Genomic DNA, 72,089 nt, shown 5'->3' with positions numbered 1-72,089 from the left:
TGGTCTTCCGACTTCCCCTCTGGGATTACGATCGACTCCCAGCAGCAACAACAGCAGCGCCAGCAGCAGTAGGCGTTACACTCAAGGATGCATCGGAGGAATACCAGGCAGGAGAGGACTCGTCAGACTTGCCAGTGACATGGCCTGCAGGACTATTGGCTTTCCTGGGTAAGGAGGAAATTGACACTGAGGGAGTTGGTGGTGTGGTTTGCGCGAGCTTGGTTACAAGAGGAAGGGATTTACTGGTCAGTGGACTGCTTCCGCTGTCGCTGATTTTTTTTGTATTTTGACCAGGCATGTCAATGGCCATATTCGTCCCATGGACAACAGGTGCCTCCCCGGGTGCCTGACTTAAACAAACCACCTCACCATCAGAATCCTCCTTGTCAATTTCCTCCCCAGCCCAAGCAACACCCATATCCTCATCCTGGTGTATTTCAACACTGACATCTTCAATTTCACTTTCAGGAACTGCACTGCGGGTGCTCCTTTCAACACTTGCAGGGGGCGTGCAAATGGTCGAAGGCGCAAGCTCTTCCCGTCTAGTGTTGGGAAGGTCAGGCATCGCAACCGACACAATTGGACTCTCCTTTGGGATTTGGGATTTCGAAGAACGCACAGTTCTTTGCTGTGCTTTTACCGCAAGTCTTTTCTTTTTTCTAGCGAGAGGATGAGTGCTTCCATCCTCATGTGAAGCTGAACCACTAGCCATGAACATAGGCCAGGGCCTCAGCCGTTCCTTGCCACTCCGTGTCGTAAATGGCATATTGGCAAGTTTACGCTTCTCCTCAGACGCTTTTAATTTTGATTTTTGGGTCATTTTTTTACTGATCTTTTGTGTTTTGGATTTTACATGCTCTCTACTATGACATTGGGCATCGGCCTTGGCGGACGACATTGATGGCATTTCATCGTCTCGGCCATGACTAGTGGCAGCAGCTTCAGCACGAGGTGGAGATGGACAGAGCCGGCCCTAACCAATATGATGCCCTAGGCAAGATTTTGGCTGGTGCCCCCTAGCACCACCGCTGGTTCCGCTTCTGACCTAGCACCTCTTTCCCAGCACCATCACCCCTCACCCATAGCAGTCCTTATTTTGGTGTTTGTACCCCCTATATTTCAAATAGGAACAGTTTGCACATTAGGTGCACAGCCCAAAAAGAGATTACACCACACAGTACTGCAACTTTATTCACATTTGATCATGCGATAGTGTTCATAATTCATATTACATCCCACAGTAGTATCACTTTACCTTATAAACGATACTACTCACAGTAGAGTTCCTTATTCACAATACATCCCACTGAATTGCTCCTTATTCACATTACACCACACCATATTGCTCTTTATTCACATTAGACGACACAGTAGTACCCTTTCTATATGCAAAGCCACATAGTAGAGCACCTTATACACATAATGCCACACATTAGTAATGCATTTATACACATAATTCCACACAGTAATGCCCCTTACACATATGAGACACATTATTAATGTCCTTATAAACATAATGTCCTTTACACATAATCCGCACATTATTAATGCCCTTTTACACATAATGTCCTTTACACATAAGCCGCACATTATTAATGCCCTTATACACATAATGACACACATAGTGCCCCCTACACATTTGCTGCACATTATTAGTGCCCCTATACACATAATGACACACATACAGTAGTACCCTGTTACACATATGCCGCACATTATTAATGCCCTTATACACATAATGACACGCATAGTGCCCCTTACACATATGTTGCACATTATTAATGCATTTTTACATGACACACATAAATCTCCTTACACATATTCCAAACACTACTGCACAACCAACCCACTCACATGCACACAGCACTCACACTGCCACTAACACTGTGACCTCTGCCTCTGCTTGGATACAGATGTGTCCTCAAATATTGCCTCAATGCTAAAATCTGGAACCTTTTTTTAATGAAAATGCATCTTACTTGCATTGCTATGTGGCTAGGATGCACAAGCAGTTTCTACTGATTAAAATTATATGCAGCATGCCTATATACTGTGTGAGACTGTGGCTGTATCTGCATATGAAATGCTACACACAGAATATAGGCATGCCACATATCATTTTAATCAGCAGAAGCTGCTGATGCCCCTAGGCATATCAAATGCCCTAGGCATTTGCCTAGTTTGCCTATGCCTATGGCCGGCTCTGGAAGTGGATCTTGATCTTTCTCTATTTTTTTAACCTCCACATTTTTGTTCTCCATATTTTGCGCACAACTAAAAGCCACCACAGGTATACAATGTAGATGGGTGGATAGTATACTATTATTACTTATACTTATGGACGACGAGTGACGACACAGAGGTAGGTACAGTTGTGGCCTACCGTACTGCTGCTTATATATATATAATATACTGTATAACGGACCTGGTGGACACTGTCAGCAGACTGCTAAACTAGTATAAAGAAAGAAAAAAAAAAACACCACAGGTATACAATGTAGATGGATGGATAGTATAGTATTACTTATACTTATGGACGACGAGTGCACTGACGACACAGAGGTAGGTACAGCCGTGGCCTACCGTACTGCTGCTTAGTGCTTATATATATAATATACTGTATAACGGACCTGGTAGACACTGTCAGCAGACTGCTAAACTAGTATGAAGAAAGAAAAAAAAACACCACAGGTATACAATGTAGATGGATGGATAGTATAGTATTATAGTACTTATGGACGACGAGTGCACTGACGACACAGAGGTAGGTACTGCCGTGGCCTACCGTACTGCTGCTTAGTGCTTATATATATAATATACTGTATAACGGACCTGGTGGACACTGTCAGCAGACTGCTAAACTAGTATGAAGAAAGAAAAAAAAAACACCACAGGTATACAATGTAGATGGATGGATAGTATAGTATTATATTACTTATGGACGACGAGTGACGACACAGAGGTAGGTACAGCCGTGGCCTACCGTACTGCTGCTTATATATATATAATATACTGTATAACGGACCTGGGGGACACTGTCAGCAGACTGCTAAACTAGTATGAAGAAAGAAAAAAAACACCACAGGTATACAATGTAGATGGATGGATAGTATATTATTATATTACTTATGGACGATGAGTGCACTGACGACACAGAGGTAGGTACAGCCGTGGCCTACCGTACTGCTGCTTAGTGCTTATATATATAATATACTGTATAACGGACCTGGGGGACACTGTCAGCAGACTGCTAAACTAGTATGAAGAAAGAAAAAAAAAAACCACAGGTATACAATGTAGATGGATTGATAGTATAGTATTATATTACTTATGGACGACGAGTGCACTGACAACACAGAGGTAGGTACAGCCGTGGCCTACCGTACTGCTGCTTAGTGCTTATATATATAATATACTGTATAACGGACCTGGTGGACACTGTCAGCAGACTGCTAAACTAGTATGAAGAAAGAAAAAAAAACACCACAGGTATACAATGTAGATGGATGGATAGTATAGTATTATATTACTTATGGACGACGAGTGACGACACAGAGGTAGGTACAGCCATGGCCTACCGTACTGCTGCTTATATATATATAATATACTGTATAACGGACCTAAGGGAAACTGTCAGCAGACTGCTAAACTAGTATGAAGAAAGAAAAAAAACACCACAGGTATACAATGTAGATGGATGGATAGTATAGTATTATATTACTTATGGACGATGAGTGCACTGACGACACAGAGGTAGGTACAGCCGTGGCCTACCGTACTGCTGCTTAGTGCTTATATATATAATATACTGTATAACGGACCTGGTGGACACTGTCAGCAGACTGCTAAACAAACTAGCATGAAGAAAGAAAAAAAAAAACACCACAGTGTTTTTCAGGCAGACAAACGTATACTGGACTGGTGGTCACTGTCAGCAAAACTGTGCACTGTACTCCTGCTATAACTGCTCCCCAGTCCCCACAATTAGGCAGTGTGAGCAGAGCAGTGCACTCAGCACAGATATATCATGCAGCAGTGCAGCACACTGAGTGAGCACAGCCACAGATATGGTGTAGCGTTTTTTTCATGCAGAGAAACAAAGGATTAAAATCACTGGTGGTATAATCAAAACCCTGCACTGTACTCCCTAACAGCTGCTCCCCGTCCCCAATCCTCCCCACAATTATAACAATGTCACTCTTAGTCTTTTCTATTACGGAGAGGACACCAGCCACGTCCTCTCCCTATCAATCTCAATGCACGTGTGAAAATGGCGGCGACGCGCGGCTCCTTATATAGAATCCGAGTCTCGCGAGAATCCGACAGCGGGATGATGACGTTTGGGCGCGCTTGGGTTAACCGAGCAAGGCGGGAGGATCCGAGTCGCTCGGACCCGTGTAAAAAAAAGGTGAAGTTCGGGCGGGTTCGGATTCCGAGGAACCGAACCCGCTCATCACTAATACCAACACTTATCCTATTTCAGACCTGATCGTAAATGTGCTAAATTTAGCACATCTATGATCAGCTTCCCTGACATGCGGGGTGGAAGCCCAGCACAGGGCTAGCCCACCCGCATGTCAGTCCCTGTCCAGCCGCACAAGTACAAAAGCATCGCACAGCAGCGATGCTTTTGTACTTGAAGAGTAGCTCCTTACCAGCGCAGCCCCTGCACACTGTCAGGGAGCTACTCGTCACTGTGAGGGCATGCCTGCGTCTGGACCGCGCCCCTAAAATGGTGGCCAAACGCAACCGGCCTGCCCCCTCCCACCCAGCGACCACCTCTGTTTCTCAATCAGGCAGAAGCGATCGCAGGGCTGAGACGGCTGTCTGGCGCCGGCGCATTCTCAGTTCAGACCTGATCGGCTGCTGTGCGAAAATGCACAGCCGCAATCAGGTCTGAAGTAGGCACACTGTTCGGAATCTCGACGGCTGGAATCCTGAACAAGGGTTTGACAGGCGGGAGAGGTAAGCCTGGGGGATGGAGGTGGGGTTAGGTTTAGGCTGTGGGGGGAGGGTTAGAGTTAGGCTGCGGGGGGGGGGGGGGAGTGTTAGGTTTAGGCTGTGGGAAGGAAGGGTTAGGATTAGGGGGGTGTTGGGGAAAGGTAAGTTTATTTGCCCAGACCCTGTTGGGCTTCTCATCATCGGGATGCCGCGGTCGGCACTGGCATCCCGACCACTGGCATATCAGACCCATCCCATAACAAGGGCCTCTGGGCAGCCAACCAACGTTTATATATAGTCCTATTTAGCATTATATAGCACTTTCCTGCAAAAAGTCTCAAAGCAGGAACAATGACAGTCCATCTGCATTGTAGTTCCCAGTAGTCTTTGGTGGTCAGTCTAATTTTCAACCAGTTGTAGCAAAGTCAAGTCAGCTTAAAGTAAGTCCAAGTAATACATGATATAATCTCCATAAACAAACATCACATAAAATATTACTTTATTATGTTTGATTGAAGGTGATTGATTATTTTAATTTCTTGATTGATTGCAAATGTGTAGGGTGCTCATTTGCAAATAGCAATAGGTATAAGTGGAGCGCTCTAGGATATTTGCAAAGCACTAAACACCCGCTGTACAGGGCAAACCCTGCTGTGGACCTACTGTACCGTCTAGATCAGTGATGGCTAACCTTGACACTCCAGCTGTTGTTGAACTACACATCCCAGCATGCACTGCATCAGTTTTAGCTTGTCCAAATAGCAAAACTGTAGTGGGCATGCTGGGATGTGTAGTTCAACAACAGCTGGAGTGTCAAGGTTATCCATCACTGGTCTAGAAGTATCTCATACTGTTTGAATTGCTTTTCATGACTAGAACTTGTGTGCTAGCAGTGGGCCTGCTTCAGAGGGGGGCGCAGTGGTGATGTCAGAGGCAAGCAGCCAATGTTTTCAGTTTGCGCATGCCTCCGAGTTGCACAGAGCATATGCCCCGATGTCTACCGCTCTGAGACGCAGAGGGAAATTATCGGCAGAGATAGTGGGAGGTAACTGGGGGGTGGTTAGACAGACACGGGCGTGTTGTTGACAGCGGCTGCGTCTAAAGACACAGTGGCATTGACACCAGAGGCCGTGCTCAGATTGCAAAATTGCACCAGCCATAGATCTGGCAGGAGTGCTGTCCATTACAATTAGAATCACAATACCACATACAAACTGGCATTATTAATGCCGCCATGTATTTGGTAAGTGGAGGCCACATGCGATGCTTGATGCATCCCACCATCAGGAATGTGCTAGTACAAAAGGGGAGGGTTGAAACTAGCATTTGCATGATACAGTAATGCACCCGTGACTACGGCAATGGGCACTAGAGCAGGCGTAGCATAGAAACATAGAAACATAGAATTTGACGGCAGATAAGAACCACTTGGCCCATCTAGTCTGCTCCTTTTTTATTTTATCATTTAGGCAATCTCAACCCTTTTTTAACCTTAATTCTTTGTAAGGATATTCATATGCCTGTCCCAAGCATGTTTAAATTGCCCTACAGTCTTAACCTCTACCACCTCTGATGGGATGCTATTCCACTTATCCACTACCCTTTCTGTGAAGTAACTTTTCCTTAAATTTCCCCTGAACCTCCCCCCCCTCCAGTCTCAATGTATGCCCTCGAATTCTAATACTTCTTTTCCTTTGAAGAATGTTTCCCTCCTGAACTTTGTTAAGACCCTTGATATATTTGAAAGTTTCTATCATGTCTCCCCTTTCCCTTCTCTCCTCCATACTATACATGTTAAGATCTTTTAGCCTTTCCGGGTACGTTTTGTGATGTAGGCCATGCACTATTTTAGTTGCCCTTCTTTGTACACTCTCTAATGTATTTATATCCTTCTGGAGATAGAGTCTCCAGAACTGGACACAGTATTCCAGATGGGGCCGTACCAATGACCTATACAGTGGCATTATCACTTCTTTTTTCCTGCTACTGATTCCTCTCCCTATGCAACCAAGCATCTGACTTGCCTTTCTCATTGCTTTGTTGCATTGTTTTCCTGCCTTCAAGTCACTTGAAATAGTGACTCCTAAATCTCTTTCCTCCTCAGTAGTTTCCATTATAGTACCCTTGATACTATACTTAGCCTTTGGGTTTTTGAGACCCAAGTGCATGATTTTGCATTTTTTAGCATTAAACTGTAGTTGCCACGTTCTTGACCATTTCTCAAGCCTACCTAGGTCATTAATCATTTGTTTGACCCCTCCTGGTGTGTCTACCCTGTTGCATATTTTTGTATCATCTGCAAAAAGGCATATCTTCCCTTCAATACCATCTGCAATGTCACCAACAAAGATATTAAAGAGAACTGGACCAAGTACAGATCCCTGGGGTACTCCACTGGTAACATTTCCCTCCATAGATTGCACTCCATTAACTACGATTGTCTGTTTCCTATCATGCAACCAGGTTCTTATCCAGCACCCACCTCTGTCACTTCAGGACATGCAAACTGCTGATGTGCAGCGCAATATCCTCTCTGGGGACATCATGCACCTCAGCTTGCAATAGTGCATCTAGTTTTATGCCAACATGGCGGTATTTGGACAGAATGGGCAGAGCGAGGGCCGAGTGTGGACTGCATTTTATTTTTCAGTCCCATGCACAGAAACGAGATAGGAGTAGAGAATGTGGATTTTTGGTGGTGTCTCTTGCTTTCCATGTCGGTGAGACCTTGTTTCCATGCAACAAAAAAAATTGCATATTGAAACTGACAAAGCAAATAGAAATTCACATATTTTGGACATCAAATCGCCAAATCATTCATAGAAACTGCTGTGACATAAGCAAACACATGGGGGCATTCCGGTTGCCTGGAAACCCCCCTCCTCTTGGCAAGTGACTGAAATTATGACAACATTAGCAATGGTATATAATACAATTACTAGAACTGCTGCCACATTATGCAGTTTAATTTCTTTATTATGGTATGTTTAACTTTTTCTGACCACTAATCTTATTTATATTATTTAAATATTTGATACAGCCTATACTGTAGACCATCTATAGTATAAAATATTTATACTATACTCCATACAGCATCCAATGTATAAATAGACCAATATTTACATTACTGTCTACGGTCATTTCTAGGTTCTTCTGGTGCTCCCCCAGGCTCCCGTACTTGCTCCAATGTTCCGCAGAGTGGGAGACTGTGGACTGCATTTGGAAATCCCCACTCTAGAAATCCTGCGTTTGCCACTGTGTGAGAATGTCATTTGTAGTTCTTTTGTCTTTGCCTTCTGGCTGTTCTGCACATCGGACAGCCTTGTGTCATTTCTAAACTCCCAGGTACCTCGATGTGTGTTAAATAAGTCAAGTGGGCAATTAATGGGTGAGAGATGCACCCTTTTCATATATTAAACACACAGTACCAAAACAGTAGCCTGACACCCCTAATCTTGGCACAACAGTGATTTCCATAATTCATTACTATTCCCTGTGTCTTAATTTGGCTCAATCATCACAAATATAATTAGTGGGATTCCTTGGAAATATATGTGTACAGGCCTGAGGATCTAGCAGAGTTTCTGTACATACCAGCGGATGCTTTACAACTATGAACAGCCTAGTTACTTAGCCAGTGGGGTACTTTTAATGAAGATAAAAGAGGTACAGTCGTACTCACTGTTACATACGCTGGTAGATGGAGCTGAGCTTGAGCAGAGATGAGTGTCATACAGCTCACCAGCCGGTGAGTGTATGTACAGTAGGTACAGTTTATGCTGGAACATCATCTAAAACAGCTCAAGATGGCACGGCACATGCCCAGTGGAATGAAGCGTCCATGGAGAAGTAGCAACATGGAGTTTGTGCAGTAGCACCCTCCACTTTCAACAGGATTGCAGTCATTTCTCTGCTTCTTAATAAATATATTAAACTGTATTGATGTAGTGGCACGAGATCAGAAAGAATTGTACTGTACTTAGGTGGCCTTGAAAAGTGATAAAGTGGAGAGAGATAAAGTACTAGACAATCAGCTCCTAACTTCCATGTTGCAGGCTGTGTTTGAAAAAAGGACAGTTAGGAGCTGGTTGGTTGGCACTTTAATTTTCTATGGGGCTACATTCCAGGAGCACCTCCAGGCTGGGTAATGAATATATAGGATTTTCCTTTGGATTAATGTTAGCTGGTTTTTAGTTAAATTAGCAATACTAAATATTGAGTATTTAAAAGTCTGGTGCAGGATACAAGTCTAGTTTTAGAAATTGGTTGGCATATCTCTGTCCACTTTAGCACTTGTCAGGGATTCGTACATGTGTCCCTTAATGACTGCATCTCTGCCTATATCTCTATCCTCTTCATGTGGAATAATTCCTTTCTTGGAAGCCAGTTTGATAAATGACAAGTATATGTACAAATATAATTATTTCCATCTATTATTTATGGTAGGTCTGGGTTGCTGAGCAATCATTAAGTACAAAGACCATAATATCTATACCTGATATGGAAATGTATTAAGAACTGATGTACTGTAGGTGTTGTTGTTGTTGTTGTTGTTGTTGTTGTTGTTGTTGTAATAAACTATACATAGTAAAAGCTTTTTGTCACCCCTTTCAGATATAATATATATATATATATATATATATATATATCATCAATATAATGATCCTATAAAGTGGGTTTCCTTCATACCCACATACAAATGCATATACATGGTTATGACCACCTCCTACATTTGACAGAAGTAGTTCAGTTTGTGCTAATTATTATGTATGCATTATGCAGATAAATAAATCACTGTTTTTCAATATTTGATTATTTTTGTTATTAGTGTTTTACAAATCTCAGTGACAAGTCAGACATTCTGTTTAAATTTCTCATACATTTTTTTTTCTTTTAATAAATGTGAATCTCCCAAATGACTCATTTTTGGTACGTCTCCATACAGAATTTGATAAAATCCCGGGCGTAGTGTTGGCGGAGCAGGTGTTCCAGGTTCTAGGTGCAGAGCAGGGTGCCGCAATCACTCAGCCAGTGCGAGTCACAGCATCATTATATATCATCTCAGACAGCATATAAGTGCTCCGAGGATGCTTCTGCATTAGAATGGAATGGTGTGTAGGTGTAACCCCATACTGTTCTGTGTAGTGAGAAATATTCCCCCCTCCCATTCTACTCCTGTTCCTCCCATTCCCATGGGACAAGAAGCTGCGTCCAAGACAGAAGTCGCCTCACTACTGGCTCGGCTGCCAACCTCTGTGTTCTTGCATGGATTCCTGATTGAGCAACACTGAGCATTGCTAACTGAGAGCCAGTGCTTACACTAGATAAACCTATGTGGCTACTCAGGGCATCTATGGTTAGGAGAAAGAGAATTAGAGATTATACCATAGAAAAAGCAATGGAACTGCGAGTCAAACATACTGTATAGGTACAGTAGGAGGAAATTATACATTAAGGGTCAATGGAAGCATCAAGAAGCACAAGAGGCAGGGATATACATTTAACAAATTACCCCCACACATATGTTTGATCCAGGTCTGTCCTCGTTTAGTGTACTGTTAGTACTACAGATTCTTGCTGATCATGCTTATGTACATGTCAGATTCAGGGGAGATGTATCAAGTCGTGGAGAGAATTAAAGTGGAAAGAGATAAAGAAACAACCAATCAGCTCCAATCTGTCATTTTTGTAGCACATCCTATAAAATGACAGTTAGACAGTTAGGTACTTTATACCCATCTACTTTAATGGGCAGATGTGTGTACTAAGCATTGGGGAGAGATAAAGTACCAGCTAATCAGATGTCATTTTTCAAAACAGCTTGTAACATAGCAGTTAGGAGCTGATTGGCTGGTACTTTATCTTTCTCCACTTTATAACTGTACAAGGCTTAATACATCCCCCACCCCCTCTCTCCATGGCTTGATATATTTCCCCCTCAACCTGTCTGTTACTGTAATAGTGCTACTGTACTGAGATTATTTCATTTACTTTAATTATGCTCCTAAACTTGATTTTCTTCTACAATATATTCCACCAAGTCCATGTAGAACCAAGTATAGAGGCAGGTGTGACCTGCAAGGCTTATGTCAGGACAAAAGAGCATATTCTATAATGGCAGAGGAATCTTTATAAGAAAAATCTAAAATACAATACATGGCAAACATTGGTGGTCATTCGCTCGGGAATTTTCTTCGCATCGCAGCGATTTTCCGCTAACTGTGCATGCGCAATATTCGCACTGCGACTGCGCCAAGTAAATTTGCTATGCAGTTAGGTGTTTTATTCACGACATTACGAGGTTTTTTTCTTCGTTCTGGTGATCGTAATGTGATTGACAGGAAGTGGGTGTTTCTGGGCGGAAACAGGCCGTTTTATGGGAGTGTTTGAAAAAACGCTACAGTTTCTGGGAAAAACGCGGGAGTGGCTGGAGAAACGGGGGAGTGTCTGGGCGAACGCTGGGTGTGTTTGTGACGTCAAACCAGGAACGACAAGCACTGAACTGATCGCACTGGAAGAGTAAGTCTCGAGCTACTCAGAAACTGCACAGAGAAGTCTTTTCGCAATATTGCGAATCTTTCATTCGCAATTTTGATAAGCTAAGATTCACTCCCAGTAGGCGGCATCTTAGCGTGTGCAAAACTGCTAAAAGCAGCTTGCGAGCAAACAACTCGGAATGAGGGCCGTTGTGTGCAACAAGGTAGCTTTGCAGTCAGCATTGTTGCCACGCTGCACGAGTGGGTTTCATTACAACCGTGCTCTATCTGTGTGGTGTTTGTATGTGCCCAATCCCCTTGCCCCCCCCCCCCATTTTTTTTCCTGGGTTTCCTTTGACAGTCCGTACACATTCTGATAGGATTATATGCTCCTGGAAGATAATTACGGGGAGAGTTATCAAATATTAGAGAGGAATAAAGTGGAGAGATATAAAGTATCTGCCATAAGCTTCTGGAATTTTACAGACTGTGCTAGAAAAATGACAGAAGCTGATTGGTTATTTGCTAAATATCCCCCTAAAAACTGTAAACCCCAATGAGGCGGGAACTGATGTGAATGATTCAGTAATCTCTGTACAGAAATGAGTATACATTCTGGTGCTATATAAATAACTAGTAATAATAATAAAACAAATGGCATTCCTCCTTCTTTATAGAATACTCCCTAGCATAAGAACAGCACACATGCATTTTGATGCTGTCGGGAGGATCCCGCTCATTAAAAGTTAAGACACAATACTCCGGGTGATCAGGACTCTCTTTGACAGATGAGCGGCATCATACCATGGCAGGACAGGGGTACTAATGCTGTTTCCCCCTGTTCTCCTTGCTTTCCTGGAACGGTCAATTTGAATAATTATAGCTAACAAGGAGAACAACATTTCTCTATAGCAAGTTGAAAGTAAGGAACAAACATAACAGGGTAAATAAAAAAAACACCACAAAAGCCATCAATACTAAAAATAAACATGTCATTTTTAATGATAACACTTAAATAAATAATGTCACATTTACACAATCTATATTAGTCATTATGTGCAAACATGTGAAGTAGCGTAAGTTCTTATGAGATCAGATGCTCACACTGATATGACATGTTTTGCGGCAAAGAGCTGTGCCGCAGTTCTCTGCCATATCTGGGTAGGAGAAAAAAGTTTCCTTCACTCAATAACATTATAATCAATAATTATTAGTAAGAATGAATATGTGAATGCATTTGTTTCATAAAACGTACAGGTATACTAATAACAGCATGTGGCCCATCTGCACATAAAATTAAAGGATAACAACGTTCAAAATTGATGTTAGCTAATTAAAATCATTGTACTGGGAAGCACAACTTCCTGGAATAAATACTGAATGAGATCACTGCCTGAAATAACCTGTTGAATACTCTGAAATATAGTTGCTGCCATTTGAGAGATACAGATGTATCCTCATACACTGTTGCTGAAGTACTGGTAAATAGCCCTTCCAGGTGGGTTGGTTCTAAATCGGAGTGGGAGAAGGGACCTTCTGACGTCACTAGGGGAGGAGACACGTCACCAGGGAGAGGAGCTATGGCCGAACAGGGTACCCGAAAAGTACCCTCGCCACGCTTCGGGCTCGGTGGCTCGCTACGCTTCGCTCGCCACCTGATTACTAGAGATAATAGTTGGTAGCGTGGATAGTAGAGGAACTATCCCGCTGGCCTAGCTCCTCCCCCTTGTGTCGTGGCTCCTTCCCCTGACGTAAAAGTCCCTTAGGCCACTTGAATCTAGCATCTACCCTTCCAGGTGTACCAGGTCCCAGAATTATTCCTTATTTCCAGGTCTCAAAATGTACTTCTAATTTGCAAAAATAATACAACAGGGTGCGACAAAAGTACTGATTCATTGGACAAGCGACATTTGTACATTTGTATGTGACTGAGTTTGACTCTGTGTATGAAGTGCTACAATGCGAGCGGCTGCTGCTTTTCACATGCCAAGTTCTGTTGTGCTTCATCTGCACCTTTGTACATGTGCAAAACTAATTCCTGAGTGGTTAGAGACACAGCCCAGCATCTGCAGTAAACTGTTAGTGTTTCACCGCACCTGCAATATGAATAAGACACAAAATGTAAAGAAAACTAGGGTACGCCAATTCTTCATCTCAGCCGCACCGGGCGTCTCACATCTTATGGTGTATTGAGGCAAGATGCAAGAGGACACATTCCTTAGCAAACTCAGTAACTACAGAAACGTACTATGGGCTGCACTGATTGATTACATTGTTATTTGTGTAACTAAGGACAGAGGGGCTCAGAGCTGATCACTGCTGTGCGTTTTTACACAGCGGGCGATCAGGACTGAACTGCGCATGCTATTGGCTTCTCAGCCCTGCGATCGCCTCTGCCTGATTGACAGGCAGAGGTGTTCACTGAGTGGGAGGGGGCAGGCCGGCAGGGTATGGCCGCCGTTTTGGGGGCACGGTCCAGGCAACGCAGGCGTGGCTGGCCCGTGTGGGGGGGGGGAGGGCTGCAGCGGCTGCGTGACATCACATGCAGCTGCTGTGACCCGGGATGCGACAATTACCTCCCTGCCAGCACGCAGGAGCTGCGCAGGTAGGGAGCTACTTGTCAAGTACAAAAGCATCGCCGCTGTGCAATGCTTTTGTACTTGTGAGGGGGGGGGTGGGGTGTAGGGCCTGACATGCAGGGCAGACTAGCCCGGTGCTGGGCTTCCTCCCGCATGTCAGAGTAAATGATCGTAGATGTGCTAAATCAGGGATGGGGAACCTTTGGCACTCCAGCTGTTGTTGAACTACACATCCCAGCATGCCCTGCTACAGTTTTAGCATGGCCAAATAGCAAAACTGTAGCAGGGCATGCTGGGATGTGTAGTTCAACAACAGCTGGAGTGCCAAAGGTTCCCCATCACTGTGCTAAATTTAGCACATCTACGATCAACTCTGAATTACCCCCAGAGTCGACAATACACAACTAAGGCAGATGGCAATCCGGTGTGTTTCTGGGCTTTCAATATAACACTTAAAGTAAGTGCAGAAGATCAGTTTCTTCTCATCTACATTAAAATATGTATTTAATAAGGGCTAAAGAGAGTAAAAGTGTAAAATCTGTGCAATAGATCCTGTAAACCACATCAACCAATAAGGCATTTGCTTCCATTTTCTAAATTGTGCTAGAAAAATGTCAGGCTCTCATTGGTTGTCATAGGATATATAATTTTTCTGTGCAATTTCATGTGTCCCGGTTTTCATACAGGGGTTTCTTAATATTTCCTAAATGCACTGTGGAACCAACACACTACGGTGATGAATACAGTGGCTAATTCTTCTGGTAGCGTGAGTGCCTAATATTCCGTTGGACCTAATGTTCTCATCCGGCATCCCTGTTCAATTCTCAATGTCATAGTAGTTACTCCTTTTCCGACAGCAGCGTCTGATCCACAACCAGTAGAGGGCGATCATTAGTAACCAGTATCCAGCATAGGAGGAAGAACCGTAAATCAGATAAAGCTTCTCTGCCTCAATAATTCCACAGCTGGGGTTCAGTGACATCATGATGATAGTATAGAGGAGGCCAGCAAATAGAATTCCCCACCAGATGGACAGTGGCAGAAGGGGCATAAAGTTGCCCACCATCTTCTTGCGCCCTGATGTGCCCCAGTTGCTCTTGTTCATTGTAAGAATGGCAAAGTACTTTGTAGGGAGGAGGCCAGCCATGTATAGTACAGCGTAGAGTGACATAAATATCATGACCATATTACGCCGAAGGAAACACGCATACAGGGCCTTGACGGTGGCAATGAGCTGGATGATGAGCAACACCCACATAATGTCCCAGATATGGCAGCTGAAGAATAGTTTTATCACCGTCGCTGTAACGAAGAACGGGAAGATGCCGGCGATGACTGACTCGTAGGTCATCCAGAGGTGGTGCTTGTGCCACCAGAGGGCATTGTAGAGCCACTCACGGAAGTAAGACTTGGTCCATCGAGTCTGCTGATTAAGCCAACGCAGTAACTGTGCTGGAGTCTCAGAATAGCACTTCGATCGGGCAGTGTACCTGAAAGGGTCATGAATTTAGGCACATGTTACATTTCACAGGATTACTGAGGAATGCATGCACATAACGAACGGCAATTGCACACTAATGGGTGTGGATTATTAGATCTACAGTAAAAAGGTAAAAAGTAGAAGGTAAAAAAGTAAAAAAAAGGTGGAAAAAAAAGTAAAAAAATAAAGGTAAAAAGTAAAAGTCTATAGGTCTACCATTAATGGTAGACACGCATTAGGTTGACAAGGTCAAAATGTCAACATAGAATAGGTAGAAAATAAAGTAGGATAGGTCAACAGGGTGAAAAGGTTGACATGTAAATGGTCGACACAAAAAAGGTAGACTTTATTTTAGTTTTTTGGGTGTTTTGTCACTTTTCTACCATAAACAAGCCCCATTAATGTATCACATCCCCCACTTCGGGCAAGGTTACTTACTATTCCTAATCGTAGTCCACATGGATGGTAAAGTATGAAAAAGTTGAAAAAAATTATTTAAAAAAACTTGTGTCTACCATATGTGCAGGGTTGGACTGGCCCACAGGGGCACAGGGGAAACCACCGGTGGGCCCCACCGCCTGGGGTTCCCACCTCCTCCTCCTCCTCCTCCTCCTTCTCCAGGGTTCAGGTTCAGACTGTGCACTTGAATTGTACATTATTGTACATTGTATGTTTTCTACAGAGCAGTTTATCAAGGCGCCCAGCCCATGCACTCTCTAATTGTTAGGCAAACCAATGTGGTGGCTGGCCACAACCCCTCTGGAGACTTGGCCACACCCCTAAACATGGGCCCCTACCACTGAATCGCCCCGGTGGGCCCTTCACGTCCCAGTCCGATTCTGCATATGTGTGTTGACCCTTTTGACCCTGTCGAACTAATGCATGTCTACCATTAGTGGTAGACCTATTGACTGTAGACCTTGTTAGTGTAGATCTATAGTCCGGATGCCCACACTAATATGGGCCTGATTCATGTTTGTAAGTAAAGCAATTAAGCAAGTAACTTTGTGTCTGGAACAAACCAGGGCCCTCATTCCGAGTTGATCGGTCGGTATTTTTCATCGCATCGCAATGAAAATCCGCTTAGTACGCATGCGCAATATTCGCACTGCGACTGCGCCAAGTAATTTTACAATGAAGATAGTATTTTTACTCACGGCTTTTTCATCGCTCCGGCGATCGTAATGTGATTGACAGGAAATGGGTGTTACTGGGCGGAAACACGGCGTTTTATGGGCGTGTGGATGAAAACGCTACCGTTTCCGGAAAAAACGCAGGAGTGGCTGGAGAAACGGAGGAGTGGCTGGGCGAACGCTGGGTGTGTTTGTGACGTCAAACCAGGAACGACAAGCACTGAACTGATCGCACAGGCAGAGTAAGGTTGAAGTTACTCAGAAACTGCAAAGTAGTTAGTAATCGCAATATTGCGAATACATCGGTCGCAATTTTAAGAAGCTAAGATACACTCCCAGTAGGCGTAGGCTTAGCGTGTGTAACTCTGCTAAATTCGCCTTGCGACCGATCAACTCGGAATGAGGGCCCATGGGTGGTCATTCCGAGTTGATCGTAGCTGTGCTAAATTTAGCACAGCTACGATCACGATCGTTATCATAGACATGCTGGGGGACACCCAGCACAGGGCTATCCCGCCCCGCATGTCACTGCCAGCCCCTTTCCCCCCGCAGAAGTGCAAAAGCATCGCCCAGCGGCGATGCTATTGTACTTTAGGAGTAGCTCCCTGCCAGCGCAGCTTTAGCGTGCTGGCCGGGAGCTACTCATCACTCCCCGGCCCACAGCGGTTGTGTGTGATGTCACGCAGCCACTGCGGCCTGCCCCCCGCACGCCTGCGTTGGCCGGACCGCGCCCATGAAAAGCCCCCCCCCTCCGCCCAAAGACTGCCTCTGCCTGTTAATCAGGCGATCAGAGCGGTCCAACGGCCGTCGGCCATCTGGCATGCGCCGGTGCACTGCGGCGCTGGCGCATGCACAGTTCCAACCTGATTGGCTGCTGTGCGAAAACGCACAGCACCGATCAGGTCAGGAATGACCCCCCATGTTGCCATGTAAGGGTAGCAAATACATTTATATTGTTTCTGTGCAGGGTAAATACTGGCTGCTTTTGCATGTAACCCTTAGATGTTAGACAGCTTTATTTTTACACTGCAAATTTTATTTCAGTTTCAACCCACCCCACGCAAATCTAACGCTCTCTGCACATGTTACATCTGCCCCACCTACAGTGCAACATAGTTTTGCCCAGTTGCATGCTTTTTTGCTTTACTTACAAACATGAATCAGGTCCAATGTCCCATCATGAAAGAAGTGAAATTTTCTTGTCTAAAGGTGCGTACACACTGGCCGATATATTCTCTTGAACGGCCGATATATCGCGGGTCCGTCGGCCAGTGTGTATGACCAATATGTCTATGAACTCCATCGTTCATAGATGTATCGCATCGGCCTTGCTGCACAGCTGACGGCCAATATATCGCTAGATATATTGGCATGGTGGTGTATGTGTACGGGCGGTCAGCCAACTGCCCATTCACATGCTGCACCAGCAGGCGGCAATTGACAGCTGAACTGGGTGGGCGTGTTCACACAGGAGGCCTTACTCAGTTGGAAAACATTGGGTTGGTGCAAGTTTCAATGATGTGACCGATAACGCATTAAAAACGCATGTCAACTGAAATCCATGGTCCTAAGACAGTGCGAGTGGGTGTCTCAGTTGTCTGATAAATCAGATGTCGCGTTAGTATAAAGATGCATTCGTAAATGTTGCAAATGACGAATTGCCAGAATGTCAACATTGTGAAAGTTGCCAGACAGTGGGCATGCAGTATTAGTCTAAAACTAAGCTTAACCTTAACTCTAATCTAAACCTAATCCTAACCCTAGCCAGTGGCGCAAGTAGAATTTTTTTCTTAGTGGCACTGATAGTAAAAATGGGCATGGTCACATGACATGATGGGGTGTGGTCACATGAAACTAGGGAAGGGCTACATGACAATAGGGGCATGGCCACATAATGCCACACACCGTAATGTCCCTTACACATTATGCCAGAAACTGTAATGCCCATTACACATTATGCCACACACCGTAATGCTTATTACACTATTCCACACACCGTAATGCCTATTACATATTATGCCACACACAGTTATGCCACTGACACCATTTTATGTCCCACACACAAAAATGACCCTTACAAATTATGCCCCACAGTAATGCTTCTATTTACTATCTGCCAGAAGTTTCATGGCAAAAGTTGCAGATTTCTGCATCTTCTCCTGGCGGCACCAATGTTCCCGGCACATCTGGGTAACGCTATACATGCAGTGGTGTAATTATAAAATTTGCCGTCCCCTGTGGTATTTTAGTGCCGCTTACACGCATAATGCCCCCTGTAGTGCTGCTCACACGCACGATGCCCTTTGCTGTGCTGCTTACACACATAATGCCAGGTGTTACTTGCTCATTGTCAGGGGTTTCTTGCTTGTTGCCAGAGGTTGCATCTTCATTGAGGACAGAGACTCTGTGCCCTGCGGCACCTGTGGTGGGCTGGTGGTACTTCATACCACCACCATATTTCTTAATGGTACTCCGTACCCTACTTTCAGCACTGACCCTAGCCCTAAAATCAGGTATCGTCTCTGTAGCTGTCGACATTCATGTGGACCATCTGAGAGTGGGCCTGATTCAGAGCTGTATACAAATGCATTCACACCTGCAACCTCGGGTGCAGCTTCTTTACGGAAATACGCTAATGCTGCTGCCATTTGGAAATGGATTGAGACGCCCACCAGCGACCTTGCAAATATCATTCCATTTATATCTGCAAAAGCAGAGTTATTTCTGGTAAATCCGAGGGATCTTGAATTTCTTAATGCCACAAAAATGTGGATAAGAACTGATAATTATAGGTCTAAAACCCGATAATTAATAAATACTGTATGCCCCTTAGAGTTCATTATTTCTCCTTATTCCCAATGATATACTTTCGCTTTGACTTACTTTGTGGCATAGCCAATACTCAGCATTCGGTTAGTAAGGTGTCGGTCATCTCCAAAGGTGCAGTGGGTTCCTAGGAACTTCTGATTGTACCAAGACTCAAGGAATGTCTGAAGAAGGTCGTTTCGGTAAAGACCTGAATTATCAGAAAACATATTGATTATTTTAGGGGGGGGGGGAAGCAGGGACTGTATTCAACTGACAGAGGGAACACATATAATGTTAGCGTGAAGAAACAGGGGAACTTCCATGTCTAAAACAGAAAAAAATGAAATAAAAATAGCTCAAATGCACCACAAAAATGACGGACATTAATAAGTCAACATTAAAACAACAGCATATGGGCCCTCATTCCGAGTTGTTCGCTCGAAGATTTTCATCGCATCGCAGTGAGAATTCTCTTAGTGCGCATGCGCAATGTTCGCACTGCGACTGCGCCAAGTAACTTTACTATGAAGAAAGTAAGTTTACTCACGGCTTTTTCATCGCTCCGACGTTCGCATTGTGATTGACAGGAAATGGGTGTTACTGGGCGGATGCACGGCGTTTTAGGGGCGTGTGGCTGGAAACGCTACCGTTTCCGGAGAAAACGCAGGAGTGGCCGGGGAAACGGTGGGTGTGCCTGGGCGAACGCTGGGTGTGTTTATGACGTCAGCCAGGACCGAAAAGCACTGAACTGATCGCACAGGCAGAGTAAGTCTGAAGTTACTCAAAAACTGCTAACTCGTTTGTTATCGCAATATTGCGCATACATCGGTCGCACATTTAAGAAGCTAAGATTCACTCCCAGTAGGCGGCGGCTTAGCGTGTGTAACTCTGCTACATTCGCCTTGCGAGCGATCAACTCGGAATGAGGGCCCTAGTACAGCAATATAAATGATTCTGACAGATGGAGAACGCGCTTAACTGACAGCGCCAAATCTCTGTGCAGTAACTGAGTCCCATTATCATAGACCCAGTATAGGTAATGCATAACAAGGGAGTTTAAAGAGACGGTCTCAGAGCAGTAGCACAGCAAGATCAAACGCAGTTCTCCATTGGGAACTGATATTAGAAGCACGCAAAGTGAGTCAGTGCAATGATCTTTGAAAGATGTCCTTCTGGAACTCTGTGGCTCCCTCTCGGAAATTGTGAGACCCTCCGGTAGCCCCGGTTCTTAGGTACAAGGTTGTACAGTCACAGAACATCTAACTTTTTTGTGCTGGTAAGTTTTTCCCCAAAGGACACGTTAACATGAAAGCTTCTGGTATATAGTCCAACTGTCAGATGCTGAGGTGGCCCTGGTGTCTTCTGATGCGTTTCATCACCAGTTGCGCTTTTCACAAAGGAAATAGGAATTGCAGAATTCCGTAAGAATATCTTTCACAGATCATTGAATTTACTCATTTACACACTTTTAACATCAATTCCCACTGGAGAATGTTGGGCCCTATTTAAGAAGGAAAAATAACCCATGTAGCAGTCGCTAAAGGGCTTATGTCCAAACAGCTGTAAACTAAGACTGCTGCTGTTTATCACTGTATTGCCTATTCAATCAATACATGGTGAAAGCGATATGGCCAAATGTGGAGTCACTGCTGCTTTTCTGGCTTCAGTGTAGCCTTCCAGGCGCTGCTGGGTCCCCACCGAGTGAAAGAGTCATACACTTACAGTACACAGATTGGCAATCGCGCTAGGCTGCCAGCTGTTGAGTGAAGGACGCAGCTGAAAAGGGGACATCACTGAAACTCACCAGCGAGGTAAGTAATGCTAAATACCTACGGCACATTCCTTAGTATCACTGTAAAAGTAAATTTAATATGGCACTGGTATGTCTCTAAATCATGTTACATGCACCTTAAAAACATATCCAAAATACGACCATATCTTACACAAGACACTGCAAAAACTCTAATCCATGCACTCATCATCTCCCGCATTGATTATTGTAATAGTCTCCTGACCGGTCTTCCCAAACATAGGCTCTCACCACTACAATCCATTTTAAATGCAGCTGCGAGGCTAATCTTCCTCGCCAGACGTTCTTCATCTGCTGATCCGCTCTGTCAGTCCCTCCATTGGTTACCGGTATTCTACCGTGTCAAATATAAAATACTTTTACTTACATACAAGGCTATTACCCAAACTGCACCATCATACATCTCCTCACTCATCTCAAAATATCTCCCTACCAGACCTCTCCGCTCTGCACAAGATCTGCGTCTCTCATCCACATGTATTACCTGTTCCCACTCAAAATTACAGGACTTTACCCGGGCTTCACCCACTCTGTGGAATGCACTCCCACGCACAATAAGACTCTCCTCTAGTCTCCAAACCTTTAAACGTTCTCTGAAAACTCATCTCTTCAGACAAGCCTACCAAATTTCAGACCCACACACACAACCTTCACAGCTTCCCTATCAAGTTACATCCCCTCTGTACAGTCCACATAAACTCACATTTTGTCTTCCAACATTGCTGGGTGATCATATCATATACAACCCATTAAGAACCTAGCAACCTGGGGAACCATTATGTGACAGGTAGCATCTATCCTTGTGTATCAATGCCTATTTCCCTATAGATTGTAAGCTTGCGAGTAGAGATGTGCACTTGAAATTTTTCGGGTTTTGTGTTTTGGTTTTGGGTTCGGTTCCGCGGCCGTGTTTTGGGTTCGACCGCATTTTGGCAAAACCTCACCGAATTTTTTTTGTCGGATTCGGGTGTTTTTTTTTCTCAAAAAACACTAAAAAACAGCTTAAATCATAGAATTTGGGGGTCATTTTGATCCCAAAGTATTATTAACCTCAAAAAACATAATTTCCACTCATTTTCAGTCTATTCTGAATACCTCACACCTCACAATATTATTTTTAGTCCTAAAATTTGCACCGAGGTCGCTGGATGACTAAGCTAAGCGACCCTAGTGGCCAACACAAACACCTGGCCCATCTAGGAGTGGCACTGCAGTGTCACGCAGGATGGCCCTTCCAAAAAACACTCCCCAAACAGCACATGACGCAAAGAAAAAAAGAGGCGCAATGAGGTAGCTGTGTGAGTAAGATAAGCGACCCTAGTGGCCGACACAAACACCGGGCCCATCTAGGAGTGGCACTGCAGTGTCACGCAGGATGGCCCTTCCAAAAAACACTCCCCAAACAGCACATGACGCAAAGAAAAAAAGAGGCGCAATGAGGTAGCTGTGTGAGTAAGATAAGCGACCCTAGTGGCCGACACAAACACCTGGCCCATCTAGGAGTGGCACTGCAGTGTCACGCAGGATGGCCCTTCCAAAAAACACTCCCCAAACAGCACATGACGCAAAGAAAAAAAGAGGCGCAATGAGGTAGCTGTGTGAGTAAGATAAGCGACCCTAGTGGCCGACACAAACACCTGGCCCATCTAGGAGTGGCACTGCAGTTTCACGCAGGATGGCTCTTCCAAAAAACACTCCCCAAACAGCACATGACGCAAAGAAAAAAAGAGGCGCAATGAGGTAGCTGTGTGAGTAAGATAAGCGACCCTAGTGGCCGACACAAACACCTGGCCCATCTAGGAGTGGCACTGCAGTGTCACGCAGGATGGCCCTTCCAAAAAACACTCCCCAAACAGCACATGACGCAAAGAAAAATTAAAGAAAAAAGAGGTGCAAGATGGAATTGTCCTTGGGCCCTCCCACCCACCCTTATGTTGTATAAATAGGACATGCACACTTTAACCAACCCATCATTTCAGTGACAGAGTCTGCCACACGACTGTGACTGAAATGACGGGTTGGTTTGGACCCCCACCAAAAAAGAAGCAATTAATCTCTCCTTGCACAAACTGGCTCTACAGAGGCAAGATGTCCACCTCATCATCATCCTCCGATATATCACCATGTACATCCCCCTCCTCACAGATTATCAATTTGTCCCCACTGGAATCCACCATCTCAGCTCCCTGTGTACTTTGTGGAGGCAATTGCTGCTGGTCAATGTCTCCACGGAGGAATTGATTATAATTAATTTTAATGAACATCATCTTCTCCACATTTTCTGGAAGTAACCTCGTACGCCGATTGCTGACAAGGTGAGCGGCGGCACTAAACACTCTTTCGGAGTACACACTTGTGGGAGGGCAACTTAGGTAGAATAAAGCCAGTTTGTGCAAGGGCCTCCAAATTGCCTCTTTTTCCTGCCAGTATAAGTACGGACTGTGTGATGTGCCTATTTGGATGCGGTCACTCATATAATCCTCCACCATTCTTTCAATGGGGAGAGAATCATATGCAGTGACAGTAGACGACATGTCCGTAATCGTTGTCATGTCCTTCAGTCCGGACCAGATGTCAGCATCAGCAGTCGCTCCAGACTGCCCTGCATCACCGCCAGCGGGTGGGCTCGGAATTCTGAGCCTTTTCCTCGCACCCCCAGTTGCGGGAGAATGTGAAGGAGGAGATGTTGACAGGTCGCGTTCCGCTTGACTTGACAATTTTCTCACCAGCAGGTCTTTGAACCCCAGCAGACTTGTGTCTGCCGGAAAGAGAGATCCAAGGTAGGTTTTAAATCTAGGATCGAGCACGGTGGCCAAAATGTAGTGCTCTGATTTCAACAGATTGACCACCCGTGAATCCTTGTTAAGCGAATTAAGGGCTCCATCCACAAGTCCCACATGCCTAGCGGAATCGCTTCGTGTTAGCTCCTCCTTCAATGTTTCCAGCTTCTTCTGCAAAAGCCTGATGAGGGGAATGACCTGACTCAGGCTGGCAGTGTCTGAACTGACTTCACGTGTGGCAAGTTCAAAGGGCAGCAGAACCTTGCACAACGTTGAAATCATTCTCCACTGCGCTTGAGACAGGTGCATTCCACCTCCTATATCGTGCTGAATTGTATAGGATTGAATGGCCTTTTGCTGCTCCTCCTACCTCTGAAGCATATATAGGGTTGAATTCCACCTCGTTACCACTTCTTGCTTCAGATGATGGCAGGGCAGGTTCAGGCGTTTTTGGTGTTGCTCCAGTCTTTTGTACGTGGTGCCTGTACGCCGAAAGTGTCCCGCAATTCTTCTGGCCACCGACAGCATCTCTTGCACGCCCCTGTCGTTTTTTAAAAAATTCTGCACCACCAAATTCAAGGTATGTGCAAAACATGGGACGTGCTGGAATTTGCCCATATTTAATGCACACACAATATTGCTGGCGTTGTCCGATGCCACAAATCCACAGGAGAGTCCAATTGGGGTAAGCCATTCCGCGATGATCTTCCTCAGTTGCCGTAAGAGGTTTTCAGCTGTGTGCGTATTCTGGAAACCGGTGATACAAAGCGTAGCCTGCCTAGGAAAGAGTTGGCGTTTGCGAGATGCTGCTACTGGTGCCGCCGCTGCTGTTCTTGCGGCGGGAGTCCATACATCTACCCAGTGGGCTGTCACAGTCATATAGTCCTGACCCTGCCCTGCTCCACTTGTCCACATGTCCGTGGTTAAGTGGACATTGGGTACAACTGCATTTTTTAGGACACTGGTGAGTCTTTTTCTGACGTCCGTGTACATTCTCGGTATCGCCTGCCTAGAGAAGTGGAACCTAGATGGTATTTGGTAACGGGGGCACACTACCTCAAGAAATTGTCTAGTTCCCTGTGAACTAACGGCGGTTACCGGACGCACGTCTAACACCAACATAGTTGTCAAGGCCTCAGTTATCCGCTTTGCAACAGGATGACTGCTGTGATATTTCATCTTCCTCGCAAAGGACTGTTGGACAGTCAATTGCTTACTGGAAGTAGTACAAGTGGGCTTACGACTTCCCCTCTGGGATGACCATCGACTCCCAGCAGCAACAACAGCAGCGCCAGCAGCAGTAGGCGTTACACGCAAGGATGCATCGGAGGAATCCCAGGCAGGAGAGGAATCGTCAGAATTGCCAGTGACATGGCCTGCAGGACTATTGGCATTCCTGGGGAAGGAGGAAATTGACACTGAGGGAGTTGGTGGGGTGGTTTGCGTGAGCTTGGTTACAAGAGGAAGGGATTTACTGGTCAGTGGACTGCTTCCGCTGTCACCCAAAGTTTTTGAACTTGTCACTGACTTATTATGAATGCGCTGCAGGTGACGTATAAGGGAGGATGTTCCGAGGTGGTTAACGTCCTTACCCCTACTTATTACAGCTTGACAAAGGCAACACACGGCTTGACACCTGTTGTCCGCATTTCTGTTGAAATACTTCCACACCGAAGAGCTGATTTTTTTTTGGTATTTTCACCAGGCATGTCAACGGCCATATTCCTCCCACGGACAACAGGTGTCTCCCCGGGTGCCTGACTTAAACAAACCACCTCACCATCAGAATCCTCCTGGTCAATTTCCTCCCCAGCGCCAGCAACACCCATATCCTCCTCATCCTGGTGTACTTCAACACTGACATCTTCAATCTGACTATCAGGAACTGGACTGCGGGTGCTCCTTCCAGCACTTGCAGGCCCCGTGCAAATGGTGGAAGGCGCATGCTCTTCACGTCCAGTGTTGGGAAGGTCAGGCATCGCAACCGACACAATTGGACTCTCCTTGTGGATTTGGGATTTCGAAGAACGCACAGTTCTTTGCGGTGCTACTGCTTTTGCCAGCTTGAGTCTTTTCATTTTTCTAGCGAGAGGCTGAGTGCTTCCATCCTCATGTGAAGCTGAACCACTAGCCATGAACATAGGCCAGGGCCTCAGCCGTTCCTTGCCACTCCGTGTGGTAAATGGCATATTGGCAAGTTTACGCTTCTCCTCCGACAATTTTATTTTAGATTTTGGAGTCCTTTTTTTACTGATATTTGGTGTTTTGGATTTTACATGCTCTGTACTATGACATTGGGCATCGGCCTTGGCAGACGACGTTGCTGGCATTTCATCGTCTCGGCCATGACTAGTGGCAGCAGCTTCAGCACGAGGTGGAAGTGGATCTTGATCTTTCCCTAATTTTGGAACCTCAACATTTTTGTTCTCCATATTTTAATAGGCACAACTAAAAGGCACCTCAGGTAAACAATGGAGATGGATGGATACTAGTATACTTATGGATGGACGAGCGACTGCCGACACAGAGGTAGCTACAGCCGTGGACTACCGTACTGTGTCTGCTGCTAATATAGACTGGATGATAATGAGATGAAATCAATATATATATATATAATATCACTAGTACTGCTGCCGGACAGGTATATATATTTATTATGTAATGACTGATGACGGACCTGCTGGACACTGTCAGCTCAGCAGCACCGCAGACTGCTACAGTAAGCTACTATAGTAGTATGTATAAAGAAGAAAGGAAAAAAAAAACCACGGGTAGGTGGTATACAATTATGGATGGACGAGCGACTGCCGACACAGAGGTAGCTACAGCCGTGGACTACCGTACTGTGTCTGCTGCTAATATAGACTGGATGATAATGAGATGAAATCAATATATATATATATATAATATCACTAGTACTGCAGCCGGACAGGTATATATATTTATTATGTAATGACTGATGACGGACCTGCTGGACACTGTCAGCTCAGCAGCACCGCAGACTGCTACAGTAAGCTACTATAGTAGTATGTATAAAGAAGAATGAAAAAAAAAAAACCACGGGTAGGTGGTATACAATTATGGATGGATGAGCGACTGCCGACACAGAGGTAGCTACAGCCGTGGACTACCGTACTGTGTCTGCTGCTAATATAGACTGGATGATAATGAGATGAAATCAATATATATATATATAATATCACTAGTACTGCAGCCGGACAGGTATATATATTTATTATGTAATGACTGATGACGGACCTGCTGGACACTGTCAGCTCAGCAGCACCGCAGACTGCTACAGTAAGCTACTATAGTAGTATGTATAAAGAAGAATGAAAAAAAAAAAAAAACACGGGTAGGTGGTATACAATTATGGATGGACGAGCGACTGCCGACACAGAGGTAGCTACAGCCGTGGACTACCGTACTGTGTCTGCTGCTAATATAGACTGGATGATAATGAGATGAAATCAATATATATATATATATATAATATCACTAGTACTGCAGCCGGACAGGTATATATATTTATTATGTAATTACTGATGACGGACCTGCTGGACACTGTCAGCTCAGCAGCACCGCAGACTGCTACAGTAAGCTACTATAGTAGTATGTATAAAGAAGAAAGGAAAAAAAAAAAAACCACGGGTAGGTGGTATACAATTATGGATGGACGAGCGACTGCCGACACAGAGGTAGCTACAGCCGTGGACTACCGTACTGTGTCTGCTGCTATATAGACTGGATGATAATGAGATGAAATCAATATATATATATATATATAATATCACTAGTACTGCAGCCGGACAGTTATATATATTTATTATGTAATGACTGATGACGGACCTGCTGGACACTGTCAGCTCAGCAGCACCGCAGACTGCTACAGTAAGCTACTATAGTAGTATGTATAAAGAAGAAAGAAAAAAAAAAAACCACGGGTAGGTGGTATACAATATTATATATATATTATATACAATTATATATATATATATATATATATATTAAACTGGTGGTGATTATTAAACTGGTGGTCAGGTCACTGGTCACACTATCAGCAACTTGCAAGTAGTACTCCTAAGCAGACAATCACAATATATATTATACTGGTGGTCAGTGTGGTCACAATGGCAGTGTGGCACTCTGGCAGCAAAAGTGTGCACTGTACGTTATATGTACTCCTGAGTCCTGCTCTCAGACTCTAACTGCTCCCCACTGTCAGTGTCTCCCCCACAAGTCAGATATACACGTCACACTATCTATCACTTCAGCAAGTAGTAGTACTCCTCCTAATGCTCCCCAAAATTACTACTGTGTCTCTCTCTAGTAGTCTCACTCTCTTCTCTATAAACGGAGAGGACGCCAGCCACGTCCTCTCCCTATGAATCTCAATGCACGTGTGAAAATGGCGGCGACGCGCGGCTCCTTATATAGAATCCGAGTCTCGCGATAGAATCCGAGCCTCGCGAGAATCCGACAGCGGGATGATGACGTTCGGGCGCGCTCGGGTTAACCGAGCAAGGCGGGAAGATCCGAGTCGCTCGGCCCCGTGTAAAAAAAAATGAAGTTCGGGCGGGTTCGGATTTCGAGGAACCGAACCCGCTCATCTCTACTTGCGAGCAGGGCCTTCCTACCTCTGTCTGTCTGTCTGTCTTTGCCCAGTTTTGTTCTATAATTGTTGTTCTAATTGTAAAGCGCAACGGAATATGCTGCGCTATATAAGAAACTGCTAATAAATAAATAAATCACCTGGATGCTGGTTGGTGAGCCGATATTTTTGCGGCAAAAAGTATGCCAAGCACCTCGATTTTGCGCTGTTAGATTGCCGAGTACATTATAATTATTCTGATTAGCAGTGCTTGGTACTATAGAGTGTGCATCAGCTTTATATTTCCTCCTCCTTTGTGGAACTACAAGTCTCAACACAATAGCTTCTCTCATTAAACTTGTAATTAGTTTGTGCAGTCCAAGATCCCCCTCCCTCGGATATCACTGTGACACTAAATTAAATATGGCGCTGGTATTAAGACTGTTTGTTAAATGGGGCCCTTTGTTTGATCTTGCTGTACTACTGCTCTGAGATTGTCTCTTTAAACTGACATGTTATGTGCATTGGGTGTGATTCATAGGGTCGACAGTGTCTAGGTTGACAGGTCAAAAGGTTGACATGAGTCTTTAATGTTTTTTTGGTGTCATTTTCTCCGTACAGTGACCGGGAACCCCAATTAGTGCACCGTGTCCCTGGCTTTGGGCAAGGTGCCTCGCTCCGCTACTGCTGCGCTCAGCACAGGTTACTATTCCCAATCGTAGTCCGTGTGGATCATTAAGTATGAATAAGTTCAAAAAAAGAAAAAAAAAGTGAAAAACTCATGTCAACCTTTTGACCTGTCGACCTAGAATATGTCGTCCTAGAGACCCTGTCGACCAAGAAACCCTGTCGACCTAGTAACTGTCGACCAATAGTGGTCGACCTAAACATTGTCAACCTAGTTACTGTCGACCTAGAGACCGGATCCCATGTGCATTACCTAACCATTTCAATATACTGGGAGGATAAGAATGGGACGCAGAACTTGATTTAGAGATGGACAAAGGAGTGCTGCAGCATGCAGATTCCTGATTATCGGGAATCTGCAGCTGCGCAAGGTCCGTTCTGCACATGCGTAGAACAGGCATTGCGATGTCGCTAGTAGTTTCCCTCCCCGATGGTTACGATGTTGGATCCCAGCTTGCGACGTTGGCTGCAGTGCTGGGATCATAGGCCCTCATTCCGAGTTGATCGCTCGCTAGCTGCTTTTAGCAGCAGTGCAAACGCTAGGCCGCCGCCCTCTGGGAGTGTATCTTAGCATAGCAGAAGTGCGACCGAAAGGATCGCAGAACGGCGTTTACATTTTATCAAGTAGTTTCTGAGTAGCTCCAGACCTACTCCTACCTTGCGAGCACTTCAGACTATTTAGTTCCTGGTTTGACGTCACAAACACGCCCTGCGTTCGGCCAGCCACTCCCCCGTTTCCTCAGGCACGCCTGCATTTTTATCTGGCACGCCTGCGTTTTTCAACACACTCCCGGAAAACGGTCAGTTACCTCCCAGAAACGCCCCTTTCCTGTCAATCACTCAGCGGCCAACAGTGCGACTGAAAAGCGTCGCTAGACCTTGTGTAAAACGCATCAGCTTTTGTGAAAGTACGACGCGCGTGTGCACTGCGCCCCATACGCATGCGCAGAACTGCCGCTTTTTTACCTAATCGCCGTGCTGCAAGCGAAAGCAGCTAGCAATCAACTCGGAATGAGGGCCATAGCTACATGCAGGAGGCGGTTCTTTTGAATCAGGCCCTCACTTACGGATTTGATGCTATCAAGCATGTGCTCTGTCTGTCAGCACCATCTGATAAATTCTGTTAGTCTGGCGGTAGGTAGAGTACGGTAGACAGAGCGGGAGAGGAGGGGAGGTTTGGAGACTGTAGACAGAGGGAAGATGATAAGCACAGTTTTAGGGGGACGATGTATCAGGCCTTTGTGAGCGATACCGTGTAGAAGTCGCCCATTTCAATCAATCAGCTTCAAGCTGTCATTTTATAGACTGTGCTATGTAGATACTGTAAATGACAATTATAAGCTGATTGGTTCCTGCACTGCACATGGTTTTGCCCATTTGCTAACAAATTTACTGCTGCGGTCAGATCTGAATTAGGCCTTAAGTTTGATCATTCTTTATTTAAACTTACCCAATGGGCCACTGATGCAGGAGACACAGTCAAAGTAGGACTGACAGGCCCTCTCCACATTGAATGCGATCCAGTACCTCAGGCTGCTCATGAAACTTATGTAAGAGTCTGAGAGATTTAAAATCCGCACGTCTCCTCCCACTGCGCCATACTGATCATTGGACTCCAGAACTTTCACAAGTTCAATAGTGGCCACTGGCTCCAACTTGGTGTCTGAGTCACAAACCTGTGTGTAAATATAACAATTGTATTCAAGATACTTTTCGCTTGCAATAATTACTCAACCAATTACAAAACAATGCACATAATAATAGTATACCTATATCAATGAGCCTAAGGAGACAGGCAGGCCGGCTCTACCATTAGGCAACTTTAGGCAGCTGCATAGGGAGTCAGGATCTGGGGGGTCGCCACTGAGTCTGCCTATCACAAAATTAGAGATCAGATGTCTCTGAAAGAAACATCCTTGTTGTACTTAATGCAAGAGGTGGCTTTGGAAATTATAAGTCACACTTTCATCTGAAGGGCTGAGAAGTGGGTATTGGTGGTGGTTGGTGGAAGTAGGCTGACTTTTGCCTAGGGTGCCAAGAGTTGTTCCCAGTTTTGCTCACTGCAAAAGGGGTGTAAACCCAGTCTCATCTTCTAATGGGCGCATTTTGCATCTTCTGCTGCACTTTCCAGAGAAACGCGTTTCTCTGTGTACTTTGACCAATGTAATGAAAGACCTTCAAACTTACACATAATAAAGACAGTCCCAATGACCCATCAATCTTCTGATTAATTTCACACCTAAGTTTGGTTGAATTGAATACTTTTTGTGGCTCATAAATTAGATTTATTGTCACAATCAACGGGTGTAGTTCAAATGATCACATACGCTAAAATGCAAGCTGTCTTAGACCAAATAACAAATACTGTAGTAGAATTCTAAAATATATACATAAGCAGAGGTATAATTGATATATAAACTACAGCCATGCTTGTTTGGAAATGTTTTTAGTTTGCGCACCATTCTATTAAATGACATTCAACGGTCACTCAATGGCTGATAACAGAAAAGAATAGCTTGCCTCTAGCTGATCAGCAATCTTACTGTGGGAAAATAAAATCAATTGAAGAAACGGGTCAGTATTTTACATAAATTGGAGCAGGGGCAGATTGGGATGGAAAAACAGCCCGGGAAACTTATGGAAGCAGCCATAATGGGGGAGGGGTCTGTTAAGGGGGTGGAGTCTGTCAAGGGTGGTAAGATCCCTTCCCATAGGACCTGAATCTGATTTGCATGCAGTTTAGCTGTCACTTCATGCTAATGCCGCTACAATGCCATTGTCACGATCCGGGTATCTGGACGCCATTACTTACCCTTCAGATACCTCCTAAGGGTGGCTCAGCGTTCCAGGACCGGATCCCATCTGTTATACTGATATCCACATTTCTGCCTCCTCTCCTGTCACTCTGAGACGCGGTCACCGGGTCGCCATGTTACATCCGGAATGGCGTCTCCCGCGGCCTCCGCCGCTGTCCCTGAGTTTCTGCATGCAGAGTGTCAGAGTGGCGATTACGTCAGCCGCGGCCTCCGCTGTGCCCGCGTGGTTTAGATGTGCACTTATCAGTCTGGCGTCTCCTGTCTCCTGTGGCCGGCGCCGCCATTGCTGTTTTAATTCCCACATGGATTACAAACCAAACTTCCCTCCAAGTGTCTGCATGGGCGCAGCCATCTTGGATTCTGTCATCTGTTCATTTCCACCAATCTGCTGTCTGCATTGTTAATCTGCATAATTGCCTAGCCAATCCCTTCCTTGCTGCAGGTATAAATATTCTGTGCCTGAGCAAGGAAGGCGTCAGTGCTTTGGTTGTCAAACCTAGTTCCAGTTTGTCTCTCTCCTGTGGTTGTTTTCCAGGTTCCAGTTCCTATCTCCACACTTCCACTAAAGAGACCCGCACCAGCATTCCACCTGCGGTGTAGCCTGACTCTCCTATCCATTTGGATTCATCTGCTTCCAGCTACAGATCCACCTGCTTTCAGCATCCAGTTTCCAGCAGAGGTCAGCTCTTCTTAAAGTGCCGGTACCCTTTTCTGCAGATTATCATTTATCACCGGCATTATTATTTCACCGCTCTCAAGCTCCAAACATCACTTCATATTTCATCGCTCTCAAGCTACATTTATCATTTAACTGGTTCCAGCCAGTATCCACTCCGTGCCAACATCAGTCTGGTTCCAGCCAGTACCCACAGCAGCCGTTTTATCCACAGCAGCCCAGCTTTTCCTGGAACACCAGCTGGTACGATCCTGGGCTATCTCCATTGCTACAGTCGGGCCTGGTAAGGACTTTCCAACTAGAAGATTATAAGAACTATCTCACACTACCAGAGCCCTGTGGCCCTTGCCACCCTGTAGAACCCAGGAACTGTATTTATCCTCTGCTGATTTTTATGTTTTCTTTTACTGCTGCTGTGTTACGGAGTTTGTCATAAATAAACATCATTGACTTTTACCCTGGTTGTCGTGTTCTCGCCTTCGGGCATTTCTTCTACATGTTACTTACATGTCTAGGGGTCTGATACAACCTCCCAGGTTCCGTTACATCTCAGCCCCTACAACTGAGGCTGCCTCCCGTCAGCTCAGGCCCTCAGTTGTGACAGTAAGCACTGACCATATGAATCCAGCCGGAGACCAGGATCAAGCGGCCAGGCCGATGCAAGAACTGGCAGCCCGACTTGAACATCAGGAGGCTGCACAGGGCCACATCATCCGCTGTCTCCAGGATCTCTCTACTCGGCTGGATGGGATTCAGACAACCCTCCGTGGATCAGACGCGTCCGGTGCGTCAACCACAGTGACTCCAGCTATAACCCCACCCACCTTACCCATTTCTGCTCCACGTCTTCATCTTCCAACGCCAGCAAAATTTGACGGATCTCCAAGATTCTGCAGGGGATTTCTCAACCAGTGTGAGATTCAGTTTGAGCTACAACCTGGCAATTTTCCCAGTGACCGTACAAAAATTGCCTACATTATCTCTCTTCTCAGTGGCTCAGCCCTTGATTGGGCATCACCGTTATGGGAGAGGTCCGACACCCTGCTATCCTCCTACACTGCATTCGTGTCAACATTCAGGCGTATCTTCGACGAGCCAGGCCGGGTAACTTCAGCTTCATCTGAGATTCTCCGTTTACGCCAGGGATCACGTACTGTAGGACAATATCTTATACAGTTTCAGATCCTGGCATCCGAACTGGCATGGAACGACGAGGCCCTGTATGCTGCATTCTGGCATGGCTTATCTGAGCGTATTAAAGATGAGTTAGTTACCAGAGACTTACCTTCCAAGTTAGATGAGCTAATCTCACTCTGCACGAAAGTTGATTTACGTTTCAGAGAGAGAGCAACTGAGCGTGGAAGATCATCTGCTCCAAAATCTTCTGCTCCTCCTCCTCGCCAACTGTCACCATCTAAAGACGAGCCCATGCAAATTGGCCGTTCCCGTTTAACTCCTGCTGAGCGCCGAAGACGTCTCTCTGAGTCTCTTTGTCTTTACTGTGCAGCTCCGTCTCACACCATCAATGCCTGTCCCGAACGTCCGGGAAAACTCCAAACCCTAGCTCGCCCAGGAGAGGGCCGGCTAGGAGTAATGATCTCCTCTCCATCTCCTCATGATTGTTATCTCCCAGTGTCGCTCCAAATTGCTCAACGTTACCGGAACGTCATTGCCCTCCTTGATTCCGGAGCAGCTGGGAACTTTATTACCGAAGCCTATGTTAAACGGTGGTCCCTACCCACCGAGAGACTTCCTTCGTCCATTTCCTTAACTGCCGTGGATGGCAGCAAGATTTTTGATGCAGTTATTTCTCTAAGGACTCTACCAGTTCGTCTGAGAGTGGGAGTTCTTCATTCTGAATTTATTTCTTTTTTAGTGATTCCAAGAGCCACACATCCTGTGGTCCTGGGCCTTCCATGGCTCCGTCTTCACAATCCATCTATTGATTGGACGACTACGCAGATTCTGGCATGGGGTCCCTCCTGTGCTGAGACATGTTTGTTTAAAGTATTGCCTGTCTGTTCTTCCTCCCCCTGGTCGTCTGATGTTCCACCTCCTCCATATCAAGATTTCACGGATGTGTTCAGTAAAGCCTCTGCTGATATCCTTCCTCCTCATAGAGAATGGGACTGCCCGATTGATCTCGTTCCAGGGAAGGTTCCACCTCGAGGCCGAACTTACCCGTTGTCTCTGCCTGAGACGCATTCCATGGAGGAATACATTAAAGAGAACCTAGCAAAGGGGTTCATTCGACCTTCCTCTTCTCCAGCCGGCGCAGGCTTCTTTTTCGTAAAGAAAAAAGATGGTGGTCTGCGGCCGTGCATTGACTACAGAGGTCTGAACGACATTACCATCAAGAACCGCTATCCACTACCCCTGATTACTGAGCTCTTTGATAGAGTCAGCGGAGCTACCATCTTTACAAAGCTGGACTTGAGAGGTGCATACAATCTCATCCGGATCCGTGAGGGTGACGAGTGGAAGACCGCCTTTAACACCCGTGACGGACATTATGAGTACCTCGTCATGCCCTTCGGATTGAGCAATGCTCCAGCTGTCTTCCAGCATTTTGTCAATGAGATCTTCAGAGACATTTTATACCGTCATGTCGTGGTCTATCTAGATGATATCCTCATTTTTGCCAACAATTTAGAGAAACATCGTTTTTGGGTAAAAGAGGTTCTGTCCCGTCTCCGTGTCAATCATCTCTATTGCAAATTAGAGAAATGCGTCTTTGAAGTCAAGTCCATTCCGTTTCTAGGTTACATTGTGTCCGGTTCCGGACTAGAGATGGATCCTGAGAAACTACAAGCAATCCAGAATTGGCCGATACCCTTAACACTCAAAGGGGTCCAGAGGTTCTTAGGGTTCGCCAATTATTACAGAAAGTTTATACGAGACTTTTCCACCATTGTGGCGCCTATTACTGCTTTAACTAAGAAGGGTGCTAACCCGTCCAAGTGGTCTGAAGAAGCTACGCAAGCTTTTCATCTCTTAAAACAACGGTTCATCTCTGCACCAGTTCTGAAACAGCCCGACATCGACTCTCCTTTTATCTTAGAGGTGGATGCCTCCTCCGTTGGAGTAGGAGCGGTGTTATCTCAGAGGGCTAAAGATGGCCATTTACATCCTTGCAGTTTCTTCTCTCAGAAGTTCTCCCCAGCGGAGCGCAACTATGCCATTGGCGACCAGGAGTTGCTAGCCATCAAGCTCGCTCTAGAGGAATGGAGATATCTGTTGGAGGGAGCTTCTCATTCAATCACCATACTTACAGACCACAAGAACCTTTTATATCTGAAAGGCGCACAATGTCTCAACCCTCGTCAGGCCAGATGGGCACTTTTCTTTTCCAGGTTCGACTTTAAACTCCAGTTCTGTCCGGGCTCTCAGAATCGCAAGGCCGATGCCCTTTCCCGCTCATGGGAGCAAGAAAATGAGTCAGAGTCTTCAGACAAGCATCCTATTATCAATCCGTTGGCATTCTCCACGGTAGGGATGGACTATACGCCCCCACTAGGGAAAAGTTTTGTGAAGCCGGTACTGAGGAAGAAGCTCATGCATTGGGCCCATGCTTCCCGTTTTGCCGGACATACAGGTATCCAAAAAACCCTGGAGTTTATCTCTAGGTCCTATTGGTGGCCAACTCTGAGAAAGGACGTCATGGAGTTTATTGCATCTTGCCCAAAGTGTGCCCAACATAAAGTCTCCCGCCAGTCGCCTGCGGGGCAACTGGTTCCACTATCCATTCCTCGTCGACCATGGACCCATTTGTCGATGGATTTCATTACAGACTTACCCATGTGCAACAAGTTCAATACCATCTGGGTGGTAGTTGACCGGTTCACCAAGATGGCACACTTCATTCCTCTCACCGGTCTTCCGTCAGCTTCCAAGTTGGCTCAAGTGTTCATACAAGAGATCTTCCGACTCCACGGTCTGCCTGAAGAAATTATCTCAGATCGAGGAGTTCAATTCACAGCCAAATTCTGGCGAAGTTTATGTCAAGTCCTCCAAGTCAAACTAAAGTTTTCCACGGCTTACCATCCTCAGACCAATGGTCAAACTGAGAGGGTGAATCAGGACTTGGAGGCCTTCCTCCGCATCTATGTGTCTTCCTCTCAAGATGACTGGGTTCAGTTACTTCCCTGGGCCGAGTTCTGTCATAACAATCAGTATCATTCCTCATCTTCTTCAACACCATTCTTCACCAACTTTGGATTCCACCCTAAAGTCCCTGAATTCCAACCGCTCCCAGCAACTTCTGTTCCAGCAGTGGATATCACCTTGCATCAGTTTGCAAACAACTGGAAGAGTGTACGAGCAGCTCTGCTCAAGGCATCGTTCAGGTATAAGAAGTTTGCGGACAAGAAGCGTAGAGCGGTACCTGCTCTCAAGGTGGGTGATCGGGTATGGTTATCCACGAAGAATTTGAGGTTAAGAGTCCCCAGTATGAAGTTTGCACCTCGCTACATTGGTCCTTTCAAAATTGAGCAAGTCATCAATCCTGTTGCTTACAGACTTCAGTTACCTCCCTTCTTAAAAATACCCAGGACATTCCATGTTTCCCTGTTGAAACCGCTGATCCTGAATCGGTTTCATTCCTCACTTCCACCAACTCCGAAAGTCCAAACTCAACGAGGTGTTGAGTATGAAGTGGCCAAGATCCTGGACTCACGTCACCGTTACGGTCAACTACAGTATCTTATTGACTGGAAGTGTTACGGCCCTGAGGAACGCTCATGGACCAATGCTTCTGATGTCCATGCTCCTGCCTTGGTCCGGAGATTCCATTCCAAGTTTCCTCAAAAGCCAAAGAAGTGTCCTGGGGCCACTCCTAAAGGGGGGGGGTGCTGTCACGATCCGGGTATCTGGACGCCATTACTTACCCTTCAGATGCCTCCTAAGGCTGGCTCAGCGTTCCAGGACCGGATCCCATCTGTTATACTGATATCCACATTCCTGCCTCCTCTCCTGTCACTCTGAGACGCGGTCACCGCGGCGCCATGTTACATCCGGAATGGCGTCTCCCGCGGCCTCCGCCGCTGTCCCTGAGTTTCTGCATGCAGAGTGTCAGAGTGGCGATTACGTCAGCCGCGGCCTCCGCTGTGCCCGCGTGGTTTAGATGTGCACTTATCAGTCTGGCGTCTCCTGTCTCCTGTGGCCGGCGCCGCCATTGCTGTTTTAATTCCCACATGGATTACAAACCAAACTTCCCTCCAAGTGTCTGCATGGGCGCAGCCATCTTGGATTCTGTCATCTGTTCATTTCCACCAATCTGCTGTCTGCATTGTTAATCTGCATAATTGCCTAGCCAATCCCTTCCTTGCTGCAGGTATAAATATTCTGTGCCTGAGCAAGGAAGGCGTCAGTGCTTTGGTTGTCAAACCTAGTTCCAGTTTGTCTCTCTCCTGTGGTTGTTTTCCAGGTTCCAGTTCCTATCTCCACACTTCCACTAAAGAGACCCGCACCAGCATTCCACCTGCGGTGTAGCCTGACTCTCCTATCCATTTGGATTCATCTGCTTCCAGCTACAGATCCACCTGCTTTCAGCATCCAGCTTCCAGAAGAGGTCAGCTCTTCTTAAAGTGCCGGTACCCTTTTCTGCAGATTATCATTTATCACCGGCATTATTATTTCACCGCTCTCAAGCTCCAAACATCACTTCATATTTCATCGCTCTCAAGCTACATTTATCATTTAACTGGTTCCAGCCAGTATCCACTCCGTGCCAACATCAGTCTGGTTCCAGCCAGTACCCACAGCAGCCGTTTTATCCACAGCAGCCCAGCTTTTCCTGGAACACCAGCTGGTACGATCCTGGGCTATCTCCATTGCTACAGTCGGGCCTGGTAAGGACTTTCCAACTAGAAGATTATAAGAACTATCTCACACTACCAGAGCCCTGTGGCCCTTGCCACCCTGTAGAACCCAGGAACTGTATTTATCCTCTGCTGATTTTTATGTTTTCTTTTACTGCTGCTGTGTTACGGAGTTTGTCATAAATAAACATCATTGACTTTTACCCTGGTTGTCGTGTTCTCGCCTTCGGGCATTTCTTCTACATGTTACTTACAGGTCTAGGGGTCTGATACAACCTCCCAGGTTCCGTTACATCTCAGCCCCTACAACTGAGGCTGCCTCCCGTCAGCTCAGGCCCTCAGTTGTGACAGCCATTCCCTGGTGAACATCCATGCATCCGCATATGCAGGTACTGAGACACCCACTTTCAGTGTTTACAGATGCTGCAATCATGCTTTGAGCATCTTTAAACACCATCATCTGATCTTTCACCAGCCTTATGCTAGGTGCAGATCATCCGTCTGAGTATGGCCTCCAATGTGAGCATCTCTATATGCAACCACTTATAGCAGCACCACCATACAATCCCCTGTAACCGCCTAGGAAAGTCCAGCAAATTTCTATTACACTTCTTGGAGCGTGAGTCTTAATCTGCAATGCAACTTTGTACGAACAACATCAGGACGAATGCACGGTGAAACTCAGATACATGCGTAGACTAAAAACATGGTACAAGAAAAGAATATACACATTGACCCCCACGGGGTGGGGGACGGGACACATTAGGAAAGAATAAAACTCATTGGCCTCCACAAGAAAAAAATTAAATACATTGACCCCTGCAGAGGTTAAAAAAAACACGTTAGCCCCTGACAGGAAGATTAAAATACAATAGCATCCAGAGGAGAGAAAAAAAACACAATGGCCCCAACAGGTAAACAAAAAAGCACATTGGCCCCCAAAGAAACAAAAACTCACTGGCCTTGATAGCAAAAATAATATAAAACACATTAGCCTCCACAGATAATACAATCACATTGGCCTTAATAGCAAAAAAACAACAACACAAAAATACACAAAACACATAAGCCCCCACAGAACAGGTAGTGTATGTCCCTGGTCTGGGGTGTACTGTATGTCTAGGGGGTCGGTGGGCAAAGGTGGTAGGGTATGTTCCAGAGGCAGGGGTGGTGGTTATGGGGAAGGGGGTATGGAGGCTGGATACAAAGGGGAGCACACTATGGGGGTGTATGGAGGCTGGCTACAGAGGGGAGCACACTATGGGGAGGGGGGTATGGAGGCTGGCTACAGAGGGGAGCACACTATGGGGAGGGGGTATGGAGGCTGGCTACAGAGGGGAGCACACTATGGGGAGGTGGGTATGGAGGCTGGCTACAGAGGGGAGCACACTATGGGGAGGTGGGTATGGAGGCTGACTACAGAGTAGAGCACACTGTGGGAGAGGGTATGGAGGCTGGCTACAGAGGGGAGCACACTTTGGGGAGGTGGATATGGAGGCTGGCTACAGGGGGAGCACACTATGGGAGGGGGTATGGAGGCTAGCTACAGAGAGGAGCACACTATGGGGAGGGTGGTATGAAGGCTGGCTACAGAGAGGAGCACACTATGGGGAGGGTGGTATGATGGCTGGCTACAGAGGGGAGCACACTATGGGGAGGAGGGTATGGAGGCTGGCTACAGAGGGGAGCACACTATGGGGAGGTGGGTATGGAGGCTGGCTACAGAGGGGAGCACACTATATGGAGGTGGGTATGGAGGCTGACTACAGAGTGGAGCACACTGTGGGAGAGGGTATGGAGGCTGGCTACAGAGGGGAGCACACTATGGGGAGGTGGATATGGAGGCTGGCTACAGAATGGAGCACACTATGGGAGGGGGTATGGAGGCTGGCTACAGAGAGGAGCACACTATGGGGAGGGTGGTATGAAGGCTGGCTACAGAGAGGAGCACACTATGGGGAGGTGGGTATGGAGGCTGACTACAGAGTGGAGCACACTGTGGGAGAGGGTATGGAGGCTGGCTACAGAGGGGCGCACACTATGGGGAGGTGGATATGGAGGCTGGCTACAGAGGGGAGCACACTATGGGAGGGGGTATGGAGGCTGGCTACAGAGAGGAGCACACTATGGGGAGGGTGGTATGAAGGCTGGCTACAGAGAGGAGCACACTATGGGGAGGTGGGTATGGAGGCTGGCTACAGAGGGGAGCACACTATGGGGAGGTGGGTATGGAGGCTGACTACAGAGTGGAGCACACTGTGGGAGAGGGTATGGAGGCTGGCTACAGAGGGGAGCACACTTTGGGGAGGTGGATATGGAGGCTGGCTACAGGGGGAGCACACTATGGGAGGGGGTATGGAGGCTGGCTACAGAGAGGAGCACACTATGGGGAGGGTGGTATGAAGGCTGGCTACAGAGAGGAGCACACTATGGGGAGGGTGGTATGAAGGCTGGCTACAGAGAGGAGCACACTATGGGGAGGTGGGTATGGAGGCTGGCTACAGAGGGGAGCACACTATGGGGAGGTGGGTATGGAGGCTGACTACAGAGTGGAGCACACAGTGGGAGAGGGTATGGAGGCTGGCTATAGAGGGGAGCACACTTTGGGGAGGTGGATATGGAGGCTGGCTACAGAGGGGAGCACACTTTGGGGAGGTGGATATGGAGGCTGGCTACAGGGGGAGCACACTATGGGAGGGGGTATGATGGCTGGCTACAGAGGGGAGCACACTATGGGAGGGGGTATGATGGCTGGCTACAGAGGGGAGCACAATATGGGGAGGGTGGTATGATGGCTGGCTACAGAGGGGAGCACAATATGGGGAGGGGGAATAGGGGTTGGCAATAGGGGATCACAGCATGGGGAGGAGGGGTATGGAGGCTGGCTATAGGGGGGTAAACACACTGCAGAGGTTTGCACACTATGGTGGGTGGCTGCAGGGGTTTGCACACTATGGGAGTAGAGTGTTGGAGAGAGGCTACATGAGTGGCTGGAGTGCATACTGCAGGCTGGGGTCGCGGAGCTGGAGCCTAGTCACAGTTCTTTACACAAGCTTACCTGAGGGCCGTGCCTATGGCTGTCAGGAGTGGGGACTGAGGGAAGGAAGAGCAACACCTCACATCACTCAACTGGCCAAGAGCTGCCAAAGTCACACCGGAAGTTAGTGCCAGTTGTTGGGGAGGGGGGCGGAGCTCAGTGTGCGGACAAGTGGAGGTTGGTGGAGGGCGTGGAATGTTTGTACTGTATATGGGGGGATCGCAGGGGGTGGCTGTTACTGCCCATGTGTTTTTTTCTGCGGCTTCGAAGTACCGGGGTGTTCTGGTAACTGTATGTGGCCAAAGCCATATAGAGATGACCCTGGGCTAGTGACAGCAGCCTCATGCAGTACGGGCAGCCGGAGTGAGGGGGATGTACAAATATATTAAGACCCCACTGCCGGGTTTACGCCACCGGGAGTATCGCCATCTTTTGATGGCGATACCCTATAGAAGCCTATGGGCTTCTTGCCGCCGCATCCCGCCGCTGATCTGCGCCACTCACAACGACCTCCCACCCCCCCGGCCCCCCTCCTCCTTCTTCCATGCAGCACAGCCTTGACTCCTTCCAGCAGCAGGGGGAGAAGGAGGAGCCCGGGGACTACCTGCACACGTCACCTCCTGGGGCTGGGAGGTGACGGAAGCCGCCACATACCCTCTCCTGTGGACCATCACGGATCGCAGGACTCCCCTGGCATTGCATGTTAGTACATCTGCGATTACATCATTGCGATGACCGGCAATGACCCGCTATCAGTGATAGTACATCCCGCCCTGAGTGTGACTGGAAAGCTGCCATAACCAGCTCCTCCAGCTCCCATCTACACAGCAGCCTCTCTCCAGAATGTGTGGTGCGGAGGTGGTACCCTGAGGCTGCTGGAGTCGGAGAGCTAAATGAGTGAACCGCGCAGTCTGAGATGGGAGCCGGAGGAGCTGGTTATGGCAGCTTTCCAGTAACACTCACTCTGGCTGCCCGTTCTGCATGAGGCTGCTGTCACTAGCACAGGGTCATCTCTATATGGCTTTAGCCCCATACTCCCAAGAGCTTGGGCTGTCACCATTCCCCCTCCCTGTTACTTGCTGGAAGCTACCAAAAGACCCCCGTACCTTAAGGCCACAGAAAAAAACAACACAGACAGTGAACAGGTGGCGGATGCTGAAGAGGAGTCTGGAGTTTCGCAAATCCCGGAAGCACGGAACAGGCAGACATGAATCGGCCCAGGCCAGCAGGTGTCGGCCCGGAATAGCCAGCCCGTCAGAGGTGCAGTTGAGACCGGCTCAGGGGGAAGTCATCCGGTATCCAGGCTGCATGTGTCTATTACAGCGGTTCTCAAACACGGTCCTCAGGGCACCCCAATTTCCCAGGTTTTAGGTATATCCATGACTCAGCACAGATGGTTAAATCAAATTGACTGAAGTGCTAATTATGTCCCCTGTGCAGTGCCAAATTTTCCACTAGGCACGTGAGGCAGTAACCCCACCAGTGCTATCAGCGCCCGCCTGCTGACTACACCAAAGATTGCGTTATTCCTGGCTGCCTTCCGCTGCCCGCATCCCCCCTGCCAGCCAGCGTTGGAAGAGCCAGGAGCCGAGGGACAGAAGCTGGTGCAGATTGTGGTGAGTGAGAGAAAGACACACACACACACACACTCACACTCTCTCTCACTGTTTCTCACCTGGTGCAATGCTATAAGGGGCTACCTGGTGCAATGTGTATTAGGGGCTACCTGGTGCACTGTTTATAAGGGGCTACCTGGTGCAATGAGTATAATGGGCTACCTGGTGCAATGTGTATAAGAGGCTACCTGGTGCAATGAGTATAATGGGCTACCTGGTGCAATGTGTATAAGAGGCTACCTGGTGCAATGTGTATTAGGGGCTATCTGGTGCAATGTGTAATAGGAGCAACCTGGCGCAATGTGTATAAGGGGCTACCTAGCGCAATGTGTATTAGGGGCTATCTGGCACAATGTGTATAAGAGGCTTGACCTGGTGCAATGTGTACAAGAGGCTCTACCTGGCACAATGTGTATAAGGTACTCTACTGAGCATAGTTTGTATAAGGGTCTCTACCTGGTGTAATGTGTATAAGAGGCTCTACCTGGCACAACGTGTATAAGTGGCTCTATCTGGTGTAATGTGTGTAAGGCAGGGTGCCCCAGGTTAGTGACAGAGAACCTTCAGTGCACACTGTCCCTGTTTTCAGTGGGGAAGGGGGGCACCAAAGGAAACATTTGCTTTGGGATACAAGGTCTACAACTGGCCCTGCCCCTTCCCCCGCATTAGTGGAGTGGCACGGCAAACCCCACCCTCTTCCCCTGTATCAGTGGAGCGGCATGGCATTTCCTCGAATGACAGTTCCCCCCACCCCACCCGCATCAGAACAGCGACACAGATGTCCCTGCCCCCCACCCCCTGCATCAGAGCAGCAGCCCAGCATGGCATTTACCTCTCCTGCCGCCACATCAGAGCAGCAGCAGATGAAAGGCAGATGGACTGGCGGGTCGCAAGGCATAGCTGTAGAGGCACCAAGCACCTGAGCAAAGGTACAGTGGGTGAGTTATTAAAGGGGGGAGAGGTTTGGATGTTCAGCGGCAAATATCACTATGCTTAGGTGGGGGGCGGCCAATATCATTGTGCCTAGGGGCATTCTGATTCTGAAATCCAGATCTGCACCTGTGGCCAAGCATGGATTAACTTTAAATCTGGACCGTTGGTGTGCCTTGAGGACTGCGTTTGAAAACCTTTGGTCTATTATAATTTATAATGTGTTTTGACCACTCTCAACTATTCGGCAACTCGTATGCCTGCAAGGTAATTACTGCATAAATAAAGTCTAAATACTGGAGAATTGCACTGTTCTTCAACTGCTATTTAGCAAACACTGAACAGTTTGAGAACATTGAAAGATACTACTGCACCAGGTGCTATAAAAATTAGGGGTCTATTTACTAAGCCTTGTATGGAGATAAAGTGGACGGAGATAAAGTACCAGCCAATCAGCTCCTAACTGCTATACCACAGGCTTGATTTGAAAAATGACAGTTAGAAACTGGTTGGCTGGTACTTTATCTCCGTCCACTTTACCTCCATCCAAGTCTTAGTAAATAGACCCCTTTGACATTTATGTTCTGACTCTTTTTGAAACTGTGATACATTTGAGAAATAAATGGTGCTCAATAGAATGTACAGCATACTGTATCTGGCAGTCATGCTACACAGTTCTGATCTAATTGCCTATTTAGAAATAATTGATCTAGGCATGCATCGTACCTGGACATAATCTACACTGTCTCCAAGGGCTTTGAAGGCTGTGTACATGACTTCTCTCTTTCCCCCCCACTTCTGCATGATGCACACACATCTTTTTGTCCTTATCAGATGCTCAACCTCCTGTGTTGTGGGATCCTCCATCTCAATCTCTGAGTATATGGGCAATGGTTCCTCCTGTAAGTGGTCACCTGACGGATACCTTTTATGATTGTGCATCTCAATTCCAGGGGAAGATGGCCCATCGTTTGCCCTGTTATCATAGACAGTAGACCCTTGATATTGCAAGTCATCAATGCTATCATAAGTCTCATTATTCCCTTGTACCCCAATGTTTATACAGTTAATGGCAACACTTTTATCTTCAAGGTTTTGAGGAACATTTGCTCTCTCGCTACCATCATGGATGTTTCGGGCCTGTTGGTCCCTGTGATGGTAGTTTTTCTCCCAAATGTATGTCCCAACATCTTCATTGGCAAAAACTTCTTGAAACATATCCATCATGTACTGATCTTCTGGGCTGTTGCCATCAATTACCATGATGATTTTTAATTTGGTGGGAGGGTAGTCTGTATTTTTTACAGACTCTAGGCACTCACGTAGGTAGTTTGGATCTTCCTGGTAAGCTGATATAGTCAATGCCACCGATTTGGTGTAAGTGCAGGGGAGTCCAACTCTTCTCATCTTTCTGTGCTCCAGGTATGCAAAGAAGCTCTGGATGACCAGATGGGCAGAGAGAAAGGCCCCATAGAGGCCAAAGGCCATGATTCTATACTCATCCGTTGCTAAGGGAATGCTGTCAATAAAAGCCCATAGCAACAATGACAGTAACAAGAGAGCAAAGGAGAAAGTCACTATCCTTCGGAGAACCCCAATGCAACACCGCTCATCACTTGCTGTATTGCCCATTTCTGTTCAACAAACCCCAAAGATGAGAGAGCTTTGAGCAAGGTGTCTGCAAGGAAAGAAACACAATAAAACACTAGTTTGAATTAAAAGTTTAACAATTATTATTCAGTAAATTATCATTACAGCTAATCAAATAAGTACATACAGATGGAGTAGACTTTACAAGTACAATGTACAGAACACTTTAGTGCACATGCCAAAAGCTGCACCCTTTCGTTTCCATCGATGAGTTGGAATTAAGACCTCTAAGTGCTGATAACTATAGGGTTAGCTAATTGAAACAACAAATTGTACTCGTATGCTGTGTGCCTGATAATGAAGGTGCAGCCATGCACTGAAACAGCTGTTGTGCTTATGATGGTGCGGAGTACATGCTGACAGATAGATAGATATTACAAAGTAATGAAATTGCAAGCAAATATATTAAAAAATAATAATAATTACTTTACGAATAATGATAACAATAGACACTAGGGGAACGTTTTATTTGAAAAATGTTGAAGACCATATAGAAAAGCATGACCTTGATGTAGCGGTGCCTATTTTAAGCAATCTGAAAATCTACACTATGTAGAGCCTAAAATAGAAAACTTGCAAATTGTTGAACGGTGCCAAACTTTGGAGATCCCTGGAGTGGGTCCCAGCCTTTATCATGAGGCCTTAGAATAGACAATTACATGGCCCAGAGTGGATACTGTTATCATGCTGTGTAGGGACCGATGGTATCAGAGAAGCCTTGAAGTTGACCCAGTGGCTTACCATGTATTTGCAAATGCATGCAACAAATATCTCTGAATTTCTATCACCATATAGTTCAGGGTCGGATTGGGAACAAAAAGCGGCCCTGGAAAAAATTGTACTAGTGGCCCCACATGGGCAGCACCAGAGGTGTAAGGTCTAGACATGGGCCATGGCAGCAGCACCCTCCCCCCAAGACTTTCCAGATAGTGGGCATGTCCAGCATCAAGGGGGAAGTTAAAAGGAAATAAAATTACATATTATGAGCACATTATATGATACACCTTTAGAATTTAGGAAACTATATAATTCTTTAGAAAGATATATTTTCTTGCTTATTACACCAACCGTATCCCAATCACTATTCACTCAATCTTATATGTCAGCCAAGCAGGCAGACAGAGCATACACTAGATCATCTGCAATCTCAGGCTAAGTGGCAAAGTGATTTTCATATACAGTATGCAAATTATTTTGCATCTTATTCATTATGTCTATAAAAAGGACCACATGTCCTCAAACAAAACAGGCCCCACGGGTGCGTCGGCTCACCGGGAATCTTCCCTGTAAGCCCTATGGCCAATCCGCCTCTGATATAGTTTTTCAAGTATTGTTGCAAGTACTATTTAGTGTGGCGGGGAACCCTGGGGGGACAACCCCCGAGTTCTGTTTTAAGTGTCAAATGATTGTAAACTGTACTATATTGTTGACTTAGTGTTGTTAAGCAACATTGATAAAAATGTTTAGGCTAAATAACATTTAAATTGAACTGGCACAATTATGGGAAAATGTGTTTCTATTGCCTGCAGGGCTGTTATCAAATATTAGAATAATTAGCCACCATCCGCAAACAATTTTGTAAATCAGATCCTTTGTCATTAGTAAACTGGTCTACAATAAAAGTAGTTAAGGGATATATGAATGTAAGTTTGTGCTTTATATTGCCATACAATATTATATTATTAAATATACTACTGTATATTGTGTTTAATGACAATATCCCACAGATCTATGTTTACTATTAAATATATTTTCTATATATGATGACATGCTTGCAATGATTAACCTTTTGCATGCCAGATGGTTAGTGGTGTCCCATGCCAATACATTATTACCAGCTAAGTACACTACATAATATTTAACAGACAATTTCACTTACCGAATGAGACAAGTAGTCCTTGCTGTGACTGTGATTGCAGATTGCTGTTTGCCTTCCAGTAGGTCTGTTCTGTTATATAGTGGGACACACCTCGGCAGTGACATAATGATTATGTAGTAGCCCAAGTCTGCAACACAAGTTTAGGAAACTATTTGGACGGCCAGCTGGGGATACCCCTGATCTGAGTACTGTACATGAGCAATAACGAAAGGACTAAATCAAGTGTAAGAAAATTCAAGGGATTAATGCTTTAGATCAAAACCAGGCAGACGGATGTAACTGTGGCCCTCCTGCTGTTGTGGGACTACAAGTCCCAGCAGGGTGAAATCTGTAGTTTTATAACAATTGGCCCTCCATAGGCTGACCTAATCAAAATACATACGTTTGGTTGACAATATTTCAGCAATAAATATGTTTACTGTTGGGGGAGAATACTGGCAACATTATGCCGTCATGGTTCTAATGTTAGTTAAAACTTAAAACATTATCACCATGCATTTTAAATTTAAATGTGTAGGTAAAGCATCATGTTTAAAGTTATAGGTCTTATTCAGGTTTGTTAGCAAACCAAAAAAGTTAGCAATTGGGCAAAACCATGGGGGTCATTCCGAGTTGATCGCTCGCTAGCAGTTTTTAGCAGCCGTGCAAACGCATTGTCGCCGCCCACCGGGGAGTGTATTTTCGCTTTGCAGAAGTGCGATGGCTTGTGCAGCAGAGCGCCTGCAAACACATTTTGTGCAAAACAAGACCAGCCCTGTAGTTACTTATCCTATGCGATGATTCTAACTACGGGGGGACGGCTTTTGACGTCACACACCCGCCCAGTGAACGCCCAGCCATGCCTTCGTTTTCCCCGACACGCCTGCATTTTTCTACGCACTCCCTGAAAACGGTCAGTTGACACCCAGAAATGCCCACTTTCTGTCAGTCACCTTGCGGCCGTCTGTGCGAATGTAATCGTCGCTAGAACCAGTGCAAAACCACAATGGACTTTGTACCCGTACGACGCGCGTGCGCATTGCAGATCATACATATGCGCAGATCATACGCATGCGCAGATTAGCCATTTTTCTTACTGATCGCTATGCTGGGAACAACGGCAGCTAGCGATCAACTCGGAATGACCCCCCCATGTTCACTGCAGGTGGGGCAGATGTAACATGTGCAGAGAGATTTAGTTTTGGGTGGGGTGTGTTCAAACTGAAGTCTAAATTGCAGTGTAAAAATAAAGCAGCCAGTATTTACCCTGCACAGAAACAATACAACCCACCCAAATCTAACTCTCTCTGCACATGTTACATCTGCCCCACCTGCAGTGCACATGGTTTTGACCAATTGATAACTCTTTTGGTTTGCTAACAAACCTGAATAACCCCCATAACGCTGACGCTATTAAAATGCTTTAACTAACATCACAACTATGTCGGCACAATACTGTCGGCTGTCAACAAATTGCTTGTCGCAGTCTAATCTATTACAATAAACAGTATTACACTACAGTGATGTATAAAGCTGTATACTGCAGTTATTTCCATTGTATTTATTACTGGAACAGAGAGAGTACACATTTATTTGCAGGAACAAGAGAATCTGGAAAAATTTACATATGTGTCACAAAGACACGAGCAAGCCGCTGCGCAGCGCTGGATATGTCTGTAGGAAATACAGGAATTAGTTTGAAGAGTCTTGTTTCTAAAGTCTAATGTCATTTTCCAATTTCTGGAGTAGAGGCATCAGTGCTAGTGTAATTTACCTATACTGGAAATGTTCAAAAATAGTATTCACCAGCCAATCTTTTCTGTTTATACTGAACTGAATTTAAGGCCTGATTGAGGGATGTACATAAGATGTAAATCTGATGGTTCACAGGCATCTCTGATGTTTGTTGGTCTGTGCATGCGCAGAATCTGTCCTGTGCATGTGTAGTCCTGTGTGATCACTCGCAGTTTCCCAATAGCTGCAGCCTGTCACTGGGGAGCGGCGTCGGGGACCGTTCTACAGAAATGGGCATTTGGACGCAGATTTCCTGCCCCCAGCAGAGGATTTCTGGCAGCCAGTCTGCCAAAGCTATGGCTTAGTCAGAGTTTTTTTTTACAGATGCCTCCTACTACATTAGAATATTTGAGCATCCAAAGTAGCTGCAGCAATACTCACACTGTCTGTGACCTTATCTGAATCATGCCTTTAGTCCATGATGTGTAGAAATAAATTAATTCATTTTTTTTTGTCACAGTAATACCCTAGAGCAGGGTTTCCCAAACTAAGTCCTCAAAGCACCCTAATGGCACTAAAGATCCGAATGGTCATAATGGTCCATGTTTTTAAGGGCATCAAAGATGCACATATTGAGCAGGAAAGAAGCTTGGTAAGGTTGAGTCGGCCGCGCACTGGCATGCTGCCAGCAGATACAGTATTTGCAGCAACTTGAGCAACAGTGCATGAGGACACACCTGTACAGATACTGTAGATGTTATTGCTGCAATGTGTACACCTTGTAGCATACTGTACAACTTGCTGCATAGCGGGCTATGCACTGGCGTTTCTATAATGGGTGCAGTGTGGGCCCCACCACACACGCTGCACCCATTTTCTGAATACTCACCCCTCCAGAGTCCCACGGCAATGTCCACGGCGGTGTTAAAACTCTGTGAAAATGGCCCAGCGGCCATATTCATGGAGTTCTGCGCATGCGCAGTAGAGAAATCTCAGGAAAAATGGCCGCTGCGCCATTTTCCCACAGATCTGCGCATGCGCAGTAGAGTCTGAGCGCTCTAGCGCTGCCGTCAGAGAGGAAGGGGCCCGAATGGAGAAGGCCGCACCCGGGCCTTCTCCTCTCTTAAAATGCCCCTGTGGCTATGCACACATTGCAATGGGAGCCGGTTGTCTCATGTTTCCACATGCTTCCGCTATCCATTGAATTAAATAGGAGCCGGCAGTGATACATATGTTTGGCACTGGGGAAAATTGTGTGTGCCCATTTAAAAGTCGAAATAACAGTGTTTCGCAACCTGGCAGTTTGTCTTGCTGGTAGAGCAGGTTAAAGGATGGACCAGAGTCATGTCACTTGTCCTGTACTGGTGAGGTGGCAAGAGCCAATTGGGCAACAAGAGCAAGCAGAGCCTTTGTGTGAAGAAGGTGGAGGAGACAGAAAGTTGAAGAGAAGCCATTGAAGGAGCTGGATGTGTTATGAGGAGCGGAGCGGGAGAAGATGAATCGGAGCAAACCTGGTGGTCATGCAGGGTGGTAGAGAGCAGCACTGCAGAGCTAAAGCAGCAGTGTGCTTCTGTGAGTGCAGAGAAATGGGAGAGTGGGCGTGAGACATAGCAGCCAGGGACCGGACACTGTCAGGCCTATGCAGAGGTGTGGACGCCGCAGCCACCTTGAGGAAGCTAAAACAGCTGAGACAGGTCCAATGAGAGAACGGAATAACCTGAGAGGTTCAGAGTGAGTAAATAGAGACTGTGTTGTGGCCTCCAAGTGTGTGAGTGCTAAACCCAATAGTCCATTTGTCACACACATACTGCTCACAACCGCATGGAGAATAGGGGTGCTGCCAGGCCCTTAACAGAGAATCCCACAAAGTGACCACTGTTTGAACACAGTTTACCAGCACAGAGACATTACTGGTGAGAGGAACTTGAGAGAGACATTGAGTTGCTTTAAAGAGTTATTCGTTCAAGGAATAATTACTACAGAGACAGTTGCATTTGCTAGAGATCCTGTGATACATTCGCTATTTACATCCTTTTTGCAATACTAAAGCACAATGACATTTCTGCTAATAAAACCCAGGATTAATATTATTTCACAAGTGCCGTTACCCCCATTACAATATGGCACTGTAGGATCTCCATCCCTTGTGTAACAAGAACAGCTACACCACAGCCCCATTGTGTTAGGCGCGGCGGGTCGTGCCCAGCTGTTGCTAGGCAATGGGGCTGGCGCATCACGTCCGCCGCACCTCCTGCTGGTCCCCGCCCAGAGCCTGGCAATAGGCTGACGCTGCGCGCTGGGAGCCGCCGGTTCCTTGGCAACGGGGACGCCAGAGGCAGATGGTGTTCCCCGTTGCTGTGCAATCAGTATCCGCTTGACAGTTCTGGGTCGTGCAGCAGGGCAGCTGCACGACATTACTAATCAGGTTCTCTGCAGGGATTGGGGGAAATCTCTATTATATTCTCCTCCATTGCTTGACTCAGATGCCGGTGATAGCTGCCTCCTGCCCCTGGAGTGTTCCTGTGCAGCCTTCCAGTCTTGAGACCCTGTTTCCTGAGTCCTGGTGTCCGGAGCCTGGTCATTTAGAATCTGATCCAGTCTTGCGATCCTGTATCTGCAGCCTTGGGGTTTCTGTTCCTTCTGCGTGCACATTTACCAGTGTCATGAGTAGCGGCTTTGCTGCATATTACGGCCTTGGCCGTATTATTTCTTACTTTCTTGCTCTAGTGTTTTTGGCTGAGGTTTCAGCCATTGCTGTCCTCGCCGAGTTACGATGGTGTCGTGTTTGGCGTTTGGGCAGCGTATCTTTTGTACAGTTTTCCTTGGCGGCCGCGCTGCACATAAATTTTATTGTAGTTTTCAGTAGTTTCCCCTTTCTTTTTTGTGTCTGTTATAGTTAGGGTTCCCCTTGTTCTCTCTGTCTTGGTCAACGCTTTGTCACCTACTAAGACCGGGGGGCATCGGAGCCGGGCAGACCTTATCCGCCCGTCAAACGCGGCTGCTGTGGGCCAAAGAAACCATAGTCTCGCAGGCGTTGACCGACCACTTGGGGGAGACAACGGAGTCAGGGTTTCCATAGGGATTACTGCTGAACTCAGCTCAAACTGCAGCATCACGTTCCTGTACTCGGAGCTCATCTATTACCATCCTGTCTCTTGGGTTCAAAGTACAGAGAACGTAACACATTGCATAACTGTAGCACTTTAGGCTCTAAGAGCTCTAACGTAAATTGTTTGTGAAGATTTGGGGCATTCTTATCAGGGATAGTTAGAAAAGTATTAATTGCTATTAAAACAGTATTCTTAATCACTTATTTCATTGTCCTCATTATTGTTTTATTTTCTTGGAATATGCGTGTATCTCTGATTAGATTTATTGAACCATTGAAGTATTGAATGTTCCAGTGTATTGTGAGCTGTAGTCAAATGTGATTTTCTTGTCTCCTTAAATTCATTTTTGCAATCATTCTACTTCATGTATCATTATAATTGTGATTGTCCAATTTTGCCAAATAACTAATCACCATCTTTAATCCAGAGTTCTTTGCTGCTCAATAAAAGATACTTCCTGTTGGAGATTACTGTCAGTGAATTACTGTTGTGTATCAGTCTATCCTTTCTCTCTGAATAAGGTACAATGAACAATGTATGGAGAAAACATCTAAGGGAAAGGGTCTGTCACATAGCCACAGAACCCCTGTGATATCGCTTCCAACCACTGAGACACCTGCCAACCCTGGGGTGTTACATATGCATGCCATGATGTGTACGCATCACAATCCTGGTACAGGATGTTGCTATACATAGCAAAGCTGCAGCGGGACACATCTGTATGTGAGGAAAGGGACGGGTCCCAACCCAGTTTTTTGAGTAGGGCCCGAAGGGGTCCTAATGGTTGAAGTTCCAGTAAGTGAAAAGAGTGGAAAAGAGCACCAGTGGAGAAGTTGCTCATGGCAAGATAACAAAGTTTATCAAGTAAGTTGAAATTATCATGAAGCTGTTTCACTGTATGTTTCTTGACTTGTTCTTGCATAAAATATGTCCTTCCCAGTCATTGCTACACTAGGATAAGTGAGGCTCGGTTGTGGATATCATGCAGACATTTTAGAGTTGCCAGTGATTCAGGCTCTTCGGAAGGAAATACAGCGACTGCCTTTTAATGTTTTAGGTCACCAAGTGTCTTTATCATCGATACATACTAGGCCTAATTCAGACCTGATCGCTGGGCTGCTAATTTTACTGTCCTGCGATCAGATAGTTGCTGCCCAAGGGGAGTGTATATTCGCCAAGCAAGTGTGCAATTGCATGTGTATGCCGTGCTGCTAAAAAATCCCTCAGTCAGGGGACAGCTTCGCACCTCACTCACCATTGAATGGTTACCACTGTGTGCAGTCTGTGCGATGAGAAGAGGCTGCTTGGGGCCAGAGCTGACATCACACACCTGCCCTGAAAACATTCGGGGGCGCCTGCGTTTTCCCTGACACTCCCAGAAAATGGACAGTTACCACATACAAATGGCCTCCTTCTGTCAATCAGCCTGCGAATGGCTGTGCGATTGAAATTTTCGCACCAGCCTGTCGCTGTTGTTGTTTGGGGTCACACATGCGCATAGCGGTGCATACACATGCACAGTCTATCAATGATCGCCCGCTGTTCAGAAACGCACAGCAGCAATCAGGTCTGAATCACCCCTATATACTGTACATATAATATACTCATCTTGTTATTTCTACCAAAGCTGCCATTGTTCATTTCTGGAAGCCAGATATTTCTCCATCTCTTGCTGTGATCTCCATCGAAAATAATGATCCTTTCAGGCTGGAAAAGTTGGGCTGTCCTTATCCTACTTCCCCCTCATTGCCACTAATGAAGTGGTATAGCTGGTATGAATATGTCATAGAGAGACCTGTTCCGGGTCTACTCTTTTCCGATAAACCTTTTTAGTTTTTTAATTCTTCTAAATCAGTGTTTCCCAACATTGGCCCTCAAGGCACGCTAACAGTCAAGGTTTTTAGGGAATCCATGATTGAGCACAGATGGTTAAATCAAAATAACTAATGTACTAATGAAGTTCCTTTTATGAAATATAGCTATCCTTAAAACCTGGACTGTTAGTGTGCTTTGAGGATCAAGGTTGGGAAACACTGCTCTAGACCTTCCAGAGTATGCCTTGGGTAACTATTTTTAATTTTTTTATTTCACTTAACTCATTATATTGTCCTTGTTCATATTAGAGATGAGCGGGTCCAGTTCTCCGAGAATCGGACCCACCCGAACATAACGTTTCTGAGCCGGGATCCGAGTCCGGCTCTGGTTTTCCTGCCTGACTTGGATCCCAAAACAAGGCAAAATGTCACCCTCCCGCTGACGGATTTGGATTCTATAAAGGACCCCGGTGATCACTCTGGCTGTGGAGCATGTCCATGCTGTGTCCATCTAGGGGTGCTGTTTTGTCCATCTAGGGGTGCTGCAGTGTTGTCCATCAAGGGCCTTCTGTGTACTACCAGGGGTGCTCTGTCCATCCAGGGGTGCTGTGTTGTCCAACTAGGGATGCTGCTGTGTTGTCCATCAAGGGTCTTCTGTGTCTTACCAGGGGTGCTCTGTCCATCTAGAGGTGCTCTGTCCATCCATCCAGGGGCTCTGCCACAGTGTAAAAAAATAAAAGATGAAAATATAATAATAATAAAAAAAAAAATATATATATATATATATATATATAATTTTATTTTTATTCTTGTGCTATACACTAGTGTACTATACTGTTATTTTTCTGTGACACTGCCAGTCAGACCACAGCGTATAATCATACATGTATTTTGTATCAGCTTCCCAGCAGCCAATCCCTGGTCCAGCTCCACATGCCTGGTATTCAGGGGGACATGTACTAAGCAGTGATAAAAGTGGAGAAGTGAACCAGTGGAGAAGTTGCCCATGGCAACCAATCAGCATTGACGTAACAGTTATAATTTGCATACTATAAAAGTATACAGGGCAGCTGATTGGTTGCCATGGGTAATTTCTCCACTGGCTCACGTCCCCACTTTTATCACTGCTTAGTACATGCCCCCCTCATCAGTTTTATATTTTCATCTGTGAATTGCTCTGCCTGAACTCTGTTACCCCCATATTACCCCATCCTCCATCATAAATTTGCTTTGCAATAAAAAATATTATTACATATACTAAATAATCAATCCTTCCTTCTTTTACCTGCCTTCTGCTACATACATACTCCAACTCCCTCGGGCCTCTGATCTAGTTCTTGATAAATGAAAAATTTTTTGGTTTCTATGGGTTCGTATACCTGTAGTTGATAAAACTGCCACCCTGTCTGCCACTCCAGTGCAACTCTCTTTCCTAGATGTGCCATGTTGGAAGTTGAACTGTCACTGCTGTCGCTTAGCTTAGTCATCCAGCTACCTCGGTGGAACCTTTTTTGGGCCTAAACTGGATGAAAACAATATTGTGAGCTGTGAGGTGGTCAAAATAGACTGGAAATGAGTGGAAATTAATGTTATTGAGGTTAATAATACTGTAGGAACAAAAATAGGCCACAATTCTGTGATTTTAACTGTTTTTATGATTTTTGGAAAAAAACATGCAAATCTAAAACCAAAACCCGCAAGGCTGGTTTTGGCAAAACCAAATACAGGGCCTAATTCCGAGCTGATCGCTGCAACGGCCCATTGTCTTGTGCATGCGCGCTGCGAACTCACTGCGCATGCGCACGCATCTCACTGGTGCAACCGCCTCTGTCTGATTGACAGGCAGAGGCGGTCCCGGGCCGGGAGAGGGCGGAAGGGGGTGTGCTGGTTGCGTTCGAACAGCTTTGGGGGAGCTCGACCTGGACAATGCAGGCGTTGCTGGGGCGGGCCGCGGCAGCAGCATGACCTAAAACATTGCTGGTAGCCGCCTGCCACGGCAGGTGGGGGTGGGGGGTGGTAGGGCTTGACATGCAGGCCAGACTAGCCCTGTGCCAGGGGTCCCCCCGCATGTCAGAGATTGTGATAGTAGATGTGCTATTTTTAGAAAATCTACAATCAACTCTGAATCACCCCCACAGATCCAAAACGCGAAGGAGATACAGATCCAAAACTAAGATCCATGACGGGGGCTGGTGCACCTCTCTAGTTCATATAATGTTCCCCTAATTTTTTTTATTGCACCCCTTAAAGTTTTATACATTCATAAAAAAACTGGACTATTAAGCTTAATCAAGTGACTCAAGCAAACATCAACTTTAAGTAGTATCAAATGAATTATTAAATTTTTTGTAATAATAAAAGATGTGACAACCAAAAAGGGGTAAATGGAAAGTTCCTCAAGAATAATAGTTGTCCCGCATGGATACTCCAGAACAGGTGCTCGAGTCTACTTCATATTCAGGCTGAGCTGTAACAAGGGGTGTGCAAATGGGGCCGTCACACTTGGTGGTGCACCCTGGGGGTTGTGCAACCTGGAGGCGGCACCATCACAGGCCCTCAGTCACTGCATCTGGCTATTATGTTCAGCTGCTTCAGAGCGTTCTTAGGATGCTTTGTGACAGTACATGCTCAGGGCGAGTATGCGGTGACACAGGGTGAACTGAGCCCCTATTACAGACCTGCCTTGGGAAGATTCCCGCAGTTACGTTCACACCTCCATCAATACCAAAGATGGAGTATTTAAATGCAGGGTCCGTTTCATTCCTCTATACCAGGGCCGCAACTAGGGGGGACGCTAAGGGGGCATGTGCAGCGGGTGCAGGATTTGAGGGGGTACCGAGGAGTTACAGAGGAACAGGGTTTTTTGGTGTGGTTTTTTTTACCAGCAGTGCTGTGCTGCTCCAGTGAGACAGCAGATGGCTCCCAGGGCAGTGTCTCTGACCCACCCGTCTGCCCACAGCTGGCTCTGACACTGTGCAGGTGAGTTCCAGTACCTGGGATCTCTACTATGCCGGCTACTGTCTTGAACTCTCTTCTTTGCAATGCAGCACAGCGACTAGCGTGTGGTGCACCATGCAAGCAGAGCCGGCCTTAGGCATAGTCAAACTAGGCAGATGCCTAAGGCATTTGGTATGCTTAGGGGCAGCAGCTGCTTCTGCTGATTAAAATGATATGTGGCATGCCTATATTCTGTGTGTGACTGCGGTTGTATCTGCATACGAAATGCTATGCTACAGTGTATTCCTGGAAATTACTGTAATATAGCATTTCGTATGCAGATACAGTCACAGTCTCACACAGTATATAGGCATGCTGCATATCATTTTAATCAGCAGAAGCTGCTTGTGCATCCTAGCCAATAATATGATGCATTTTCATAAACAAAAGACGCCCGCCGTTAGCAGTGCTACCAGCTGACTTATGCCAGGCATCTCCTGCAGAACTAGCGGTGGTGCTAGGGGGCACCGGCCAAAATCTTGCCTAGGGCACCAAATTGGTTAGGGCCGGCTCTGCGTGCAAGCTATAGAAGCGAGCTGTTGGTTCTGTGTTTTTAAGCAGGCTATGATCCCGGCTGCCCGCCCTGCACCAACTGATAACAAGTTGCCGCCTGCACACCATTGAGAGGACACGCTGTAGTGTAGTGATGTAGTTCAGCATGTAGGGGATGTAGTATAGTGATGTAGTGCAGTGGATATGGGAATGTAGTGCAGTGCTATAGTGCAATGTATGGGGACACACAGGGGGCATGTAGTGTAACACGCTGCTAGGGGGTCATGTGACGCTTAGGGCATTTGGGGCACATAGGGGGATATTGTCCAATAGTATCCCCTTTATTTTAAAATTTTTGGATAATCTGATTATTTTAGTCTGATGTTTGTTTGCTTTTTTTTCAGGGGGGAGGGCGGGGCAATTTACCGCCTTGCCCCGGGTGATGAAAATTTTAGTTTTGGCCCTGTCTATACATGGTAAACAATGGTCAACACCCCTTTTACCCGCATATTTTCCAAATGAATAAGCTTTGGTATAATAAAGGATGTTTTTACTAATACTGTAGCATAAAACATAATTAAGCCCAAGTTCAGTTAACTGGAAAATGAGTGGGAAAATCATGACTAGACCATGAAGAGCGCAGGGTAATTATGTGCTACAGATATACATATGTCTAGCATATTATGTCTTGGTAAAGCATCTTAAGGTCAAAAGAATCATGACTTGTCTTAGTAAATATATACAGTAAGTAAGAATATCAGTGTTGATGGATAGTGCTCACCTACTGTTATTTTATAGACTGTGATAGATAAATGATAGCTCATAGCTGATTGGCTGCTTTGGGCAACTTCTCCACTCTCTCTCTCTCTCGATGGTATGCTGCATCTCCCCCTTTAATTCCTTGATACAGACATACCCAAGCAGCATCAAGTGAAACACGCTGCAAAGCCCCTTCCCTCACACATGGAAGCAGTGGCGGAACTAGCGAGCGGTGGGCACAGGTGCGACAAAATGTTTTGGGCCACCCCCATCCCATCCAAGTCCACCCCCTCACCACATGGGAGGATCTGGTGAGGGGGACCTGCTCAGTAACAGGGAAATGGATACCTAGCAACAGTGGCGTAACTAGACATTTTAGCGCTGGATGCAAGAAACAGCATTGGAACCCCCCCTCTATGTAAAACGTAGGCGTGCACCAAAAATATAGGGGTGTGGATTTGTGGGAAGGGGTGTGGCCACAAAATAATACCAATTCATATAACGGTGCACAGTAGTCTCCATTATTCAAATTATGCGGCACAGTAGCACCACTACACCAGGTAGAGCCCCTGTTACACCTTACGGCGGACAGATTCCCCTTTTTACACATTACGGCAGACATCGTCCCCTTTTTACACATTACAGCAGACAGCGTCCCCTTTTTACACATTACGGCAGACAGCGTCCCCTTTTTTACACATTACGGCAGACAGCGTCCCCTTTTTACACATATCGGCAGACAGCGTCACTTTTTTACACATTACGGCAGACAGTGTCCCCCTTTTTACACATTATGGCAGACAGCGTCCCCTTTTTCCACATTATGGCAGACAGCGTCCCCTTTTTACACATTCTGGCAGACAGCGTCCCCTTTTTTACACATAACCACAGACAGCATCCCCTTTTTACACAATACGGCAGACAGCGTCCCCCTTTTTACACATTATGGCAGACAGCATCCCCCTTTTTACTAATTACATCAGACAGCGTCCCCTATTTACACATTACAGAAGACAGCGTCCACTTTTTTACACATTACGGCAGACAGCGTCCCCTTTTTTACACATTACGGCAGACAGCGTCCCCTTTTTACACATAACGGTAGACATTGTCCCCCTTTTTACACATTAAGGCAGACAGACAGAATAGAAAGAAAGAAAGAAAGAAAGAAAGAAAGAAAGAAAGAAAGAAAGAAAGAAAGAAAGAAAGAAAGAAAGAAAGAAAATAAATTATACTTACTGTCTCCGCTGGAAGTCAGACTCCTCGGTGCTGGCAGATCCCGGGCAGGGGAGAAGAAGGAGGAGGGAGAGGGACTCGGGAGCCACAGCAGTGCAATGTAATTGGTGGAGGCGCCGCTGCAGCTGTCCCTCTCCTTAACCATAGGATGTCCTCCGCCGCTGTGATGAGGGAAGTGCATCCCAGCATTCATAGCGGCAGAGGACAGCCTATGGTGAAGGAGAGGGACAGCTGCAGCGGTGCCTCCACCAAGTCCATAGCGCTGCTGAGGCTCCCTCCTCCACCTCCCTCCTCCTCCTCCCCCCCCCCGTGGCTGCTGCCCTCCTCTCCATGCTGGGCATATTTAGCTAATTGGGATAGAAATACTGAGCAGCTCTGAATAACTCACTGTGATAGTCTGGGAAAAATGGCATCTGCGGACACTAGCTAATACCCCTTCACACCACAAAACCTGGGTCCAGTCAGGGCGGTCTTTTCATATGGACTCAGTGGGAAGTTGCCCAGGGGCCCCAGGAGTATAGGGGCCATAGGCTGATAGCTGAGGGTCCCCTTTTTCCAGGGGTACCAGATATTTGAAAATCGGCCTTGAAGAAGCGGCGGTATCCGATTTAAGAACAATAATCTCCATCTAAGCCTGTTAATTGCCCTTCTCAGACAGATATCTCAGGTTATGTCTGACTCAAAGTGTCTCTGAGGGTATACTCCAAAAGCTGGGACTCTCCCCTTTCAGGGGACACTGACAGCTTGTCTCTATTATGCCCAGAACCAGAGATATCAGCCTTCCAGCAGCTGGTCCCGCTCCACACGCTTGGTATGCAGATTTATATTTTCATTGATGGATTGCTCTGGCTCCTGAACTCTGATCCCCTAGTCCCCAGTACCTCCTGAAAGGTGGGACTCTCTAGTTTTTTTTTATCCCACTGAAAGCTAAGAAATCTATTTCCAGGAATTTGATATATCTGCAGTCTAGCAAGCTGCCCTCCCACTGGAAAATGAATATTAAGCCCACTTCACTATCCACCCTCCCCTGCATATTAAACACCCCCTACCACCCTGGTCATGGACCGGGGCCCCTTCATTCAGCCCAATGCCCTCTTCTACAGTTTAGTGTTCTCCCTCCTGCCCCATCTCCCACCATCTGTGCAGTAAAGGAGTAATTAGCAGAAATTACTGCTCCAGGTCCTACATGCTGAGCAGAAGACAGAACACCCCCTACCACCCGCGGGACATCAAAACTGCCGCTGATAGCACCCCCCACCCCTACCTCTGGAGGATGAGTAGGGGTTCCAGTGCATTGCTTTGCCCAGGGGCAACACTGCTTTTAAGATGCCCCTGTGTCCAGCCTGGGTTATTGAACACAGTTTCAAGCTTGAAACCTCATTCACACTGGAGGCTGGAATCTGGACCCAGGTTATTGCCGGGTCTTCCCTCTGCCGGTGCTTGGAAATGTCATGTCCAAGCATCTGTGATTTAGCTCTCGGATCTGGGTCACTCTGTTCACACCGAAGGCTACCTGGTTTGGTGTCGGGTTCGACATTGTTAGCTACGAGGGTCAGATTCCCGATAACACAACCCGGGTAGACCCTTTCACATCAAACCTGGACCAGGTTATAAGTTTGGTGTGAAAGGGGTATTACTGAGGAGAGCACCCCAGGATTGGATGTAAGATTCATGCAATCCACCTAGGAAGTCCTCTGTTACCAGGATCTACTGCAGCCACGCATACCGAAAGATGCGACAATCATCACCAACTCCGAAACTTACAGCAGGTTTGTGTAGGTGGATATATGCCTCGTAGATAACGTATTTAAAGATCTGTATAACTCAAAAGATACTATAAATTTCAAAGGCGTAAACACTAAGGGGGCACAATTGCAAATTATGTGGATCTGCAAATATCAAAGCAAGTTGTGTACATGTGTAGTGTGTTGGTTTGTGATCTGCACCTGAGATCCAGGTTTCTTCTGCAAACTTCTGTTTTGGATGGTGTGAAGCTGCAGAAAAACACCACTCCTCATAGTGCATGTTCTTTGCCACTTTATGGGTCCATCTGAGTTATAAATTGTGAAATGGAAACTTTGATTAAGCAAAAACAAATTTCCAAGAAAATGGTGCCTATTAAATAATTATGCCAGTGACGTCTGTGGCAACACGTCTTCTACCTCACCCAAAGTCATAGACTCAGCAGCTGCCAAAGAACGGTCCTTGCAAGACTTACAGCAGGGCTAACCCTTCCCTTCTGTGGGTGTACCATGACATTTAAGTTATTGCTGATACATCGGCTGTTTATTTCTCAAGGCAAGCTTGACCTATGGAAGGGAGGGGAGCACTTTGATATTTGTCTTAAAGTGTACTTGGTGTTGCCAAATTGTAAAACATTTCTCAGAGACACTTGGCAGGGAATCCACACAGCTTACGTACAATAGTGTCCGGGCAGGCTTTGGAGCACTACAATCCCCATCATCTTTATTATCAATTATTCAGAAAAAACTTAGTATCTGCACGCTCATAATATGTTGAATCAATACTGTGAGTGTATGTAATTTATTCCCATACAGCCACTGGTAGAACTCCTGTTTTATATCATGAATAATGGTTCATCTATTTAGGGGGCGTTGTCAACTACAGTATATATACAACGAGAAATTTAAGGAAGAAAAAAGAGAAGAAACCTGTATTGTTGATGCACTTATGAGAGACTGATTTTTTATAAAATATAACCTTTAATGTAATACAATTAAAATAGGATATGTTATATTATCCCAAACTACAGTGAAACATAAGAGTTAAAATCACAGACATATACAATTATGTGCAGGAGGTAAAGAATGTGAATATGAGATTAAAAAACGGGTCCACGTGCGGTTATTGATGTGTGACACTGTTGCTATACTATAATTATTAGATTGTTCCCACCTGAATGGTGGGAATAATCTAATAATTATAGTATAGCAACAGTCCATTTAACTCATATTGAGATATTGCTGGAGACTGACTGGTTTGATATTTTATAGACGTCTATTCCTTTAATATGTAAGAATTTATCACTTCCTCCTCCAGAATACATCATAAAATCATTTCCATAATGTGGAGGCTACGAGGGTAGGTGGATACAAATGGATATAAATTATTCTCCAATTAAGGGCTTATTGCATTTGACAGTACTTTTAGATATTATTGCTGAATATCCATTATATCTGTATTCCCAACTATTTCATTCAGAGATTTTACTATATTAGGATCCTACACACCCACTGTCTATACCGTTAAAGGGATAATCCCTATTTATTTGGTTAAGAGTGTGAGTGTAAATACTTAGAGGGATATGGCAATCCCAAATCACATATCAACCAGCCAGACAAATTGTGATCCTTCACACTCTTTGTTAAGGAATAGTCCTTACTTATTTGGTTAAAGGTTTATACCATTAAAGGAGTATTCCATGTTTCTTAGATTCGGAGTGTGGAAATGGTTGTTTTCAGGGGTATAGCAATCCCAGTATAAATATCAACCAACCAAATATATTAGGATCCTTCACACTCACTACCAAGGAATAATCCTTATTTATTTAGGAGTGTGGATAGAGCTGTTTTGAAGGATATAATAATCCCCCGGCTAGTGTGTAAACAGTATAATATGATCCTTGTAAATCTCTGTCTATTTGATTCAGAATGTGTTATTTTTAATAATATAACAACTTCATTTATGGTCTAGGATAATCAGCATATATATTCTAGGATAATCAGCATCTGAAGGCATATCTACTCTTCATTAATCCCTACTGATATGTCCAAACCTAAATATAATTGAGAAATATCCAGACAGATTTATGTCTATCTATAATAATTGGGTGCTGGATTCAATCAATACTGTTGCCAAGTGATCACTATGCACCACACATTAGCGTCTACACTATATTTACTTATTAATCGGATCACAGTGGTATGTTATATTTATTCCACAATACTACCTATACCTCTCATCAATAATATGATTTATTAAACCATGAGATAGTCAATTACAGTACTATATTCCCAAGTAGAAGTTACCCTGAAAACAATTGTTGCAATACTGTATATTTCATAACATTATTTATGTTGCAGTTGATTTGTTCATAAGAATATTCACAGAATTACCAATGTCATATTTAGACGCATTGTCTCAATTGTAGCTGATTCTCTATTCTACCTAATCATATGATCATTTCCTGACATCTCAATGTTGCCAGTTTGTTTGCTACAATGTTATTGTGCTGGTGCTGTTCTTATTATAACCACTCAGTCTTCCAAATATGTCACAGTGTATCAATGTTACTTATGAATAATATAATGTAAACAACATCATTCATATAGATTACAGCTGCAACAAGATCTGAGTTGATATCTAAATACTAGATGTTATTATTTTATACATTCAAAAATGATCAGGGAAACGTCATCACTTTTAAATAGTTGAGAGTGATAGGCAAGTATTAATGAAATACTCTATTTGCAGGTGAGCATATTCGATCTCCTGCGGTTTAATATGCCAGCCCTGTCGGTGGATACTTATAAATATCTATGTATAGCCACATGCATTTGTTAAATGAACATTAAATATGAAACCACACAAGGACACGCTGTGCCCTACACGCGTGTTTCACTGCGCTAATGGCAGCTTCGTCAGGGATCAACCTATCAGTAGGGATTAATGAAGAGTAGATATCCCTTCAGATATTATCCTAGACTATATATGCTGATTATCCTAGACCATAAATGAAGTTGTTATATTATTAAAAAATAACACATTCTGAATCAAATAGACAGAGAGTTACAAGGATCATATTATACTGTTTACACACTAGCCGGGGGATTATTATATCCTTCAAAACAGCTCTATCCACACTCCTAAATAAATAAGGATTATTCCTTGATAGTGAGTGTGAAGGATCCTAATATATTTGGTTGGTTGATATTTATACTGGGATTGCTATACCCCTGAAAACAACCATTTCCACACTCCGAATCTAAGAAACATGGAATACTCATTTAATGGTATAAACCTTTAACCAAATAAGTAAGGACTATTCCTTAACAAAGAGTGTGAAGGGTCCCAATTTGTCTGGCTGATTGATATGTGATTTGGGATTGCCATATCCCTCTAAGTATTTACACTCACACTCAACCAAATAAATAGGGATTATTCATTTAACAGTATAGACAGTGGTCTTCAGTATGCCGGCGGTCGGGCTCCCGGCGACCAGCATACCGGCGCCGGGAGCCCGACCGCCGGCTTACCGACACTTATTCTCCCTTGTGGGGGTCCACGACCCCCCTGGAGGGAGAATAAAATAGTGTGGCGCGCGTAGCGTGGCGAGCGCAGCGAGCCCGCAAGGGGCTCATTTGCGCTCGCCACACTGTCGGTAAGCCGGCGGTCGGGCTCCCGGCGCCGGTATGCTGGTCGCCGGGAGCCCGGCCGCCGGCATATCGTAGTGAACCCTATAGTAAAATCTCTGAATGAAATAGTTGGGAATACAGATATAATGGATATTCAGCAATAATATCTAAAAGTACTGTCAAATGCAATAAGCCCCTAATTGGAGAATAATTGATATCCATTTGTATCCACCTACCCTCGTTGCCTCCACATTATGGAAATGATCTTATGAGGTATTCTGGAGGAGGAGGTGATAAATTCTGTGTCAGGATACTGTGGAGACTGACATATTAAAGGAATAGACGTCTATAAAATGTCAAACCAGTCAGTCTCCAGCAATATCTCAATCCGAGTTCAATGACTGAATGGTGGGAACAATCTAATAATTATAGTATAGCAACAGTGTCACACATCAATAACCACACGTGGACGCGTTTTTTAATCTCATATTCACATTCTTTACTACTTGCACATAATTGTATATGTCTGTGATTTTAACTCTATGTTTCACTGTAGTTTGGGATAATATAACATATCCTATTTTAATTGTATTACATTAAAGGTTATATTTTATGAAAAATCAGTTTCTCATAAGTGCGTCAACAATACAGGTTTCTTCACTTTTTTCTTCCTTAAATTTCTTATCAGTTTTTCAGACTGACAATAGTGCACCCTTTTACTTTTTAAATCTGGGATAGAGGGATAGATGGCAAGAATTGCATTTAGCACAGAGGGGAAAAAAAATATATAATGCAGAAAATAATAAAATTATAATGATAATAATAATAATAATAATAATAATAATAATAATAATAATAGTAATAATGATGATGATGATGATGATGATGATGATAATAATTATAATAATATTAATACGAGCATTCCTGAAACTCAGGAAGGCAGTGTCATATGTGGGCATATAGGGCCCACCGGGGTACTGCAATGGGCCCATATTTAGGTGTGTGCCCAGTTTCTGGAGGTGGTATTGCCATCCACCACAGAGGTTTGCCTAATCATTTGGGTCTGGATGCCTTGATAAATATATATAGTATATACTGCTTGCCCATGAATGATAATGTACCATCTTAATAACAGCAATGCACTGTAGAAAAGGGAGCCCACTGTGGTTTATCCCTGTATCCCTGTGGGCCAGTCCAACCCTGAGGGGAGGGATCAGGAAAAATGTCTCCCCCCCATGCATTTTCATGGAATTCTAACCTAACTCCCAAACAAAAGATGGCGAAAACAAAATCAATCATATTCGAAAATGAAAAGCCTTTTTTGTGCTAGATACATTCAGAAAGATTTATCTTGATGATATTTTTACGTATGAACATTTTCATGGAGCATATTTGGGATAAATAAGCATTTTAATGCATATTGTGAAAAAAAAATTAGACAAAAATTATACATAAGGATTCAGTATGATATCCCGGCTGTTGGGATCCCGGCGGTCAAGAGGCCCAACTCCGGGATACTGGCGGCTAGTGTAGCGTGTCCCCTCACCATGCTTCAGGCCCAGTGGCGACCTTTTGTTGCCACACAGTTATATTCCCTTTCGGGGAGGCATCAGGATTCCGGTGTCAGTATCCTGACAGCCGGTATCCCGACAGCCGGCAAATTAAATGCCTCCCATGCATAAAGTGTCGTTTTACAATATTTTCAGGAAATATATCTGCCCCACAGGCAGGAGTATATTACTATGATATCTGAAGTGAGTCATGTTACTTATGGATAGAGAACAAAAATACCACATTTTCTGCAGAAAATTAATCCCCAAATGCGTGACAGAAAATGATACCCGCTACAATGTGGAAGTTTAATTCCCAACATTTCCAGTGCAAGGGCTGGACTCAATACTAAGTAATGGTGACTGAAACAGCCAATGGGGGACATAAGCATTGTACTGGAGTATATCCCATCCAATATTAGTCTGCTGATGATGTCATGGACAAACAACTCATCAGGAGAGGACATACGTTTCTTATGCCTGTTTTAGTTATTTTTAGCTTTAAATTAGTGGGAAAATATTTATTAAAAATAAGAAAAATATTAAACCTAGATGCTTTCATTGATAGAGATGAGACGAATGAATGAAGCTGTCACTGCAGACTGCACAATAAATGGCATTAATGAAAAATTGGCAGTTTCCACGATGCAAACTTATAAATGGATTATAGGCACCGTGTTGGTAGGTATAACAAGTACTGTGTATGAGGGATGAAAAGGGAACCAGACATCCAGTCGCCATGCAGTTCAGCATTGGAGGTCTCATACCATTAGTAGTGCTTCAGTAGCAGAGGCGTAACTAGGGTTTTTGGAGCCCAGGGCAAGATCAATAATGGCGCTCCACCCCCCCCCCCCCCCCAAAAAAAAAAAAGTTTTGAAGTGGGGGTATGGAAAAGTGAAGGGTGTAATTATGCGCACGCGCCGGAAAAGGGGGCATGGACGCTCAAACGGGTGTGTCCTTCAGTGTAGTAGGACCCCTTATTCTATCTAGTACTGGTTATACTAGTACTAGACCTTATACTCTCCTTATACTACCCCTTATACTATCTAGTACTAGACCTTTCAAATTTCAGCACACGGTATGAGCCAAAATTCACATTATAGCACACAGAATGAGTCGAAATTCACATTATAGCACACAGAATGAGCCAAAATTCACATTTATATATATGTATATATACACTCACAATTGCGGTGGCACTCAGACATAAATACAGTATTATTATTATTATTATTACCAGTTATTTATATAGCGCACACATATTCCGCAGCGCTTTACAGAAAATATTTGTCCATTCACATCAGTCCCTGCCCCAGTGGAGCTTACAATCTAGATTCCCTAACACATATACACACATTCACTAGGGTTAATTTTGTTGGGAACCAATTAACCTACCAGTATATTTTTGGATTGTGGGAGGAAACCCACGCTAGTACGGGGAGAATATACAAACTCCACACAGTTAGGGCCATGGTAGGAATCGAACCCATGACCTCAGTGCTGTGAGGCAGTAATGCTAACCATTACACCATCCGTACTGCCCGTAGATGCAGAGTATTACTACAACGCTTCGGATAATTTATTAGCACTCCGTCATCAGGTAAAACATGCATACAAAAAACATACCTTTAAATAGAATCCCCACCACATGTGTTCCACTCAGCGTGCGGCTCCGGATAGCGGGCGCCCACTGATGACGTCCACTCCAGTCCCCGCTTCACCATGGCTACCACCATAAACTAAACAAAAAAACTAAACTTAACTAGAAGCGGGGGCGAATCGCCTCTGCTTTGTGTATACCCCCCTATTCTATGCCTCTCTTTGTGTATAGTATACCCCCCCTCCCCCTATTCTATGCCTCTCTTTGGCATAGAATAGGGGGAGGGAGGGCGGTATACTATACACAAAGAGAGGCATAGAAGAGGGGGAGGGGGGGTAGTCTCTTTGTGTGTCTTTGTGTGTCCAGTGTTTCCCCTCCTTCCCCCTCCTCACTTCTCAGCTTCAGCAGGGACTGAGCCAGCAGCAGACAGAAGCTCAGGGAGCGTGACGCTGGCATCATGGTCACGCTCCAGCAGCAGCCCTAGCAAGGAGGGAGGCTAGGAGCTGCTGCTGCAGTAATGCCGCCGAGCACCACAGCAAAACTGTGTGTCAGCCAGGTGCAGGCAGTGGTGGCGGCTGCAGGCGTGGGCTGCTGAAGCGGCTCCGGGCGGTGGCGGCTGTGGTTGCGTGGGCGGGAGCGATGCCCTGGATGGTGGCGCGGGAGCCCCCCTCAGCTGTGCCCGCCATGGCGCCCAGGGCACTAATGTGATTGCTGCTGTGGCTGTCGACTTCTTCTGGAGACCCCATCAGGCCACTGTGACAGAGAGGCAAGGGTAGGTGTAACTCTCCTTTAGCAGACACAAAGCAGGATGTATTAAGATACGTCACTGTCCCTCGCCGCCCACCGCAGTGATGCTAATCGCATGTGTACTAACATATGCGATTAACATAGCAATGCATTGACAGAGGCACCCCGCGATACCTGTGAGAAAGTGTGCGGGGGGTCTCCGTCACCTCCCAGGGGTCTCTGTCACCTCCCAGCCCCGTGGGGGGGGGGGGCGGTTGGCGGGAGCGGCGTGGGGCAGCGGCGGGATGTGGCGGCGGGATTTTGGTAAGAAGCTCATAGGCTTCTATAGGGTATCGCCATAAAAAGATTGTGATATCTTCCGCATCGTTAAGCGGGCGGCCGGAGGTTAGTACATTTGGAAATGTGGTAAAACCCCTGAAAACTGGGATTTTACCGCATTTTTTCTTTAGTGCATCCTGCCCACAATGATCACCAGATGTGAAGGTTCGACAATATTTTATTTGTTCAAAGAAGGAAACAACTTGGCTCAAATAGAAAACAGTTTTGAATGCTTCGAATAATAAGATTTTACTTACCGGTAAATCTATTTCTCGTAGTCCGTAGTGGATGCTGGGGACTCCGTAAGGACCATGGGGATAGACGGGTTCCGCAGGAGACATGGGCACTTTAAGAAAGAATTTTGGTTTTGGTGTGCACTGGCTCCTACCTCTATGCCCCTCCTCCAGACCTCAGTTAGAGAAACTGTGCCCAGAACAGCTGACAGTACAAGGAAAGGATTTTGGTAATCCAGGGCTAAATTCATACCAGCCACACTACTCACACGTATACCATGTGAAAACAACCAGTTAACAGTATGATAAACAAAAGAGCATCAGGTGAACCCTGATGCAACCATAACATAACCCTTATTGAAGCAATAACTATATACAAGTATTGCAGAAGAATTCTGCACTTGGGACGGGCGCCCAGCATCCACTACGGACTACGAGAAATAGATTTACCGGTAAGTAAAATCTTATTTTCTCTAACGTCCTAGTGGATTCTGAGGACTCCGTAAGGACCATGGGGATTATACCAAAGCTCCCAAACGGGCGGGAGAGTGCGGATGACTCTGCAGCACCGATTGAGCAAACACAAGGTCCTCCTCAGCCAGGGTATCAAACTTGTAGAACTTTGCAAAAGTGTTTGAACCTGACCAAGTAGCCACTCGGCAAAGCTGTAATGCCGGGACCCCTCGGGCAGCCACCCAAGAAGAGCCCACCTTCCTAGTGGAATGGGCCTTAACTGATTTTGGCAGCGGCAATCCAGCCGCAGAATGAGTCTGCTGAATCGTGTTACAGATCCAGCGAGCAATAGTTTGCTTTGAAGCAGGAGCACCCAGCTTGTTGGATGCATACAGGATAAACAACGACTCTGTTTTCCTGACCCTAGCCGTTCTGGCTACATAAACCTTCAAAGCCCTGACCACATCAAGCAACTCAGAATCCCCCAAGTCAGTAGTAGCCACAGGCACCACAATAGGTTGGTTTATATGAAAGGATGAAATCACTTTCGGCAGAAATTGTGGACGGGTTCGCAATTCTGCTCTATCCACATGGAAAACCAGATAGGGGCTTTTATGTGACAAAGCCGCCAACTCTGACACACGCCTAGCCGAAGCCAAGGCTAATAGCATGACCACCTTCCACGTGAGATATTTCAACTCCACCGTTTTGAGTGGTTCAAACCAGTGGGATTTCAGGAAACTCAACACCACGTTAAGATCCCAAGGTGCCACTGGAGGCACCAAAGGGGGCTGAATACGCAGCACTCCCTTTACAAACGTCTGAACTTCAGGTAGAGAAGCCAACTCATTTTGAAAGAAAATGGATAGGGCCGAAATCTGGACCTTAATGGAACCCAATTTTAGGCCCAAATTCACTCCGGACTGTAGGAAGTGAAGGAAACGGCCCAGCTGGAATTCCTCCATAGGAGCATTCCTGGCCTCACACCAAGCAACATATTTTCGCCATATACGGTGATAATGTTGAGCTGTCACGTCCTTCCTAGCCTTTATGACCTCATCTGGAATGCCTTTCTCTGCTAGGATCCGGCGTTCAACCGCCATGCCTTCAAACGCAGCCACGGTAAGTTTTGGAACAGACAGGGCCCCTGTTGCAACAAGTCCTGTCTTAGAGGAAGAGGCCACGGGTCCTCTGTGAGCATTTCTGGCAGATCTGGATACCAAGTCCTTCGTGGCCAATCTGGAACAATGAGGATTGTTCTCACTCCTCTTTTTCTTATGATCCTCAGCACCTTGGGTATGAGAGGAAGAGGAGGAAATACATAGACCAACTGGAACACCCACGGTGTCACCAGGGCGTCTACAGCTATCGCCTGAGGGTCTCTTGACCTGGCGCAATACTTTTGTAGCTGTTTGTTGAGGCGGGATGCCATCATGTCCACCTGTGGCAGTTCCCACCGACTTGTAATCTGTGCGAAGACTTCCTGATGAAGTCCCTACTCTCCCGGGTGGAGGTCATGTCTGCTGAGGAAGTCTGCTTCCCAGTTGTCCACTCCCGGGATGAACACTGCTGACAGTGCGCTTACGTGATTCTCCACCCAGCGAAGAATTCTGGTGGCTTCCGCCATCGCCACTCTGCTCCTTGTGCCGCCTTGGCGGTTTACATGAGCCACCGCGGTGATGTTGTCTGACTGAATCAGAACCGGTTGGTCGCGAAGCAGGGCCTCCGCTTGTCGTAGGGCGTTGTATATGGCCCTTAATTCCAGGATGTTGATGTGAAGGCAAGTCTCTTGACTTGACCACAGACCTTGGAAATTCCTTCCCTGTGTGACTGCACCCCAACCTCGGAGGCTTGCGTCCGTGGTCACCAGGACCCAGTCCTGAATGCCGAATCTGCGGCCCTCGAGAAGGTGAGCGCTCTGCAGCCACCACAGGAGTGACACCCTGGCCCTGGGGGATAGGGTGATTAACCGATGCATCTGAAG

General features: G+C 45.7%; 1 protein-coding gene across 1 annotated transcript; it reads right to left on the bottom strand.

Moving 5' to 3' along the window:
- Positions 1–14,265: 14,265 nt before the first annotated feature.
- On the bottom strand, positions 14,266–47,816 carry LOC134967034 (hyaluronan synthase 1-like). Its single transcript, XM_063944023.1, has 5 exons — positions 47,709–47,816; positions 44,906–45,857; positions 30,736–30,961; positions 19,493–19,625; positions 14,266–15,486 (listed from the first exon to the last, which is right to left on the bottom strand). Exons 2-5 carry the CDS (start codon positions 45,809–45,811, stop codon positions 14,814–14,816), a joined length of 1,938 nt encoding a protein of 645 aa, XP_063800093.1. The 5' UTR covers positions 45,812–45,857; positions 47,709–47,816; the 3' UTR covers positions 14,266–14,813.
- Positions 47,817–72,089: the final 24,273 nt, after the last annotated feature.

Source organism: Pseudophryne corroboree, chromosome 10, assembly GCF_028390025.1.
Source record: "Pseudophryne corroboree isolate aPseCor3 chromosome 10, aPseCor3.hap2, whole genome shotgun sequence".
Taxonomy (NCBI): Eukaryota; Metazoa; Chordata; class Amphibia; order Anura; family Myobatrachidae; genus Pseudophryne; species Pseudophryne corroboree.
Note: the sequence above shows the minus strand (reverse complement) of the source record. Positions and strands in the feature narration are given on the sequence as shown.

Coding starts and splice junctions, on each gene's coding strand:
- LOC134967034 (XM_063944023.1), bottom strand. CDS start 45,811: ATGGGCAATACAGCAAGTGATGAGCGGTGTTGCATTGGGGTTCTCCGA. Junction 19,626..30,735: donor CTGCATCAGTGGCCCATTGG/GTAAGTTTAAAT, acceptor CTGATAATTCAG/GTCTTTACCGAAACGACCTT. Junction 15,487..19,492: donor AGTATTGGCTATGCCACAAA/GTAAGTCAAAGC, acceptor TGACCCTTTCAG/GTACACTGCCCGATCGAAGT.